This window comes from Alnus glutinosa, chromosome 6 (assembly GCF_958979055.1).
Source record: "Alnus glutinosa chromosome 6, dhAlnGlut1.1, whole genome shotgun sequence".
NCBI lineage: Eukaryota > Viridiplantae > Streptophyta > Magnoliopsida > Fagales > Betulaceae > Alnus > Alnus glutinosa.
The window spans coordinates 8,266,344-8,338,432 of NC_084891.1; the positions used below are offsets into that span (position 1 = coordinate 8,266,344).

A 72,089-nucleotide genomic window follows, 5' to 3' on the forward strand; every position below is an offset into this window, starting at 1 on the left:
TACATATGTAAAGAAATAGTGGTATTTCATCATACAGTTTAAATACGGCATGTTCGATGTAATTTAATATAGGAATTACATTGTCGTAATTAACCAATGTGGTTTCTATTATTTGTAATACATACATAGGTCAATGGACTTGACGATAAACGTAGGGAGGAATTGGGTTACAAATTGATTATGCATTGTAGATGGCTGAAAGAAACAGCAGTCAAGTATAACAAGTACATGATCAATGGCAAACTGTTTCGCACGCTTGCCCATGATGCGGGAAGGAGAACTCAGAACAGTAGCGTATGTGTGCCAACCGTTGAAGGCGAAACGTACTACAGGAAGTTAACCGATATAGTTAAGGCCGAGTACTATGACAAGACTACGTACGTCCTATTCAAGTGCAATTGGGCAGACCCCACAAGAGACAAGGGATTCAGAATAGACGATTATGGCCTAGTGTTTGTCAACTTCAATCACCTTGTCCACAGTGAAGAGCTGATTACTTATGAGCCTTACGTGCTGACATCTCAGGTAGACCAAGTATTTTAGATGGAAGGAACCCAAATTGGGTTTGTGTCGTGAGAACTAAACTGACGAACGTGTACGACATTGGTCAGGGGGAAGGGAGTCATGATGCAGGTGAAACCTATCACGAGTGCGAGCCGCTCGTATTAACCACTAGTGACCTTGATGATATGAATGATGAGTTTGAGCACGACAGACCCGACATAGATCCGATTGAAGCCCCCTGTTGGATGAATAAATATTAATTGCTGGTACAATTCGCTTAAATTCAATTATTATATGTTTGCAACATATTAACTAATAAGTGCGATCAAGTCAAAGTTTAATAAATCTCATTTTTCTAATTTGCATGTTCCTTATTAGTATTGAAAATTAAATAATGACTTCTAACAACCAAGTGTGTGTATTTGTGTGCAACAAAATATCTTAAATGTGGAATATAAAGAAGACAAGATATTTGTTAACGAAGTGGAAACTCTGTGAAGAGAAAAACCACTCTGGGGCAGTCAAACCCATGATATCCACTATACCGAAAACAAAGCTAGTTACAAGACACTCGTACTCACATACCCTTATGCAGTAGTCATACATTTAACTCTAACACGAAGCCCATCATGAACACTTCCCAATCAAGTCTCCTACTTAAAGGGGTCTTCAATGGATTCCTTTACCTTAGGGCTGATCCCTAAGATAGACTTCACACGAACTGTTGAGCACACACCGGCAACAGCTTGAGAGCTAGAGGATCTTTGATTCTCCCTAAACACCCTCTCTAAGCACTATGGAATTCGATACAGAATTCATACAATTTACAGGCCTATGGCCCTCTATTTATAGGCTTACAGAAAACCTAAATCTGCTAAAATTTGGACTCTAACTGTCGAGCGTCCGGACAGAAGATAGCCACGTCCGGACGGTCTTCTGCGACCGCCTTTTAGAAACAGCGCAATTCTTTCCTTATCAGGTCCACGTCCAAATAGCTTGGCCGAGAGTCCAGACGGTCTTCGCTATAACTCCTTTCTGCGTTCGAACGGAACACTAGAATATTCTGAAATGCTAGACAGCGTCCGGACGTGTTGCCACATTGTTCGGACGACTTGTAGAGTCTTCCCTAACAGTGTCGACTTTTGAAATCCAACTCAGTGTAGAATAATGATTGACCTAGCGTCCGGACGGTGTTGCTCTGTCGTCCTGTCATCCGAACGACTTCAACGTAATATGTTAGACACTGAGGGGCATCCAAACGCCTTCAAAGGCTCGTCCGGACGGTTGCACAGGAACCGGTTGATTTGACTTGGAATTTGTAATGTATCTTCATAGACATCTTCTAGAAGCTTATGATCAGTCACATGCTTTGAAATGAACACTGTTCGAATACATGAAGACTCTGAATAAGAACCGATCATCCTATTAATTTGCAACCATTACATAAAGTGTTTTTGTCATCCAAAATGAAGCCAACATAAAATACTAACAAGTATATAACTGGGTAATTACATGCCGTTAGTAACGTGTTTGTTTCTTTTGTTAAAAAATTTTGCATGTTCCTTATTAATATATAACTGGGTAATTACATGCATCAACGTGTTTCTTTCGTTGTCTAAATTTGTTCGCAGGTTTGAATGGACCAGAGACCTCCTCCTTGTGCCCACCGAGCACCACGCATTCCCATGCCATCCACGTCCACACCCTAGGGGTCACTGTATACGACGTCGCAGCCATACCACCCAGATGGTGCTTATAGACCATTCATGCCAGGTACAGCGGGCTACCAGCCAAATCACGGGCAGACCGGCTCCGTTGGATATTCTTGTTCACCATATTCTATGCCGCCGACATTCTCGCAGCTAGGGATCACCTCACCAGGTCATGTGGCTCGATGCTGGGCGTGAGAGGGTCATGATGGGATCAGTCCACTTTAGGCTAATATGTCGTACAATCTGTTCCCCTGGTATGGACCTGTGCCATGTAATCCTGATAGTGAGATGCAGGATTATGGGCTCCCGCTGACCTAGCCAGGCGAGAGACAGATGCAGGCTCCGAGGGGGAGCTAGATGTCGGCTCTAGGGGAGAGACAGATATTGGATCCGGGGGAGAGCCAGGGCCCACAGCCGAGGGAGAGCCAGGGCCCATAGCCCGGGGAGCGCCAGGTACCGCTTTCTGGGGAGAATCAAGGGCCGGATCTAGGGGAGAGCTAGATGCCCCATGAGGGGAACTTCAAGATGTTAGGTCTCGATCAATCTCCCCTCGATAGCCCCCAAGATATGCCTTCAGACGACAACCAGCAGCCTCCCCAAGGGGAAGAGGTTGGCGAGGAGCATGCAGATGACCCAACGCATACAGACTGACAAGATTCGGTTGATGGGTAAGTACATATTTATACATCATTAAAACCCATGTTATATTACCAATTAATATTAAGTTTGAAATAACATAAATTATATCATTGTTTAATATAATTTATGAAAAATTATTGGACTTCTAATTAACTGTGTGTGCAAAAATGTGTGCAACAAAATATCAAAATGCGGAAATAAATGAGACAAAAATTTTGTTGAAGAATTGGAAACTCAGTTAAGAAAAAAATCAATCCAGGGCAGCCAAACCCAAGATATCCACTATTCAGAAGACAAGACTAGTTACAAAGTAGTAGCACTCACATAACCTTATGTAATGGTCGTACCTTGAACTCTAACGTGTAACCCAACACGAACACCTCCCAACCAAGTCTCCTACTTGAAGGGGTCTTCAATGGAATCATTTACCCTAGGGTCAACCCCTAAGATAGAATTCAATTCAACACAGCAACAGCACACAACGGCAACGGCTTGAGAGAGACTAACTCAGCACAACAACTCTAAAATATAACTCTCTAAGCACTAAGGAATTCAATACCGAATTCTTGCAGTTCTCAAGCCTAGGGACCTCTATTTATAAGCTGGAGGTTCAAATGAGCGTCTGGCTTGAAAAACCTAGGCGCCATCCGGACAGTAGACAAAAGGTGTCTAGACGGACAATTGTACGATCGACTTTCTAAAATTTCGTTGAAATTCTTTCCTAATTTGAGCCACGTCTGGACGGTATTGCCCTGTTGTCCGGATGGTCGCACCTTCGGTGCACGCAATTTTCATATTAAGGCTTCGCGTGTCCGGACCATAGGAATGATCATCCAGACGGTTGATCTGATGTACGCAATTTCCATATATGCAGCTCGCGCGTTCAGACCATGAAGATTGGCGTCCGGACGTCTGAATTTTGAATGCGTGACTTGCCTTATGGATGAGCGTGTCCGGACAGGAATCCACATCGTCCGAACGGTTGCTGCTATCTTCCCATATCTGTGTTTTGGAAAGAAATCCATAGCTAGTCGAACACTGAGTGGCGTCCGGACGTGCTGCTGAAACGTTCAGACAGATGCAAGCTGGAGCAGTTCGAAGCTTCTCGACATAGAGAAAGGTCCGGACGGAAAGTTCTCGTCGTCCGGACGAATGATACTTTGGATAATTGGAAGTCCAGACGGTATATATCACGTCGTTTGGACGGCTGCAAGGGATCCGATTTCACTAACTTGTAGACTGTACAGAATCTTCTAGAAGACCTCTGAATAGCCGAATCCCTATTTAAATGTATCATTACATAGAAGTAATTTTGTCCAACAGAATGTATCCAATTACAACCTAACAATGTGTTTTTTTGGTATATTAAATTAAATGTTTTATCTTCTTTGGTTAGGGTACAATCCAGACGGGAGCATCTACTATGAGTTGACTAAGGGCCCGAAGAGAAATTGGGTGCTCCCGAGAGGGAAAACGATTGTGTTGCAGTACAATGCTGCAACACAGCCCGTAGGATGAGCCTGTAATCGTTTTAGGCGTGCTACAGGAATGCTTATGAGGAGCGGGTCCCACATACATATGCGGGAAGAATGGGCAAGGGTAGATAAGCAGATTAAGAAGGCTATGTGGGACGCGTTGATAGTATGTTTAAGAAAGATGTTTCAATACACATTGGTATTGAAACTAATTTATTTATTTATTTTTAAAAACTTAGGGTTATGTTTTTGTTAAACTTATAAAATTAATGTTTAAATTGCATGTGCAGGAGGAGTTTTATCTCCCCGTATCTGTAGATGAGCGCAAGGAACAACAAAAAGCGTGGGCTAATATTGGACGTAAGCACTATTCGTGGAAGCATTCATTTAAAAAAGAGCTACATATTCGAGACGGTGACACGCCCGAAAGTATACGTGCAAGAGTGCCGGACAAAGTTTTTGAGAAGTGTGACAAAACAGATGTGGAGCACTTGCTGAGGGATTGATGTACTGAGCGAAAAAGGGTATGTAAGGCTTTAATTGTATTACTATTATGTGTATTTTCAATATATATATAATTAATTTTATATCTCATTTTAGTGTGTCAATGATTAGATATTACGAAATGTTCACTGCGTAGGCGACCTGTGAACGGATGAAGCGGATGCGGGAGCAGAACAACCTCCCCCATTGCTTGGGATCCAAAAGTTATGCCAGATTTAATCACGATGAGGTATAAACAAATGTGTAGATATTATAATATTTGTATCTAATTGTTTTTTTTTTTACACTAAATTAATATTACTGTTTGTTATTTATTTCATTTGGATGGCGACAGGTAACTACTTCTGGCACGGCCCCCACTCGTGAGAAGTCGTTCGTAAAGACACACTAGGAAGGACGGGACTCACCCAAACGAACGTACACGGGTCCTATGGCATGCTACAAATTGTGCTATTTTACTAATATTTCTAAGTTATGCATGTGATAAAGTATATATTGACTACATGTGTATTTTATATTGCCGGTATACAGGAGAGGATGACACAGAGTTTATCGAGTGATCCCGCCGTTACTCAGAGCGTGTCAGAAGACACGGTGCATTGGGCACCGAGCGACGCATACGAACAAGCGTTGGGGAGGCCTGAATACGCAGGGAGGGTTTGGCAGGTTGGGCCGAACGTTACTCCCGTAAGGGGGACGTGTTTCTCATACCAGGCTCGCTCACAGGGAGGACCATCCCAGTGTACATCTCGGGGCTGCTCCATACATGAGAGCAGGATTACGACAATGGAGACATTGCTACAGGCTCAGACCGAGAGGAATGACGCCTTGGAGCAGCACATGCGACACCTCGAGGCTGTGCTATATATTTATATTGTGGTTACTATTTTTTTTAAAAAAAAAATAAAATAAAATAAAATACCTTGCATTTTGCCACATGGCTGCAAACCACACAGCTGACTATGGCCACGTGCATTATGGTCCACGTGGCCACAGTCGGCCACGTGGATTTGAGCCACGCTGTCGATTGTAGCCACGTGGACATTAATCCACATGGCTAATGTGCCACATATAGTCATACCACGTGGCTGACGTGTAGCAACGTGGTCAAACTGCCACGTGGCACAGTAGCAATGTGGGCAGCTCGACCACGTTGCGAATTGCACATTTCGTAACAACCGAATCTACCACGATGCCCACACGTCGGCAATTATACGTGGCTAATAGTTTACCACGTGTATGGGCCCCATACACGTGGCAACTTGCAAGTGGCCTGTTGCAATTTTTTTGTAGTATTTCCTAAAGAAAATCTTGACGTTTGTTTTAGCATGTTAGAAGAAATTTTGATTATTCATGGTCAAGAAAGAATTGAAAAATTTTGGAAAAAATTTACGGATAGTGAATTTATGACAATCAATCAAGAGCTTGTAAAGATTATTTCATCTCAAGTTCATGCGAGTAACTTCAGAATTTAATATTCAGAGTCATGTTGTAATTGGTTGCAAGTTGTCTTTCTTCTGGTGTCAAGTTGCTTTGGTGTTGAGAAGTATAGAATGGAATGAATTGATTGGACATCCAAAATATCGAGCCAAAGATGATTTGAATTCGATGACAAATTCTTTGCAACGCAGTGAGACTAACGCAGGAGAAAATCGAGCATAAGATTTGAAGATTATTTCTTGAATAAGATCAACCCATGGATGGAAAGAATCATACAAAATATTTGAAGATTATTTTTAGAATAAGATATTTTACTTTTTGTACAAGAATTTTACTTTATCTCCAAGTTTAAAGTAATGTTTTGTATATTTATTTCTCTCTTTTTCTTCAGTATTTTGCTTGGAAAATACTCAAACTTTGCCTATATAAAGGCATGTCCATATTATTTTAAAATCAAATTTTAAAGTATCAATTAAATTTTAAAGTCTTTCAAAGTTATTTCTTTGTTTGCTTATTTGAGGAAATTAAGGGTTTTCTCTTTCCTATTTGTTATTTTCTCTATTTCTGAATTTCATTTTCTATCTTCAATTCATAGTTTCTGTTGTTATCCTACGCTGTCAGAACAATCTTAATTTTGTCCCACATCACGATCCTTGCCAAATCCAACTTCACCGTGTCCCACACCAACTTCCTCAACATAATTGCAGCAAGCCCGACCCGTGCATCTCTTTTGGCGTGTTCGCAGCTTCATCTTACATTGTTCCTCCACTGAAAATGGCTATAAAGCCTTGTTTTCGGAAGTGGCCGGCCATGGGACCAAACTATGCATTCCATAATTTTTCTCATCAACCATAAAGACTACAAAGAAAACATTTTTCTTCACATTAACCTTGTTTCTACAATGAACAATTGGGATGTTTTTTCACACCCTGAAAAATGATGACACGGGAAGTGGCCATGAGACCCAACAAAGCAAAGGCTCTCAAAGATCTGGGTTTTTGAACAGGCCAGCAAAGATCCCGATGCCATATTCGAACAAATTTGAAATTACTATAAAAGACGAACATATAAATTACTATTGTTCATGGCTTAATTACAAGAATAGAAGAAACAAAAGCATTATAAAAATAGGAAGGAAAAAAAAAATTGAAGAACTTGTAGATTGCTTCAACAAAGTGAAAGAGATGCACGAATAGGGAGGAACCGGGGTGTGAAGAAAAATCTGTGGATTGTTTTTCCTTTTTCCATTCTTGTAAGCCATGGAGAAAAATCTAGTGTTTTTGACTTTATTATGTTTAGTATTTCTTGTTGATACTTGTTGATACGTCATTCTCTCATTAAAGGGCACAAAGAGCATAATATGCGCAAAATCCTTGTAGATATTATTCTCTCAATAAAAAATAAAAATAAAAAGATTGTCATGTCAAAATTAGATAGTGATATGATATTTTGCCACCTCAAGACACAATTTTTGACCACCTTACACATGTGTCAAGGTAATCCCCTAGTTAGCTTTATGGTTTTCTTCTTAAAAAAAAAAAAAGTTGACACATGGACAAAGATGGTCAGAAATTGTGTCTTGAGGTGGTAATGTATCATATCTCAATTAGATAATAGAAAAACTACTCCGCACCCCATCACTGCCCTTAGAGAAGAAAAGACCTAGAGGATGAAAAGGAAGCCTCATAAGGATAGAGGAAACGAGAATGGTTCAATCTTTCTCTCTCTAGCTAGAACGCTTGTGTCTCAACCAAAGGACCAAGAGGACTACAAATTAAGGTAGTTAATGATCAGAAGAATCCTGATGAAGGTACGTATTTGTACCAAACGGTCCAAACCAGCTTATTTTTGTTCTGCCGAATACCGTTTTGAGGAGAAGAGTTCCATCAGTTCACAAGAATCATTTCATCAAAAAGAGCTTTGGGATCTGTTTTTTTATTGATGGACATTGAGGTGTAAACAAGCCAAGCTACTCGTAAGCTCACTCAAGATCGATTCAAATAAACTCGACTCGTACTCGAATCGATTATTAAATGAGTTATCCGTGAACACGAAATTAAGCTCGATTATTAAACGATAGAAAATCTTATAAACTCGGCTCGACTCGATTATTGCTCATAAACCTGCTCGTATAAGGATCGACTCGTGTATATATAATAAAAATAAGTCATATATTAATTTGTTAATATATAACTTATTTTTATAATACAGTATATTAATAATCAATATACTAAGGATTTGATAATGTTTTTAATGATTTACGCACATTAATTTGTGTTATTATCAAACTTCCATTGACATTTTTGCCCAAGGAACTTGTGTATAACTTAATTTTTTTTTAGTGTTTACAAGTTTTTATTTCAAATTATTTGAAGTTGCAAATTAAGGCAAACATTTGATCACTATTCCTGAAGTTGTTGGTTTAACCTTGTTTTAAAATTAAACAAGGTTGTCTTGTTGAAGAAGGTGTTGAGCCGATGTAGTATTGAATGGAGTTGTTGGTTGAACCAAAAAAATATTCAGGCTCATGCAGAGCTCGAGCTTGATACCAAAACAAACAAGCTAATCCTAAACAACCAATACCACTCAGGATCGGCTCGTTTACGTCCCTGATAGACAAATACAACATGTTTATTTCGTAAATGTTTTATGTACATAACAGACACCACATTTTTTATTAAAAATCTTCAAGCATGAATTAGGAAAAAAAAAAAAAAAAAGGAAGAAGAAGAAGAAGAAAGAGTTATACCATAACTATATATGTTTTAAAAAATTAGAAAATAATGTTCTTAAAAATGTAAATGAGAATTGTATTATAATGGTGTTTTAAAAAAAGAAAAATGTTATTTCATATTCTGCGTACATCTCTTATCTATCTCAATTCGTCTTTTTAAAAAATCAAATAATCAAATTTGTAGGTTGTACGAATTCAATAGTTGCTTTGAACAAAAGATGGATGAGAGATGTACTATATAATATGATTCTATTTACCAACGTTAGGAGTGTAAATTCAGACAGATGTTTTACCACTATTAGCAAAAATCGTTATCTGCATATGCGGATAGCAGTTTTAGGGTATACGGATGCGGTTATCCACGTGCCCTTTATAGATAATATATATTATATTTAATAAAGTCACCAAAACGACATCATTTTGGTGTTTAATACTAAAATGACGTCGTTTTGGATTAAGTATAGATTATGTTTACATTAGTTTGGTTGGCTGTGTTGCTTTTACATGTAACGTACACTTGAGCGAAAAAACAAAAGTAATGTGAAATCAATATACTTTCAAAAGATTATAACTTTAAAAAAAAAATTAAACAAGCCAAAAACACTAAAAATCAACCTAAACTATTTTTAAAATGGTTTAAAATATGTCCTAACAGATGCTCAAATAAGACCCAAAAGACTAAAATAAACCTATTACTTAATATACGGATAGCAATTAGTAAAACCATGTTGCCGATGCGGATATCTCAAAGCAATATCCGCATTTTGCGATTGTAAATATTGTACAGAATCGCATCCGCATGTATACTTTTAACCGGCGTATTGCATTGTACCGAACAAAGCAATACATATTCAAATATTATAACCAAACTAAAAAAATATGGATACATATTCTATTAAAATAATCATTATACATACCAAGCACGCCTTTAAGCTTTTAATTTTCATTTTTACCTAGGACCGTACTCTATATGGTATTATTAATACAGTAAAATTTAACCACCACGTTGAAGATGAATAGACATGGTCTCTCCATGCTTATAATAACAAAATATTAATTCGACAAGACATGTGAGAAAAACATATGTTGGACTATCAATTCTTTGCAATTTTTTAGGCCTTACAAAAAAAAAAAAAACTGAGCAGCTGCACAAAAGAGGACCACCTAATTAATTGTACAATTCACATCCGGACAAGAGTGGACTACCTAATTCTAATTACACATGTACGTTGCACCGACATCCTTAAAATCAATAGAGAAAGACAGAAAACAGTACTGTGCAATCATGTGCGATAGTCTGGATTCATCGAACCCGCATGACCTAGCTCCATGGATGGTCTAACCCAGCACAAAAGGAAAAAACAAAACAAAACAGTTCATTTGACATGCGGAATATAATAGGCCAGGACAGTACGTACAAATAACTCATCCTGCTTATTTGAATAGAAGGAGCAAGGGGGAGAGGACTAGGGTCCACCCCAAGCCATATTCTTCTTCTTCTTAAAGTTAATCACATTGTAATGTACGTGTTATTTTAAGCAGGTTATATATAGAGACTAGAGTTAATTACTTTTACTGCTAACATGTGACTATTAAACCCTCACAAAACTTATTAATGCTTTATTGCTTGGACGTAGGTAATGTGATAATTAAGTGAAAACAAGTGTCCAAAGAATTGATTTTTTTCAAGCACATTATGTTGATTGTCACTACAATGGTTTTGTTATTTTTCCTTTTCTTTTTCCTTTTACTTGGCCAGTTTGTTTGTTTTTTTTTTTTTTTTTTTTTTGGTAGATGAAAACAAAGAATTGATTTTTTGTTCAATTATTTGTTAAAAAAAAAAAAGGGGGGGACCGGGATATACTTTAGCCCCTTGAACTACCACCACATTTTCATTTACGCTACCAAATTTAAAAAGTGACATCAAGGCCCCTTATACTGCCATCGCATATCAAATTAGACACTTTTGCATTTTTCTTTCTAAAATTAAGGATTAAATATTATTTAGCCCCTTAAACTCTCGTTTGTGATGTAGCACCATGAACTGACAACTCACATGATATGGTCCCCTAAACTACCAAATTGATATGATGTAGACACTTCGTTAGGAGAGTCTATCTTCTTGGATGGAAAACTGACCAATCTGACCTAATCTTACCCATTTTACCCTTGTTTCTATCGTGTGATATACCAGAATTGCCCTTCTAGAAGTCAAACGTGTGTTGTAATACAAAATGGAATTAAAAATACAAAACTAACCTTAATTGTGCAATTAAAGGACGCAAAGGCCCATGATACTCCATTTCCAATTACAAATACACCATATGAAACACGACTTGGTTTTACAAATTAATGCCTTAGTCATCTTTTCCGCCTAATCCGAAGCAAGCTCGAAGGTCACTCTCGAAGGTTTCATAGTACACGTTGAAAGTCAATCAAGCAAAACTAAACCACGTGATTCAGTTTTTTCGTACTCCTAAAGTAAGAATACTACCATTAATTTTGGTTTCTCGTCAATATTTAACAAAATTCAGTCAAAAAAGATGACTGATATTAAAATCAGGATTTTATGGTAAAAGAGATTTGTAATGATTTCAACTCATTTATTCAATTGTTATTGGTTGGTTGTATGATTTTAATGAAAAGCCCTTTTGAAAATAAAAAATTTTTCGTTTGCCTAAAGTAGTCGTTAGTTGGTCCCATGTGCGCAATGATCTCCCATTTTCAAAGACATGATCGGTGCACAACGTGTAAGTATTGTACATCTTTGTAGAGGCATAGGGTAGGATCTATGTAGATAGTAGAACCACTACATGGATCCTACCCGATGCCTCTATAAACCTACGCATAAGTTGCATAGGAGTCTTTTTCTTTTTCAAATTGGTTGTCTCTCAGAAGGCTTTACATTTTGTGGACAATTCATTTTTGACACGTACAATATGATAGTACAGTACAAATAATTCATCCTACTTATTTGAATAGACGGAGCCAAGGGGAGAGGACCACTGTCCAGCCCTGTTCAACATGATGTTGATTGATTTTTATTTTTATTTTTATTTTTCAAGCACATTATGTTAATTGTCACTGCAATGGTTTTGTTATTTTTCCTTTTACTTGGTCAGTTTTTTTTCTTTTTCTTTTTCTTTTTTTTTTCTTTTTTTTTTAACAGAATGAAACAAAGAATTGATTTTTTGTTTAATTATTTGTTAAAAAAAAAAAAACTCCTCAAATCGTTAAATTAGGCGGAAAACCTTACACGTGACACGCACATGAACGTTTTTAAAGTGAAATCATGAAAATATCATTAGTTTACAAACTAAATTTATTTAAATATAATAAGAATTAAAAAAAATCCAAATAAAGAAATAATAAATTAAATTTAAATTTAAATTTAAAAAAAAAATAGAAAACAAAAAAAAGGGGGGTGGGGGATATACTTTAGCCCCCTTATCTACGGCCATATTTTTATTTACGGTACCAAACTTTAAAAAGTAATATTAAGGCCCGTTATACTACCATTGCATATCAAATTAGACACTTTTGTATGAATTTTTCCTTTCAAAATATTCTTGAAGTTATTAAAAAATAAATAATCATTTGGGGAAGAAAAAAAAATTAAGGGGGCTAACAATGTGAAATGATCCACCTCTTTTTGATATTTTTAGTTTTCTTTTTTAATTATTTTCAAATGGTTATTTTTAATAACTTTAAGGGCGTTTTTGGGAGAAAAATGCAAAAGCGTCTAAATTATCACTCAATAATAGTACGAGGGGCCCCAATGTCACTTTTTAAAGTTTTGAGATGAAAATGAAAATGTTGTGATAATTTAAGGGTTAAAAGAATATTTTTCCAAAAACAAAAAGGGATTTAGCCACTCCAACAACATCCAATAATTAAGGGTTGTGGCCCGACCACCCCCAAACACTTTCAGCCACCCCCATATGATTTTATCTTGATAGAAGATAGATGATAGCGAATCCAAAGAATCCAAAAATAAAAAAGAAGATTAATACAGTTAAGTCATCTAAACTACCAGTCATTTTTAAAAGAAGCACACAAACTGACAAGTGTGAGATTTTGATACATCAAACTACCATTTTGTGCCAAATAGACTACTCTGTTAGCCTTGCCATTATGTTGGATGGAAAAGTAGTCATGTGACGATTTTGACAAAAAAAAATTCCTAAAATACACATTTTTTCTAAGAAAAGAAAAATGAAAATTAATAAAATTAAAACAAAAATCTATTAATAACAAAAACCAAAAACAAAAAAACAAAAATAAAAATAAAAACAAAAACAGAAACAAAGTGTAAGGTGGTCAAACCACCCCTTCATGGAAGGGTCGCGAGCCACACCTAGTGGATTGGGGCCCTTGGGGGTGGATGTAACGGGCCACCCCATGGGGACTGGGGTGGTTAAGTTACCTCTTCCCTTTGGGTCATAGGGTGGTTCCGACACCTTACACTTTCTTTTTTAAAAAAAAAAATAAAGTATTATTAATTATTTTTTATATTAATTTTTTAAGGGTTTTTTTTTTAATGATTAATAATTATAAAGAATAAATTTGGTTTTTTATTGGTTAAAGTGAGGGTATTTTCAAAAGATTTTGGTCAATTTTTATTATTATTATTTTAATATTTATCCTAACGGAGATGAGCAAGTTAATATAAAAATAAAAGTAAAATTATTTTTTAAAAAAAAAAAATTTGAATAATTTTGTCTTTTCACTTATGCTTCGCTTGGTTCAGCGTAAAATGGTTTCTAGAAAATGATTTCGGCATTTTTCTATATTTGGTGGGGGCGAAAATAATAGTCAACCAGAAAATTATTTCTGTTTGACCAAAAAATGTTTAATAAATTTTGAAAAATGATTTACACTTCTTAAAAGAGTAAATCATTTTTCCCAGACGGCAGACGCATTTGATGCTCTTTTAAACGATGCAGTCGACCTTCACATTCAAGCAGTCGACCACTATCGAAATTTGGCTGGTACCGGAATTCGACAACTTCCAGTCACTATTGCCGAATTTTGGCCACCTTATCCGGATTCTGGAGACCGGATTTCGGCAATAATAGCTGGAATCCTACCAATCAGTTACGGAATCTCGTCACCGATGATTTTTTTATTATTTTACATTAATATTTATATGTTGTGAATAAAAATTGATTTTTATAAGTTTATATGATTGAATGAAAATATAAAAAATATTTGTGATTTTCCGTACGCGCCAAACACCGGAAAATGTTTTCGACGAAAAATATTTTCTTGAAAAATGACTATCCTGAAACAATTTTACGATACAAACCATTTTACATCGAAACAAACCAAGCATTAAACTAATCGACTATTCTCCAATTCAAAAGAACTGGAGAAAATTTAAATGCCTTTGTCTGACGGCAAGAGTCTCCGACCTCAATTTCAGATACTCGTTCAGTATTTAAGAGCACAGTATTTATATTTTATAAATAAATAAAAAATTAATTAAGAAAAACAAATTAAAAAACTCTAATGGACTGCTTTGAAATAGGCAAAACTGTTTACTAATTGTCCAGAAAAGAAAAATTAGATGCGAGTAAGAGACAAGAATGGGATGAACATTGGGAAAAACACCCAATTGGGGTAAGCCCACTGTCAACTTCACCAAAAAAAAAAACATACAAACATACAAACGAAATTAACGGATACCACATGTGACCACTGACATGTGCATCTGATAAAGTTTATTTATATATAGTCGCATTTGACAAATGCAACGTGACGTTATTTAAATTTTTTTAATTATATATGTATATCTAATAAAATTTAAACTTTTAAAATAGATTTTCTCAATTTCAAGATCCTCTTCTGTGTTACCTTATTTATGTGCTTCCTAAAACCTTACCATTAAAATAATCAATCAGTCTAACCTCATTATGTTTTTCATCTAACAATAAATAAAGTTTTGACTACAAAACATGAGAGTCGAGGGATTTAATTTAGGCCCTTGAGAGTGGTTCGACCACTCCCAAATTGAGTCAACTCACTTAAGTCATAGCTTACTCGCATAACCCGTATAAAATATAAATTTAATTAATTTTTTTCATACAACTAAAAAACAAAACCCTAAAAGAGTAAAAGGTTAAAAGTACTCCACAGTCAGACCAATAGTGCCGCTTTTCTCTATTCTCATGCATTTTTAAAAATGCATGTAATGCTTAACAACACTATTGTAATTACTAGAACTATTTGGAGTAGGGGTGTACACCGCCTAGACAGGCGATTTTTGCAACCTGACCGCCTCCACGACTGCTCTAAGTGGTTGGTTGTTTTGATGCACCGCTCGTCCTCACCCATAGGCGGGCCGTTATTTATCTCATAACTGCCCACTTATCAAGTATGCGTCTATTAGGTCTATTTTGGTGTCTTGTGTCTCTTTTCGGGGCTATTTTAGATCATTTTAGGTTTGTTTTAGTTTTTGTTTTCTTAATAGATTTTTGTTTTATATATCTCATTGTCTCCACTTACCCTACTACAACTAACCACTTGTTATGAGCAATTAATTGGGAAAGGTAGATGCATACCCGTGCAGTTGGCCGATTAGCGATGTCGGTTAAAAAGTGGTAGGATAGTTAATGGTGCAGGCCAATTATTAATCGGTTCGCCTGAGCAATCCAAGTTTGTAGTATGTAATCATTAAACTTTATCAATTGCTAATGATCTAGCAGTCAAGTAGTGTTTAAGCATTGTATATTGAGAGAGAATAGTGCATGTTGGAACGCAGATTGTTAGTTTAATTTGTCTCTGCAGCATTTAAATTCATATACAAGTCGAAAAGAAACGTATTTTGATCGGACAATGATCTTCTACGGTTCAAATTAAATGGATAGTATCAGTTGGTTATAATTTAAAGTTGGTATATCTAATTATGTATATGATGTCAATGTTGAGACATCTTTTTTTTTTTTTTTTTTTAAAAAAAAAAAAAGTGATATCATGTACATTATATACTTTTAAATACGCCAACTTTAAATCATAACCATGAAATAGATCTTGTTTCGTTTGAATTAACCCAACACGACCTGTTTGGATTAGATCATGTTGAATCAACCCAACATAATGAGTTATGTGAATCATGTTGTATTACCCATTTATTTAAATAGATCGTGTCAAAATTAAAAAAATTTGACCCATTTAATTAAAAAGAAATGCTAAACCCCAAAACTTTTTTCCAAATGATCTGGAACCACATTAGTTTAAGAAAAGAAAAAAAGTAATAAACCTAGATATTTCATGAACTGACCAGACCATTAATTTGAAAAAAAGAATTTTGAGAAAAAAATTTAGGGTCGATAGCATTTCTCGTTGGTTAACAGTTTTGCCTGTTTTAGAGCAGTCCACTAGACTATTTTTCATTTGTTTCTTAATTAATTGTTTTTTTTAAAGTTAATAAATTTAAATACGTTTACGAAACACTGAACGAGTACCTGAAATTGAGGTTGAACTAGGCTAACAATTCGTGTTAAATGGACTCACGGTTCAACCCGTTAAGAGTTAATATTGACACAAGACCCATTTAATTACGAAAAATGCTGCCAACCCCAAAAAAAATTAAATAAGACTACCAGTAAGAGAAGTTTGAATTTGCAATGGGTGTCAGAACCGAGAATGGGATGATCATTGGAAAGAACACCCAATAAAAGCATCTAATTAATTAGATATGTACACACTCCAGACCAGACAAGACTAGAAAAATAAAACAGCAACGGCGTTCACACCCAACCCTAGCGCAAGTTCAAACCTCAAGAATATCAACCACATGCAGTTGACTTGTAGTGAAACTCATCAATAGTGGAGTATATCAAACCCTCCTCCTCAAGAGCCCTAATTGATTCCCTGGAATAGAAAACAACAGAAATATAGATATATATATATATATATATATATATATATATATATATATATATATATATATATATATATATATATATATATATATATATTTGTGTTACATATATATTCATCCAATAAGTGACACATACTGAATGTAAGAGGGGGAGAGAGATTACATAATCTTATCCACAGGAAGTTTTAGCTGCCGTGAAAGTTCATCCCTGTGTATCCCCTTTTCCTGTCCACTGCATTCAACAGCAAAAAACTTCAAGCATAATTGGCAATAAGGTATAACCAAGAAAAAGTAACATATTTATTACATTCCTTTCACACCGGTTCCCGTAACGTGTTTTAAGTGACTTTTTATGTTAACCACTTAAAATACATCATATATGATAAATGAATGTGAAGCATAATTACTCAAAGGAGAATAATGAGAATCAAACATTATAGGTAAACATAAAAGTTACACGAGTACAAAAGTGATTCTAGTAGAACAAGAGGTTAAAATCATGCCACATAGACTTTAGGAAGATGGGAGAGAGATGTGGGGTTGGTGTATAGCATTACTCATTAAAAATATATATATATATATATATATATATATATATAGTGCTAGCTGCAGGGAGAAAATCTTTTTACCAAAAAAAAAAGAAAAGAAAAGAAAAAAGGAGCTAATATACTAACGTTATAATGCAAAGCGAGATAAATCATAAAAACCCATAGCAAACAAGTATATATTTCGAATAGGCGAAACCACTTTGCCTGGAAGAGATATGGTACTGCACTAAGCCATCTTATGTAAAATCAGGCAACAGAAGCAGAGAAAAATAGGATAGAAGAAAAGCTGCATATTTTGATCACTCACATGCTTGAAGGCTGCTGCAGATAGTCAAGGACCAATTGATCACAGCTCTTGAGCCCATCACTGCTAAATTGCCCAGATAACTACAGAATAGAAAATTAAAATCTTATTACAAACAATACACATGGAAAAAAAAAAAAAAAAAAACATTAAAAAAGATCTGCAAGTCATATCATACTTGACTAGATGGGGCTGTCTGATATCCACTTGATTCACTTGATTCATTCTTCACAGGAATGCTCAAGGATATATCCCCTGATCGAGGCTGGGTCGGGGAAACTCCTTGCAACTTCAGCCAAAACACAATATAGACAATAAATAAAGAAACACAACATATATACATCATACATATATCTTTAAGAGAATGAATGAATATCTATAGTATTACACTAATCACTCCCTCAATTTTGGTGTGCCCCAAGTTGAAGCCACTTCAAATAATTACCGTACAAATACCCAAATTCCAAGTAAAATGTTATGATTGTAAGGGCTAAGGGTTTAACCAAATCAATATCCAATAATGTCTAGGGCTTCTGGATGAATGGTTTGACCCTTAACAATTGGTATCAAAGCAGGCATTACGTCACGGGTTCAAGCGATGTATAGGCTAGATTAAAATATCTTGATATTATGTATGGGCATAGTATTAAGTCATTGAATACTGATAGGTGAATAAAGCCTCCAACAAAGAGAGCTATCATCAAGTCAGGCCAATAGAGAGGGCCGTGGTGAACATCGAATTCAGAAATGTAGTAAAATGTTATGATCATAGGGGTTAAGAGCATTCACATGAACTAACCAAATCCGTATCCAACAATCCTAGAGCTTTTGAACTAACGGTTAGACTCTAAACAACAGAGCTCTATTTAAATTTTGCGTGTATATTCAAGGAGAAGGTCCACAAAAAAAAAAAAAAAAATAGTTGGATGGAACGCCAAAGTCCAACCCCAAACCAAGCGAACTCTAATCAAATCAATTGCAACCGTTCTTCCCATTTATCAAATGTCCACTTAACTACTTCAAATCTCTTCATAGCTCCTCAAATGCTATGATGAGAACTTTTGGAGAGAATTCAGCAAAGATAAGAGCAAATTATACCCTAAAAGCCTAGCATTCTATCCATACTCTAAAGGAAACAAGCAGCCTTCCAATCAAAAGAACGCACAATACCTTTAACGACTCAGGAAAAATGTTAGCCACATTTATGTTATCACTCCAAAAAGATTAGTCAAGTTGCAATTGGAGCTCTCTATAATCACTTTTAACGCCCATCCTCAAAGGAACAAATGTGAGACTTAACACTCATTAACACCTTTATAATCCATCCACTCAATGTGAGTAATTCATATTCTCACTGTAGGACTAACTTTCTAGGATGATACAATCTCCCACATTCAAATCTCTAACATCCTCGTCAAAGGCAATTTCATGCAATGCTTTAGCGCCACATGCTGTTACTAGGCTATTTTAATACCATTTATAACTAAAAAAACTAGTCAAGTAACTAAAAAAAACTAGTCAAGTAATTGGAGCTCCCTAGAATTACTTATAAAACTCAATTTCATATAATATGGACTTAGCACCTATGAATACATTTATAATCTACCCACTTAATGTGAGCAATTCATCTTCCTAATATAGGACTAACTTTCTCGAGTGATACAATATCAACAAGGCACAAATTGAAAAATTGGCATGGAAAAGCCAACAAACCAAAAATCACATATGCATCTAAGCGGTAGAAGGAAAAGACTACAAGAACGCCCATTTTATAAAAACCCAACTGACTAGAAGTGCATCATGGATTTGAATGGGCAATCAAAAGACCAAGAATCTTTTGGCAAAAAGTTGTTAATACATGATTAGTAATGGTATATCTGTTAATTTTTGAGATGACTCTTGGATCCCAAAGATCTCAAACCTAGACCCAAGAAAGAAGACAACCTAAAAGACCATCCACTGGGTAGTGTTAGTGTAGACTCTACTCCTAGACAACTCAGCATTACTGAGTCACAAGCCAAGCCAGGAGATGCTGCCACAATACCTCAACGTGGCAGTGAAGGAGAGTCCAAGCCAGGAGACACAGCCACGTGTGTGCAAGCCAACATGGTAACCCAGCCGCATCCCAACAATCATGGAATCACAGATTATGATGTATCAATCTGTGATTGCCTAGCTGTTTCACAAGCCAAAAAGGAAACACAAGCTCATGATGTGCATGCAGATCACAGCCCACGATCACAGCTCAAGATTGCGCAGCTGCTGCTCCCATGCAGAAAAGGAAAATCAAAGGCTGTCATAACTCCTCCATATGCAGCTAAAGAAAAGTCCAGCAGCAGAAAGCCGTGACCATCACGAATTTGATTCTTAAGGAAATATGTACTCAACTTGTATAGAAGACACTACTGCCAATCAAATTTTCTCTGTAATCAAGTTATTTACTTTCCTTGTTTATCAGGCAAGACCTTTGTATATAAGGACCTATGTACAATGTTAATGTCATCAAGCAATAAACTGTTTTCTATACTTGTTTTTCAATCTTTTCAGGTAGTAGACTTAATAAAATCTAATCCAAGACAGTGGGACGAAGAAAAAATCAGGCAACATTTCAATAGAGAATCAACCAAAAGCATCCTCAACATTCACTTTTCTAAAGACACTCTAATTTTTCCGAAGAAGAAAAAAATACCTTTACAGTTAAATTTGCCTACAAGTTAGATTAACAAAATTTATTTGCTTCCTATAGCCCCTTGGAGAACAATTATTGGAAAGCCTTCTAGATAGCCAAAATCCAAGACAAACTGAAGCTATTTATGTGAAAAATCTCATGGAAAATTCATCCTGTCATATCCAAGTTAGCCAGCTTCATTCCCTTCTCGGATAAGGATGTGATCACTTGTCCCCTTTGCAATTTTAAAATTGAAACTCATGAGCACCCCTTCCCAAACTATCACTTCTCCCAGGTCCTGTAATGTGAATACTATTGGCCTCAAATATTCAGCATTTCACTGCTAACCCAATCTTAAATTAGAGCAGGATAATTCTTAACCCTACTCCATCTTTAAAAATTAGTCCCGATGAAACTCACTCTTTTCTCTTGTTTAGAGCTATTGTTATGAACATGATTTGACTTAATCGGACAAAATACTCATGAACAAGCCTTCTTAAAGATCCTCCAGCTGGTAGCCTAATAGAGAGCATTGTGAAGTTAGGACAGCAACCTCTCATGTTCCTCTTCTTTGCCAAAAAAAAAATACTAATTTTATTGAGTCTATTTCAGGTTAAGACTCAAAATCACACATTCTATAAAATTAAGGAGATAGAGTGAAGTAACTATTCCTATCACCTTTTTATGGATAGTGAAACAACTGAATCACCAATAAAGAATAATGTATGAGCAAGTGCATGATGCATACAACCACAAGTGGCATCAATTAGAGCACAACTACCAGTACCTGTGATTTAGATTGCAAGTGGTTATGTATGCAATCGATAAAATGGAAGGCAACCTCATCAAAGTTTGTCACAGGCCTGAAAGACAACAAAATTCGTGAGATGGTTAATCTATCTACTTCCAAAAAAAAAAAAATTGCACATACTAGAGAGAAGTATATTACGTTGGAGCTGATCAATTTTTCAAACTTAGATTCATCTCAACTAATCTCATCAAGTTGTGAATCATATGTTAGTCAAATTACAAAAACCATGTTCTCGTCTATATGAGAAAAAAGAAAGTTCATAGTAGAAAGCACCAAACGTGTCCTTCAAAAGCTTAACCAAAAATTAAAAAAGAAATCAAGCTAAACAACTGTCATTAAAATTCAAAGAATAAAGTGAAATTCCTCAAATCCATTAAAGAATTGACAGTTTAACTTCTCCGGGAAGATCAAAATTTTGGATTTCTATGAAATCTATGAGGAAATCAATATTTCAAAATTTCATTTGAGGAAAAAATATATCTGATCCCAAAGACTATTGAACTTCTTTTAAAAGAAACTTAAACTTTTAATAACACAAGGCTATCATCATTAGCCACAAGAAGTTTTTGAAATAATCCCCTCTAAATTTATGTCAGCAATTGGATTTATAAACATGAATAGAAAACATAAGCCTATGAAGGCCTTCTAGCCATGTGTAGTCATGACAAAATATCACATGTAATTCAAGCAATGGTCTTGTCTAAACCTACATGGTCGGTAGATAGCTCTAATTTCTGTGATTCATCGATGAGTGGGGAAGGCCTATATCTCTAGCTTTTTAGTCCCAGTTCGGTAAATAGATTTTTACCTAAGTTATCTTGAATTACATGTGATATCACCTGTCATGTTTTTCTAAAAAATATGCCTATGAAGACCCCCAAGCCATGAAGACCCTCAAAAGCAATAAGCTAACTCTAAAGGTAACTTAGGTACTTACTAAAAAAAACATCCTTACTCCTTCCTTGGCAATGTGAGACAAATGCTTGAGATTGATCTCAACACTAAAAACACTCCTAGTAGCTTCCTTAAACCCCCTTCTCTTCCCTAAATGTAGCGAAAACTCCCAAAAAAATAACCTCCAACAGCTTCCCTAAAGGTTCCCTAAACTAACTTTGAGCTACAATTGCTACATCTCAAATTCCCAAACTTCTAGTCTTTATGCTTGCTTCTCTACTGACGCCACTTCCCACACTGACCAAAAGAAAAAGAATGAATATTTCATTTTTCAAGTCTATAACAACAGTTTCTGCAAAGGTTTGTAATATAGATAGAATACAAACAGTTTTTTTCCTTGTTCCCCTTTAAACACGCATTTTTTTTTTGGTAAGTACATATAAAGATACAAGCGGTAGATAATGCATGTATAGCTTTTGATTAAATGGATCAACCAACTCAAACTGGTATAACTTGTCACTAGATCCAAGGGACGAAGATTATGCAGCACATTACCAGACAGAACAAGAACAAGATATACAGCAAACATTTGAGAATAATCATCCTTTCACACATGGCCTAATTGATCAGATACGAAAAAAAATTTATAACAATACCTGACAGAGAAGGCAACTAACTGCTTGACACCTTTAAAGCTCTTCAAGTGTCCATTAACACGAACATACATTCCATCTCTGTTGCATGATAAATCATAGAAAATCATCAAAACTCCTTGCCATTATGGTGCCTCATTACAACAACCACAATAAGACCGAAAACTTACAGTATTTTCTCCATTTCTATTGTGTCAAAATTCTCATTCATCCTATTAAAAATTGAACATAGATTAAGACTGGTTTTTCACAATTTAGAGTGGACTTGGAATGAAGAATAGTGTCAACTAAAGAAAGAAAATATAAGGTAATAAAAGTATCTTTTGGTTTATATTCCAAAGTGCTCCTCTAGTTTCTGCAGTCAAAACTGCATTGATGTAAAATCTAAGAAGCCAAAAAGCAAACTTTACAAATTATGACTATAGAACATAATAATATTTCATGTATTCACACCAAAATGCATAGATTACCATCTTCTACATCCAATTCGTCCTGTTCCATCGTCTAGGTTGAAACCAACATCAGTATTCCTTCCAGCTTTATCAAACACCATCCCAACCAGTGTCACCTAAACCAACAGGACATTAAGAATTTCCATAGAAATGACGACATATAATAAAAGCTCTATTTTGTCAGAAAATAATACCGAGAAAAGAAAATAGAAGAATTTGTTCACTTATCTGGATTTGTATTTCGTTTATAAAACCTAAGGAAGTTAACTTTAAGAAAGATACAAACAGACTAAAATTAATTAGTCTTGCAAAACAACATTTTGCAAAATCAAATCAACGGTTTGTCTAGTTTTGATTGACAAAAAAATAAAAGGTTGACTCAAAACTTGGCCCAGTGTCCCATAAAAGATGAATAAATCTGTAATCAAACATTTTACGTTTCTTTTTCTTTTCTTTTTTCACTTCATACATTTTTCTGGTAAATAGAGCACCGAAATATCTTCGATCGAAAGAAAGGCATCGAAAGCAATAAGTGAACAGTACATTGGCCACATCCACGCCGTTGATCACAAAAGTTGATTTTTCATCACCAGACTGAGAAGCCTCGCTTATTTGCTTCACTGTCACTGGAACCAAACCCTGAGTTTCACGACTCTGCAACCACAAACAAACCCCAACCAGCCCCCCCCAAAAAAAAACAAAGGGCAAAGAAACACACCATGAGATAGAGCAAAACATAAACCCTGTTTGACTGCCAAGAAAAGGAAATTTTGTAGACTAATGCGTCATGACGCTTGAGTTTCCTGAAAATCAAACATTTCTATGGATAAAACATGAAATGTAAAAAATGAGAGATCATTTATTTTTATCACGTATTCTCAGCAATCAAAACACTAAACCAGCGGTACAAACCGAAAGAAAACAAAAAGCCCTAACACGTCGCAAATTAGCAGTGAGAGAATACAGAAGAACGAAAATGAGAACACTTTTCTTATTTTGTTATTTTCATTTCCCGAAAATGAAAGTTGTATTCAGCTCAATTGAGTATAATTTTTTTCTGTTTAAATTTATTTCGTTTTGTAATAAAGATTTAATGACAACGAGAGACCCTCTCATTTCCTTTTCCATACTTTATTCTATAATTTTCCTGAATTTTCTGGGCAGCCAAACGTAAAATGAAGAGAGAGAGAGAGAGAGAGAGAGAGAGAGAGAGAGATTACTTTCGCCGTAGAGGGATCTGAATCGGAGGGCTGTGATTGCTGAGAGAACGTAAATCCGCCACCGGCGAAGGCGGAGTTGGCGTCGAACTGAGTGCTTGAGAACATCTTTCAAACCCTAGAGAGAGAGAGAGAGAGAGAGGTCGAAATTAGAGAGAAGCCGATCTATGAGAGTTAATAGTATGAATTTGGGGGAGTTTTATTGCGGTTTCCCGCCAATAATGCTTTAACTTTCCCGCCTGTTGGGAGGTTATATGTGATAACGATGGTGGAGTGTGGCTTGTTTTGTTTTGTTCTTTTCTCTTTTTCTTTTCTTTTTTTTTTCTTTTTTTTTTTTGCAACCAATTTTTTGTTGTCCACTTAACCATTCTTTAGCAAAATTCCATATTAAAGATTACAAAAATTCTAAATTTTTTATTTTATTAATTCAATATGTAATTTTGCAAAATATAATAAATTACGAAAAATAAAAAAATAAAAATAAACAAGAGAGAAGCAAAAGCCACTTGAAAAGAGTTGGTATGGGTAAAAGTATGACCGTTTATAGTGTTAGAAATGTTAAAGTTATGACCTTTTTTAATTTATAGGTTTTGCCCAGGCGATTAATCAGCCGATTACTGATCGATTGGTCAAGTAACAAACGATCATTACCGACAATTGTTTGCCCCCCAGCAGAAAGTCTAAAGGGTGTAGGTATTAGGCCTATTAGCTTAGAGTTTGTTTGGGTTTGCGATTTCAAAAATTGCTATTTAAAAATAAATATTTAAAAATATGCGATTTAAAAAAATGATTTTTAAAAACGCAATTAAGTGTTTGGCAAAATCACAGGTTAGCCTTTTAAAATACTGCGTTTTCAAAAAAGCATCACATTGCCTGCGATTTGAATAAGCACTTTTCTGCGTTTTCAAATTGCAATTTTTTAAAAACGCAGTTTTCAAACAATTCATTTTCTGCGATCTGGTTTAAAATCACACTTTTTCTCTACGAAATCGCAATCTCAAACGTACCATTAGGTGTGAGACTAATGATGGAATCTTTCGCAGGATTTGGAGTCGGTGATTACAAGGAAGATTACGATCAAGGTGAGTTAAGCTCACACAAATACTTATTGTCACTCTTTTATGGCACACTTATTTTATATATTAAACGTGCATGCTTCATACTCACGTCAAATACTAGTCACTTGGAAATTCCTTTTCATTTGATCGAACTAACATGGTTTTGAATTATTTAAAAATTATCATCCAAATTAAATACCTTATCGATCAAGCACCTAGGAGCCCATAACATTCTATCTATTTACCCGATGATTTCTCTATATTTTCATTATATTATGTATTTTTTTGTCTCTCTTTTCTTTTCTTTTTTATTCTTTTTTTGTATTTTTCTCACGCGGGATGCTACACGGGTAGTGCCAAGGGGTGGGTTGGGCTAGTTGTGGCCAACAAAGTTGAGCCAGGTGGTGTTTGGTGAGGCTAGGCCCAATGACAGAGCAAATAACTCATTTTTTGTAGGGACCAAACTAAAAAATATAATGACAAGATAATTTCTTTTGTTCTCTTTATATATTATGTTTATATTATATACGAAAATATGATCAACACAATCTACGATAGAAATGAAGTATTTTTTTTTTATAAAAAAAAAAATAGAAATGAAGTATTTTATAACACAATATATATATTACAAAAAGTATATCTATCGATCTTCATAAATGTGTCAAGATTGATATTTAAGGAAGGTAACATGTAGGCACTAGTACAAATAGAAATAACGAATAACTTCACAAAATGTTATCAAATTATACGCCGTTTTAAGATAAGGATACTGAGCTAGACAACTAAATTATTCGTAATAAACTCATTCTCTATTTTATTGTGAATTGTTGTTTTAATGACTTTCATAATTGAAAAAAAAAAAAAAAAAAACTCATTCAGTAGTCGATGTAGACACTAAAAGAGCCAAAACAAAACGAATCAATCTATCAATAAGATGATATGCATTTGATTTTTCGTTTTTATCAATTATTGACATAATTTCGCAATTGAAGACAAAGTTTGTAATCTTGAATTATTAAGCACGTCAAGGTCAAAATGCTTTAACTAAAATTTCAAATTATTTTTCTCATACTCAAAAAAATCAAGAGGATAATACTTATCCACGAGACAAGACTACATATATTTTGAACTTAAATATTATTTACTAATCATTCTCTAAGGCCTATTCATATAAATGTGTCCTTATATAAACAATGATTGGTTGGCCTCTTCCATTTAGATATATAATAAATCTCATTCTATGCTATATATAATGGTATATATACCAGATTAACATGGCCAACCTTCAATGCACTATGGAGGAGATTATTTCTTGAACCTCAACATAATCTTCACAATGGAAAAGAAAAGAAAAGAAAACTAAAAAAAAAAAAAAAAAAAAATTAAAGATAACATTTTGGGTATAAAGATAACACCATGACAACATATTATTTGTTAAATGTACAACATTACCCTCACTAATACATAACTCTCTCACAAATCCAATTAAAGAAATTCTCTTCATAGAATTAGCTTAAGGTCCACAAATTGATAACCGGCAATATTTAGAAGAAAAAAGAGGTTTGAAGCTATTTGTTACGTAGAAGTATATTTGATAAAGGTTTTTGAGGTGGATTTTTATTATTATTATTATTATTAGTAATAATAAATGATTGATGTGATATAAAGTAAAAATAACTTTGAATTCTTGTAAAGAAAAGTGATATAATGCTTTTAAAAGGTTATTGATGTCATATAAAAAGTGAAAAAAAAAAAAAATAAATAAATAAAATAAATAAATAAAATTGTTAAAAGTGATTGATGTGATATAAAAAGTTGAATGTTTTGAAGTTTACATTTTTAGGGAAAAAAAAATGAAAATGTTTGCCAAACAAGATCTTAGGAAATGCTATTTTGCATTTTTTTTTTTTTTTCAGTATACTCAGTTGATGTGAAATGCTCATTTCACAATGATTTTTTCTTTTCTTTTCTTTTTAAAGTAAGATTGATTTACGAGTGAATTGAGCATAATACGTCAGTGGAGTATGCTAGAAAATGCAAAATAACATTTCTCCTAAGCTTAAGGTCCACATATGGGTAATTGGCGTTACTCAATTTAATTTAATTTTTTAAAAAAATAAAAAAATAAATAATTGAAAGCTATATATATATATATAGACACACACACACATTACACATTACACATAAACCAAATTTCTCAAAAGAAGCTACAGTAAAGATCCGTACATGTATTTGATACGAGTAATGTTATATATTACACTATTGTTTCACTACAGTGAAGATCTGCACGTGTTTGATACAAGTAATATTATATACTACACTATTATTTTACCATTAAATCACTATGCTGACGTGGCATTGTCAATCCAACTTTAAATAACCTTATATCGGCGTAGCTCTGTTAAACTTTTGCTATTCATATATTTTATATTTTCTTAGCTCCCTTGTTCTACTGTTCGTGCCCAATATAGAGTTCTTATTAAAAAGAAAAATCATTAATAAATTAACGATGGTACATCATTATAGTAAAATAGTGGTGTGTATATAGCATTATTCTTAATCATTTGATATCACTTATTAGAGTCTCAATTGTTTTTCAAAATTTTTATATGTGGCTTGGCCAATAGCTGGTTCAGTCAGTAAAGATCGGGAAGTATGGAATGTTGAAGGATATTATATACGTATCTATTAAGTAGAATACACCCCAAAGATGGCTGAATTGAGTGAAGAATTTGTGGCAACAAGTGAAATCTTTTTTAGCTCATAAAAAAGAAAAAGAAAAGGAGTAATGCCACTTAGGATCAAATAGATCATTTGCATTTCAAATGAAATGGGGAGCATTTATTTCATAGTTGTGACTTAAAGTTGATGTATCTAATGGTGTATTTAAAGTCAATGTTAATACATTTTTTAAAAAATTAAATAATATAAAATCATGAACAACGTTAGATATATCAACTTTAAATATTGACCGTGAAATTAATACTATCAATTTTATTTTAAATCGAGAAGATCCTTGTCCACGTACTACACCTCCATCACATTGGGCTGATGTGTCAACGCCCATAAACCATTGGATAAACTTTTGTTAGAAAAAGAAGAAGGTCTAAGTAAGGACTGATAGCATGTGAGATGCACATAATGTTTTAATTAGCATATGAAAAGTACATACATTCTATTAAAAGAATACGAACTTCCCATACACTCAACAGTAGGGTAAACCTACAAACTTCTAGGTTTGGGAGATAGGCCCATTAATTTTCAATATGTTATCCAGTTTTAAAATAAAAAATACCCCAATATTTTTGTTAAAAACAAATTTTCACCCTTCTTATTTTTTATTTTTTTAATATTGTCCCATTGAAAATCCTAGTTTCACCCCTGCTCAAATGACACGTAAGAGTTACATAAACTTGATCTAAGAAATAAGATGAAATTTCGGTCCTTCTCATACAAGGTTAAAATAATGGATAATTATACTATTGGTCTATATGGTTGGCCTAAACTACAAATCACTCCCTCTGGTATCAAAATGAATTTAGAGATCTATGTAGTTGGCTTAATTAACAAATCACTCCCTGGAGTCAAATTACATGAAAAATTTTAACAGATTCTATTAAACACCACATAAGCGCAATAAGATAACGACACATGTCAATCTTAATAATATATATATATATATATATATTTTTAAAAAAAGAAGAAAAAAGCAAAGGGGTGGCTGTCAAGTAGGAGACATGTAGCAGTCCGAAAGCATGGCGACAAACTGAGCGCACAACGATGCATCACCGAAACCACAGAGATTGACGATCAGATCGGTGAGCCAGTGTGCGATGGGCTCATCGTCGAATGCGAAGAGAGCCTTGACGAGAGGGGAGACGAGGAGGTGGGAGTGGAGGAATTGGGGCTAAGAGACGGCAGGGGAGAGCTGGGAGAGGGTGTAGGAGATGTGGAGAGTGGGAGAGAGAGGATCGGCGACTAGGTTTGAGAAGTAGAGGAGGCAAATGGAGCTGCTCTATTGGGTGTGGATGATGAGTGTGGATCGGTGCCCTTGGGAGCATGCTGGGGCTGGATCATAGTAGGATATGGCTTCTGCTTCTTCTTAGAGCTCGAGGTCCATTGGTTGGGGGTGGTCAAGCCACTCCCAAAGGGGTGGCTGGCGGTTGGTAGTCACCATTTGCTATTTTATTTTATTTTTAAAAAATAAGTTTTATTTATTTATAACTTTAATTGATTTATATTTTTTTTAATTAAGATTGAGATGTGTAGCCATCTTATTAGTGTTGATGTGACGTGGACGTGACGTTTAACGGAATTTGTCAAAAATTTTAACGAAATATGACTTCAGGGAGCGATTTGTAAATTAAGTCAATCACATGGATCTCTGAATTCATTTTGATACAAAAATGAGTGATTTGTAATTTAGGCCAACCATAGAGACTAATGGTGCAATAATCCCTTAAAAAAAAAAAAGAATGCTAGCAGTCTTATTTGCGGATTAATATTCTCTTAAATTATATATAAGAATTTAAAAAAATTTAGACAGATAATTACAAAAAAATTACTCATAAAAATCACCCCTAACGGGATAATTAGTTAAACAATCCAACTTTTGTTTGGCGAGAAATATCGTGAACCATCCTCCTTTGCGTCTTCGTCTGAAATTTATCTTGAAATCACCGAAAGTTTATGTGGTTGCCAATCTTCTTATTTATCATTACACAAAACGGTCTATTCCTTCCGTTTATAAAACGGCTTTTCGAAGCTGTTGCTGATCTCTCTTAACCGCTTCCTCCCTCCACCGCCACCACCTTCTTCCTCTCTATGTCCCTCTAGGGCTTTCACTTTCTGCTCAAGACCAATGGACTTGATCTGTACAAATTGTGCAAACGCAGTTCCTTTCTCTGCTAACCACAAATATGTGCCATCACATACTCCTTTCCATGCCACGGCGCTGAAAAGGAGCAAGAAGAGAGCAGTCCTCAATTTTACGGCGGCGGCGGCGTCGGAAGCCGGTAGTTTGGCTAATGGCGCCGCAGAGAGGAGGAGCTTAGCAGCTACGAGAGAGAGCGAGGGCCGGGCGTTGCAATTGGGGAAGTCCAGCAGTGCCTTGGAGCAGCTCGACATCGAGCGTGGCGTTTGCGTGCCATTTCGCAAGTACTCTCCCGGGACAGTATGATTTTTCTTTTATTGTGAAAACAAGTTTTTAGCAGCATGAAGTTATGCCATATTTCTTATGTATTGGGGTGAAATAGTGATGTTATTAGTGTTATAGGCGGTGATTCGGTAGAGGAACAATATGACGTTGCTTGAATGGAATTTTGTGGAACTTTGTTGCGTAATTGCGTCGAATTCGGAGTAGTGGTGTTTACTGGAATTCGGATGTGAAAAAACCTAATGAAATAACTTTTTTTTTTTTTTTTTTTTTTTGGCGTTAATTTGGTTTTTGAAGTTGGGGTTTGTTCGTTGATAATTGCGTGAGGAATAAGGGCTTGCAATATGAATATGACAATTTGTTAGGTTTTATTATTATTGTTGTTGATGATTTGGTGAATAATAACTGGATAGAGTAGTCAAGTATGAATATGAAAATACTTAAACAAAGTCATCTTCAATTTGTTATGCATTTGCCTTTAAGTGGCAGTAGGGTTTATTCTATTGTTGTTGGTAATAGGTGAGAAATAAGGTATTGGAATCCAGAGGGGCTGTTTTGTCGCTAATTTCGCGAGGTGTGGAGATAGTGTGGAATTTGGGGTTTTACTGGTCTTCCTTGGTATATGATTACTTGGTTGGAAGAGATGAAGAAGTTGTTCCTTTTCGTGCTCGCCAGCTTAGGACTCTCCTGTGTGATTTGGGACCTTCTTTTATCAAAGCAGGCCAGGTTTGTTGCGATTTTATTGATTTGCTCCAGTACATATTTACTTGTGTTGTTTGTGTTCCATTTATTTAACAGTAAGTATTTGTCACTGTACTTACATCTTCAATTGGTCCATTTTTCTCTTTTTTCCGTATGAATCTGAACTTAAATTGTCATTAGTGTACCGTTTGTTCTTGACAATCAGTTTTCCAAAACAGTATTCTTCTTCTTCTTTTTTTTCCCAGTATAAGTATTTCGATTTGAACCGACTTGTACATTTGGATTTCTGGTGAGTCAATGAAATGATGAAAAAAAATGACATTTATGGAAATTTGAGTTAAAAAATATAAAGTTTCACCCAATTGGCCGAAATTTATTCCAGCTTCTTCATATTATTCACCCTGATTAGCAACTTCTCAATTATGGCATTGAACTTTGCTCAATTATCACACGTGTTTTGGTTTCATGTGTTCCCTGTTGATTGAATGTTGTCCATATGTGCCAGGTTCTTGCAAATAGACCTGATATCATTAGAGAAGATTATATGAATGAACTTTGCATTCTTCAAGACGATGTTCCTCCTTTCCCCAATCAGGTAAAAGCCCATTTTGTCAATACTTGGCTAAAGCTAAGCACTTCTATTTGTAATTAGCCTTTTTTTTTTCCCCTGTTACATTGTGGGATTAAACATTTTTTTTTGTATGGCTTGACAATGGTCTAGGTTGCTTTTAACATCATAGAAGAGGAATTGGGCCAGCCACTTGAAGCTCTTTTCAGTAAAATTTCATCGCAGACTATAGCAGCTGCGAGTTTGGGTCAAGTTTACCGAGCTACTTTACGTGCCTCCGGAGAGGATGTGGCTATTAAGGTTGTATGATGTTTATCCTCTCTCTCTCTCTCTCTCTCTCTCTCTCTGGGACATTCATGGTTTGGGAACTATTAGTTTTATAAAGGTATCGATAACTTCACCTTCATTGGATATTATTGTTTGCTGGAGCTAGAGTGATTCATACCTGTTGAAGTCATCAGCTTCCTAGTTGCCATGTTTCCTGTAGCTGGTGCAAATTCTTTACCTTGTTACTAGATTACAGTGCCACTTGCATAGTATAAGATGGAGGCATAAAAGGAATGGAATTGTTTTCTTTGAAGTTGTTAAATCACAGTTGTCTCAAAAATTGATGCTAATTAGAAATTGTAAATTTAATCATTTAATTGCTATCTAATACTCCTCTTCACATGTGGGCACAAACAAATCTTCACTTAATAGGACTCGACATGTGGAATATTTATTGAAATGAGAAATATAATGTGAGTCAAGATTTGAACTTAGGTCTATTGCTCTTAGATTATATTAAATCATTAGTTGTCCCAAAAGATTAAACTCATCAGAAATTATAAATATAACCATTTAGTTAATATTCTAACAAAAGTAATTGATTTTTGATTTAGGATATGTTGTTTACATGTAAGCTTATGTGGTTCTATAGAGATTTAGAATTATGTAATCTAACTAATTATAATTCTAAATAAATGTTTCATTACAGGTTCAAAGACCCCAGATAGAGCCTATAATTTATCGGGATCTTTTTCTATTTCGTACTCTTGCTTCATTTTTGAACGGCATCAGTCTACAGAAGCTAGGGTGCAATGCAGAGCTGATAGTTGATGAATTTGGCGAAAAGCTTTTGGAGGAGCTTGATTACACATTGGTACCTTTTCAGAACTTTCCTCTAGTTGGCATTAAAGTTGTTATGTACTATGCTTTCAGCATTTTTTTTTTTTTTTTTTTTTTTAACTTTTATATTTGATTGCATGTAATATGCTGTTTCTTTTCTCTGATTCAGGAAGCCCGTAACATCGATGATTTTCTTGAGAACTTCAAGGACGATCCAACTGTCAAAATTCCTCGGGTTTACAAGCAACTTTGTGGGCCACGTGTTCTTGTAATGGAGTGGATTGATGGCATCCGGTGCACTAATCCACAGGTTTGACTATCAAGATAGATGATGATGTTTTGATCTCTGTTTACTTTGTAAAGCAACAGAAGTCACTTTGTGTATTAATAATCTTTCCTCCATGTAAGTCAGGCTATTAAGGAAGCTGGCATTGATGTGAATGGGTTTTTAACAGTTGGTGTTAGTGCTGCTTTGCGGCAATTGCTAGAATTTGGGTTATTTCATGGAGATCCACACCCTGGAAATATTTTTGCTATGCGTGATGGACGTATTGCATATGTGGACTTTGGGAATGTTGCGGTGCTTAGTCAGGTAATGTTTGTTTTGCCGGAGACAATAAGTTGACCTGTATGCATTTGACTTCATTTATGTGTAGTATTTATGGCTGCTTTTAATAATAATACAAGCTCATTGCACCTACAAATGACTCAATTACAATAAATATTGAAAGTATTAGAAGATTTCTGATGTCTATTTTGATAATTTTTAAACATATGGAAACATGACATAGATTTTTTTACAGATTCTTTTCATATACTCTTTTGTCAAACAAAAAACTTTGATACACTCTTCTCATTGGTCCAAGTGTTGATGTACAACATGGTAACCGGGCTCCCTTGTAGAAGCACAGCACAGCCAACCCGACAAAATTGGTAGACTTTAAGGATCTGTTAGAACAACCATTAAAGATTAAGATTCTGCTATGTTTTTTTACTATCTTTAAGACAATCTGATTTTGCTTGGAGAAGCTTTCTGTTGAACCCACATAACGATTGCCTTTCAATCTTTCAGCAAAATAAACAGATCTTGATTGATGCTGTTGTCCATGCTGTAAATGAGGACTATGTTGAGATGGCAAATGATTTCACCAGGCTTGGCTTCCTGGCTCCTGGTACTGACGTCTCTCCCATAATCCCAGCTTTAGAAGCAATTTGGCAGAACTCTGCTGGAAAAGGACTCTCTGATTTTAATTTTCGAAGTGTTACTGGTAATTTCTCTCTCTCTCTCTCTCTCTCTCTCTCTCTCTCTCTCTCTATATATATATATATATATATATATATATATGTTTGCCATAGTGATCCCTTCAGATAAATCACCCTGCTTCTGATTTGATATAGTAGCATGAACGGTGTTTGAATGTCATATTTGTCACAGTATGTAAATGTTTCACATACCTATTCATATAAATGTTTCACATACTTATTCAGAATTTGTTGAAAAATTCAAACATCATGCTGATATAATTTACTATTCAATCCCCTACTAGCTACCTCTGATATAATTTTACTGCATAATTTTTTATTTATTTTCCTAGTTACTTTTTGTGATAACATGCTTCATGCACACGTGCATATCTGCTGCAGGTAAATTTAATCAATTGGTTTACAATTATCCCATCCGTATCCCAGAGAGGTTTTCACTTGTCATCCGTTCCTTATTGACTCAAGAGGGAATCTGTTTCACTCTACAGCGAGACTTCAAATTTCTGGAGGTAAGGATAAAGCTTCTTGTTTTCCTTGTTTATATTTGGGTATCATGTCTTCTTTTGAGTTTGTGACTGACGTATTTTAGAAGTTATGATCTATTGGAAATGGACATAAGATGATCATTACTATTATAATCTTTTTCTTGTTATTTTTGCTCCTACTAGCTAGGTGCTTCTCTTGTATACTTCCTGTGTACTTAGGGGTTTCTTATGCTTTTAATAATATTTCGATTATTTATCAAAAAAATCATCACTACTATAATCTTAATACTCAAGGACAACTTTCAGCTTGTTGCTGAAAAAGAAAAAAGGGAAAAGAAGGTAGCTCATCAACTATTGTTGGAATGTTTTTCCTTTATATTTATTGAGTTATGGCCGTAGCTTGTTATAGTAGGTATGCTTCAAAAGATTGCAACAGAGTATTAGTCAACAGTTTCTTATTCGCACCTCTTCTTTTTTTGGTCTTCATCTTTGACCATACTGTTTTTAAACAGAACTGTGGCGTCAAACTCAAGTTGTTTATTTCTATTATCTTGCTTGTCCTATATTTTAGATATGTAAACGATAATTACATTTATCAAGCTAATTTAATCTGTAATTCATTTTGTGTTTCTGAATATATTGTACCTGAAAAAGTCTGATAAGATGAGCTCTGTTTTGCCTTGTTAATATTGTCACCAACTGATGCTTTGGCTCAAGTCAGGTTGCAAGTATATTTTTCTGTAACACCTTAATATTTATGTATGCCCATGAGGATTGTACTAGTTTATTTTCTTGTAGATATCACCAATTCTGGTTTTGTAGAGATTTTTATTCATAAACTACACTACAAATATTTGTGGCTAAGTGCTACGATAGAAGCAGTGACTTCGTTAGATGCAATGTTCCAAGTTTTATCCTGATTTCTCTTTTCATATAATTGCTAATGTTAATTATCAAATAGGTTGCCTATCCATATGTGGCAAAGCGCCTCCTAACAGACCCAAATCCTGCTCTTCGTGAACGCCTCGTACAGGTCAGTTCAAAGCCATTCTTCTTTTGAAAATTCATTTTGTTTAGAATTTTCACCCTTGCTGTCATATACGTTCTCAGAACTAATTTGTTTGAAGTTGGAGAAGCTTCTAACTTGTGCACAACTGAAGAAATTGATTTCTGAGTTTTCCTTCTTTTTTCCCCTCTTCATATCAAGCTATAGAATAGTAGTTATATATTGGTTCTTCGGTAGTGCTCTATGTTTTCCATATTTCAGTTGGCCATGTCCTAGTTGCATCAACATATGTTTCTCCAGTTACAGCCTTTGATAATAGTCTGTTACTTGTTTTAGGTTCTGTTCAAAGATGGTCTTTTCCAGTGGAAACGGCTTGAAAACCTTATCGTTCTTGCTAAGGAAAATGTCGCCAAGATGAGCAGCAACCCAGCATTGCAAGTAAAGCACAAGTCTGTATCTTGTCATGGTCACTAGCTTCTTTTGTTTCTTATTTTGTGTGGGAGTTTTAAGAACCTTTATTTACTTGGGCCTTTTTTTATACAGGCAAAGTTCTAGAGACTGGCAATTTGGAAGAAAACTAGACCTTACAGATACAATCAAAGATGGAGCTCGCCTTTTCCTTGTTGATGAAGGAATTCGTAGACAGCTTCTTCTTGCTTTGACTGAAGACTCAAAGCTTCACATCCAGGAGGTCTGTCGATCTGAAACTTACTTTTATTTTTGGGAGAATTACACTTATCCGCTCTGAACTTTTACCTCAATTGCAATATCGTCCAAACTAAAAAAGCTTGCAATTGACCCTCCAAACTATTAGTCCCTTTTATTTAACCCCCTGCTGTTAGGGCTTTTGGTTAACTTGGACAGCAAACACATGAAATGTCTATTACACCTCCGGGGATATGTGTGAAAATACCAAAATGCTCTTTAATTAAACAAAATTAAAAAAAAATATATTTGTAGGAGACCCATGGCGAGGTTTCCTCCCATGGAAGCCCACTATGAGTCTGGAGACCCACAGCTAGGTCTCCTTGCCTTATTTATTTATTAAAATCTAATACAATGGTACTATTGTCATTTTCATTTTCCGTGAAAATTTTTAACGGAAAGGGCTAAGTGAAAGGGGCAAGTAGTTGGAGGGTCAATTGTAACTTTTTTTAAAAAAATAAAAATAAAAATAAAATAAAATTGGAAGACATTGCATTTGAGGTAAAAGTTCAAGAGTGCTAAGTGTATTTTCCCTTTATTTTTTATGGTCATAATATTTGGTTTACAAGAATTCTAAATTATGAATGTGTCTTTTACAGCTTGTGGATGTTTATAGACTGGTGGAAAGCGATATAGACATACCATCAGTTGCTGTGGAAGTGGTACGAGGTAAGCTTTATTAAACACTTTGAACTTAAACGACAAATTAATCAAGTGGTTCTGTGACATGATGCAAAACAAACCTCATCTTTAAATTTTCGATGTTTAATTGCTACTCAAAATTTTATGCTGGGATTTGCAGACTTACCAGCTGTTGTTCGGGATGTCATGCTCTCCTGGAGTCAGTCAGTTTTAGGTGATCGATGATTATAGCTTCTCGCTGGCTGCATAACAAAAAGAACCTTGCTTCTTTCAGATGAGTATCATACCTTACAATGTCGACTTTCCATCATTCTTTGTGTAGGAAGAGCTTCTTGTTTCAAGTTGTAAAGGCCAAGGAAATGTTATTATAAGAAAAAAGAAAAGAAAAATTCATACTGCTTCTGTATAGAAACCGTTATTTGTTTATATAGATAACTAAATAATTTTTAGTTTTGAAAGGCAAATTAAAAGAACTCAATAATTTATAGTTTTAAGATCATATTTTGATGACCAAGAAAGATAGCGACCCCGTGACCAAGAAATAAGTAGAACTCTTTCTGGGTCATACATGTCATTTTCTTTTTTGGTGCTGATATAGTATAAGTTGTGAATTTGTAAATTAGTTTGATGTTGGTTGTTAAATTATTAATTGATTCAACGTTTTTTATTGGTTTAAACTTTTGAGATAATTGGTAATTTAATATGGTATGAGAGCAGAGATCCTGAGTTTGAACTTTTCATTCACAGTTTATCTTATTTCAATTAAATACTTAAGATGTTTAAGGGCATTGTTTTTCAAAAACAAATTCTATTGGTATTTGCAATTTTTTAAAAACAAAAAGTAAGATTTTATTTAACTTCTTCTAATTTTGTTTCAGGAAGTCAAACCATTCAAATATTTTTTTCAACTTTATTTTGCCTTGAAATTCACACAGGAAATGATAGTTGAATTTAGATTTCAAAAAATCGAACACTCAAACATGCCATAAAACTTTTGAGATAATTAATGTTACCGTAAATTTAACAAATCAATGATAGTTGAATTATCACAACATTTAAAGTGTTTTTCTAAGAGTTTTGTACTTGTTTTACTATCCACTACTTTCAAATGATTTTTGTTTTTTAAAAAGATGTACATGCGGTAATGTTTGATTAATAGGTGTTACCTGGCCTTTTTCTTTTCTTTTTCTTTTTCTTGTGTTTTTTGTACAAGTGGCAAATTGATGGTAAACGGGCGGAATGACTAATTTCATTAAATCAAAAAGTTTAAGCCCAATTTACTTATCAAAAAAAATAAAAAAGTTTAAGCCCAATTTTATCACTTCCTCTAACTCGATGAGTGTTTTGATAAAAATGAAAACTACCAGAATTATTTTTTGATTTAACTCAATAATGTATTGGGTAGCCGTGTAGTTGATTGTTTTCTTAAAGCAAGGGTTAAAATACTTTTTCACTACTTCTTGTAAGATTCATTATCAAATGGTTATTTCGGTTTAAAAAATTATTGTAAATGGTACATGTATATATCCAATAAACAGATATGGTATTTCTGTCCATGTTTCGTCTATAAAATTAACATCGATTAATGCTAACACCTTTTAGAACATAACACTTTTCCTATATGGATTATAAATACTTTTTAAAATTAAAGAAAATTATAAAATTATTTAAATAAAATATTATAAAAAACTTAGAAAGAAAAAAAAATTATTATTATTATTATTATTTTTTTTTAAAAAAAAACTAGTGTGGCTTGAGCCACTCCTATTTGGCCCCCGAGCCACCCTCATTTAGAAAGGGGGTGGTTTCGGCCACCTTTTATGATCAGTTTGAAGGTGGCCGAACTAACCCAATGGTCATTAATTGGGGGTGGATCGGTCACCCCCAAAAGGCTTATACATATATATATATATATATTTGAGGGTTGGCCAGAATCAGTCGAGTTTATTTTTTAATAATGCTTTATAATTTTTTTTATTTTTAAATAATATTAATAATGCATATGAAACATGTGTCAATTATTTATTGGTTTGATGTGCCATGCCATTAAAATATTGGATGGAATAACCATCTCCGTTTTTAGGTACCACATGCAATACGTTTTGAAACCGAGATAGCCGTTTGATATTAGGCCTTACCACAAGGGGTCAAAAGTATTTAACCCTAAAAATAAAAAGACAACATTTGCCCAAACTTATCCTAAGTGCAACTTTTTTCTTTTTCTTTTTTTGACATGTCCACAATGGATAGAGGGATTTTGATTATCTTATAGGTTCCTCGTGGTTATAACATATCCTAGTTTTTATAGACATTTTTGGACCTGCTCAAGCCAAGTAATAGGGTCGGCTTGATAGATTTTAGGGTTAAATACACTTCTGGTCCTTAAGTTTTGGAAACTTTATTTTTTAGTCCCTAAGTTTCAATTCGCATCACAAATAATACCTCAATTTTGGGAAAATACCAAATTAGCACCTTAGTTAAGTTTTTCGTCCAAAAACTAACGGTCCGCCACATGTTAACCCCTGAGGATTGACACGTGTTGTAGTATAAAAAAATAAAAAATAAAAAATATTTAAAAAAATAATTAACTTTTTTCATTTTTTTAAGTTTTTAATAATTTGTTTTAGTTTTATAATTAATTTTTAAAGATTTTTTATTTTTTATTTGTAATTTGTTATATTGTGACATGTGTCCAGGGTTGACAGGTGGCGGACCGTTAATTTTTTTACGGAAAACTTGACTGAGGTACTAAGTTAGCATTTTCTCAAAATTGAGGTATATGTCATGCGAATTGAAACTCAATAATTAAAAAATAAAGTTTCCAAAAACTCAGGAACCAGAAGTGTATTTAACCCTAAATTTTAAGACGTAAGGTGACAAGTTTAAATGAGGCAATTTTTATATTTAAATATTAATTGAATAATATTTATTTTAATTTTTTCATATTCAAATTCATATTTTCTAATAGACATCTATAATTAAAAATATTTACCAATAAAATAAATATTATTTACTACAATAAAATAAATTTTACAACGTAAAACAATAGAACCTGATTTATCAAATGAATTATTTTATCTTCATTTTATGATATGAGTGTCTAACACTTCCAATCTACATAAAGAATGACAAATTTCCGTAATAATTAGTTATCACTCATCATATATGGAAATTCAATAATTCATGATAATGAGTGATTTGTAATCAAATATGATGCAAAAAAAAAAAAAAAAAAAAAAAAAAGAGAAGAAGAAGAAGAAGAAGAAATAAAAGAAAAGGAAAGAAATAAGAAATAAGAAAAAGAAGCAAAAGCGTAAAGACTTTTCATCTTCTTGTAAGCATTTAATTCAAATTGACGTTGTAGAAAAAATTATGCACGTTTGAGACTCATAAATGTGAAAATAGGACTTAAAAAAAAAAAAAAAAAAAAAAAAAGTAAACAAGTGAGATTTTTTAAAGATTTATGGACGTTAAGACTTTCAATGAATGTGAATGATGAGACTTTCAATTAGTAATTTTTTTTACCATAATTAGTGGCTTTAATTAGAGATTTTTGTTTTTTTTTGAACAAATAAGGATGCCATCTTTATAAAATAGAGATTGACCCCAAAAAAAAAGGTCTAGGAACAACTTGCTCCCTAAGTACAAGAGAAGAAATCTAACTAGGCATATCCTCTAACCAAACATGATTTTGCCTAAGGGAAATCGCCTGTTTTGAAAGTGCATGAGCCACCCCATTTGTTTCCCTAGGTGCGTATTCAACACGAGAGGATCTAAAACCCACCAATTCCTGCTTAATACTCTATACAAAGTGACCAAAACTGCAAGCATGAGTGGAAGCAGACTGTATCTCACGAACAACTTGTAATGCATCCCCTTTAAATATGACATCGAAGAAACCCACCTCTTTACTAAAAATCACAGCATGGGTGGCAGCCATTGTTGGGTCAACTGCTAATGGACAAAACATGCATCTTGCTCCCAATAACAAACCTTCACAGTCCCGTGCTATAATAACAAACCCAACACAACCCTCCTTTTTGTTAACTGCCGCATTCCAATTCACTTTAATTACTCCGGATGATAGGGGCTGCCAAATCTTCAAGAGACTAGGGTTTGTCACCTCCATCGAATTATGGGTGGGTTGATTACACAATTTATACTCCTGAAGACATTTAGTTGCAAAAGAACATACCTTGTGAGGGGGAATGAAAACTCCTTAAAAAAATAGCGTGTTTCTCCGTAACCAGATTCGCCGAGCTAGCATTGCCCATGGGGCCATATCATCAACATTAAACCTGCTTTGACAATCAGCCATAATTGTTAGGAAATTATTCTCCCATGCAGTGGTCTTTTGGAACACCTTAGGGCCACTTCCCTAAACGTCCATTGCTGCTGGATAGGCCCATAAAGCATGGACGATCGATTCTTCCTCCTGTTTGCAGCATGGACATATAGGATCTTTCACCACCCTTCTTTTAAATAAATTTGCCTTAGTGGGCAAGATGTTGTGTTCAGCCTTCCACATGAAAACCTTCACTAGATTAGGGACGTTGATACTCCAGAGCCCCTTCCGAATCTCAAGGCCCGTATCTGAAAAGGAACAAGCACCTAAGGACCTTTGTTGTATCTCCTTCCCCAAATAATATGCACTATAAACCGAGAATGATCCATTAGATGTTGCATTCTATACCAGCCGATCCATAGGAAGAGAAAGACTTATAGGAATATTTGATATAGCCTGGACTTCCACTTCAGAGAAAAGATCTGAAAGTAGCTCCATCTTCCACGCCCTTGTGTCCGTGTCAATGAGGCAAGAGACACTGGAGTTCCCATCTAGCAACCTCGGGGTAGATTGCAACCTATGGGTAGTCGGCGTGGGCAGCCATATATCTCCTCATTTCTGAATACTTTTCCCATCCCCCACTCGCCATACCAAACCCTACTTGAGCAAATCATAAGCGGATAACATGCTCCTCCAAGCATAGGACGGCCGTGTCCCCAACGAAGCTTCTAGCACAGTTCCTTGAGAGTAATATTTAGCTTTGAGAATTGAAGATACGTGCCACAAGTGAGTCCGGTTGCTAATGAATTCTCCATAATTGTTTGGCAAGGAGGGCCTTGTTGAACATAGGCAAATCTCGAAAATCTAGACCACCTTCGGATTTTGCTAGACTCATCCTCTCCTTGCTCATCCAATGGATTCTCGAGTTATTGGACATGTGCCCCCATCAGAAATCCTGCATCATTCGATTCATGTCTTTGCAAAGGGTAGTGGGGAGGAGGAAAACACTCATTGTACGTCAGAATGGCTTGGAGTATAGCTTTGAGTAGAATCTCCTTCCCGGCTTGAGACAAAAATTTTGCCTTCCAATTGCTAAGCTTCTTATCAATTCTATCTTTAATAGACTCAAGGGCTTGCATTTTAGATTTGCCGATCAGTGGGAGCAAGCCTAAATATGAGTCAAATTTGGTTGCCTCTGAAAGTCCATAAGATTGGAGGATTTCCCTCCTTTTATCTTGACATGTATTTCGACTAAAGAAGATCGTCGTTTTCTAGAAATTAAGCCTCTGACCCGATCCCTCCTCATAGATACCAAGAAGTTTCACCACTCGCCTCCATTCCACAAAGTTGGCTTTACAAAATATCAAGTTGTCGTCTGCAAAGAACAAGTGACTAATTCTGGGTCCCCTCAAAGATGAAGGAACCCCTGTGATAGCTCCAGACAACTAAGCATGGTTAAGGAGGGAGCTAAGAGCCTCGACACAAATAAGGAAAATGTAGGGGAAATAGGGTCCTCTTGGCGGATCCCCCTTGAGGGTCAGATGTTCCCCATTGGTGTACCATTGACTACCACAAAATATGTCACCGTGCGAACACATGTCATAATAAGGTTAATCCATCCGGCAGAAAAGCCCAACTTCAGCATAATTGCTTACAAAAAATCTCATTCCATGCAATCATACGCTTTGCTCATATCCAATTTAAGTCCCATAAACCCCACCTTGATAAACATTTTTGTCTGCATAGTGTGCATCGTCTCATAGGCAACTAGTATATTGTCAGTAATTAATCTACCAGGGAAAAAGCGCTAGCTACATCTGCGCTATTACCCTAAAATGACTAATCAATTTGGAATTTTCATAAAATCCCTTATAAAACTCAGTTTCACCTAATAACTAGGCAATGTGAGACTTAGCACTCATGACTATCTTTGTAAACCATCCACTCTATGTGGGCTACTCATATTCCCAATATGAGATCAGGGTGTTACAAACTTCACCTCTTAAACTCCTGGCGACTGGCGTCCTCATCAGGGCCACGTCATGCAATGCTCTAGTACCACATAGCCTAGCGTTACTAGGTGTCTCTAATACTATTTGTAACGGCTTAAGAAAAAAGCACTAGCTACATCTGTGCCATTACCCCAAAATGACTAGTCAATTTGAAGCTTCTATAGAATTCCTTATAAAATCCAGTTTCACCTAATCACTAATTAAGCAATGTGTAACTTAGCACCCATGAGTATCTTTATAAACCACTCACTTTATGTTATCTATTCATCTTTTCTTAATATAGGACCGGAGTGTTACATCAAAGATTTCTTACTGTTGTTATGAGCGTTGCTACAAGTATGCTCACTCATGGATTGCTTAAAAAACTATTGTTCCCAATTCTTTTATTGCCACCAGACCAAGAAGCCACTAAATGGGGACAAATTTTTAGCCAATTTCTAATTTATTTTATAATTTTCTTTGGCACTATATTACTGTTATGGGAATTTGATATTGGGCCCCACCCCACCCCACCCTACCCCTTCTCTTTGTATTTAGTTTTTTTGTATTGATGAAATTTTATCTTAACAAAACTAAAACACACAAAATTATTTTTGTTAACAGCAATGCTATAAATTACATTTTTAACTCATAATTATCTCACAATGTTGACATGACAATATCAACTAATCCTTAGAACTTTTTTTTTTTAATAAGAATTTATTTAAAGATTAGTTGGGATTGCCACATCAGCATTGTGGTATAATTGTAAGATAAAAATATGATTTCTATAGCATTACTCTTTCATTAATTGTAAAAAAAAAAAATAAAAAAATTACAGTTTAGCCCCTAAACTGCCAGCCGTTTTGTAAATAGTTCTACGATTTATTAATACTTAGACTCTGGCCCTCAAACTACTAAAAAGTTTCAAAAAGCTAATTTTGTCGAAATATGCCTATAATACCCCTACCACGTGTTATTTTCAATTAAAAAATAATTTTTTTTTTCTTAAAAAAAAACTAAAAAAAGAACAAAAATTTTATTTTCTATTTTTTTTAATTTTTCTTTAAAAAGAAAAAAAAAATTGATGTTAGGAGGTGACTAGGGGCCACCCCCTCCCCAAGGTGGGTGTAACACCTATTTTCTTTTTCTTTTTCTTCTTCTTTTTTTTTTTTTTGTCATTCTTTTTTTTTTAAATAAATAGTTTTTATTTTCTTCCAAATTTTTTTATAAGTTTATATTTTTTTTTTATTTTTTTTAAAATTTAAATTTAATTATTTTTTAATTGAAAAATGACATATAGCAGATGTATTATAAACATATTTCGATAAAATAAACATTTTTAAAACTTTTTGGTAATTTAGAATAACAGAGTTCAAGCGTTGGTTGTTCGTACTTAGTAAAGTTACTTACAAAATGACTCACAGTTTAAAATGTTAAATTGTAATTTTATATAAAATAAATAAATAAATAATTGTCCTCGTAGGGCAAAGATAAAAAAAAAAATTAGTTAATTATTATTTTTTTTTTAAAAAAAAGCATCCACACGATTCCGGACGAGAATTATAACCTAACAGGCGCATCTTTACCCAGCCTCTAGATTACAATAAACTCTCTGCCAAACAGGCCTCAGGTTTTTCCCTGAAGGCTGAAACCTCAAACCCCATTAAACCACCTTATAGTCTTATACCCGAGCGAAGCAGCACAAGAAAGAACACTGCCATTAGCTTTGCCTCATTTTGCTCATACACAACAATGATATCATCCATCGCTTGGTTACCCAAAGGCGCAGCGAAGCCTGTGCCTGCTGTGGCCGACCCTCCTTCCAAAGAAGAAATCGAAGAAATGATCAAGTCCGGCGCTTTGGAGCGAAGGTAAGTGAATTGGTTTTCACCGCAGTTTTGACAGCCTATGATTGAAAGAGCATTCACTCGCTCATTCATTTCATTTATTAATTGTAGAACTAGAACGAAAAGAAAGCATGAACTAGGTACTCGTTCACAAATATATTATGGAAATCTAACACATTGAGTTTATTCATGCTAAGGTAAAGCTCCCTGTGTACGTGAGTAGCGCTTTTCGCTTTTAATAATATTTCCATTACTTATATATAAAAAAAAAATTATGCTAAGGTAGAGGGTTTGCGAAATTCTTTGCCATTTGTTGCTCAATAAGCAAATTTCGCATGTTTTAGCTGCCTGCGGTTGATTGACTTCTCGTTAATCATTATAGCAACGGTCTGACCATTAGTGCCTTTACACTGAGGAGATTATATGCTTAGGGAACGGATAAGGGGCATGAGGCGGAAACTGTGGCCTTCCTTTCTGCACTTGATGAGGAGCATAGGTGGTTGGATAAGATTGAGGGTGGTGAGCTTTAGGGGCTTAGGGGTTGGGTTTTTTTGTGGGTTGTGCTTGGGTTGGGTCGGTGTTGAGGCTGTTGCTTCTTGTATACTCCGTGTGTACTAGGGGTGCCTTACGTTGTTTTTTAATAAAAATTGCACTTACTTATCAAAAAAAAAAAAAAAAAGCTTAGGGAATGCCATGCTCATTGAATTTGATTTTGTTTTTTTTTTTTTAAATATATATACATATTGTAGTTCTTTGATTTCAATTTCTAAGATAAGTTAGTTTGTGTTGTATATATACATGTATTTCACAAATGAAAATGAGCAAACAAAGGCCCACCCATTAATCCTTTAGCTTATGTGATGACTATATTAGATTTGTAGTTGTCTTCAAGTTTTCAACACCTAATAGTGCTGGTCTTACAATTTGGATATATGGAAAGAACGATGCTAGAGACAAAAGATTCAATGTTGTTTTATGAGTTTAGTCAAATTCCTGGCTTTGTATACTTATGGAGAGGCTCTTGGGTTATGCAGTGGAGATGGTGAGAGTGAAGAAGATGATGAAGAGATGGATGTTGATGCTGCCAAGCAGACTGACGAAATTGCCTGTGCATTAGAGGTAGCAGATGCACTTGGCAGAACTTCCAATAAAGCAAAGTTGGCGACAAGCTTTGATGATGTGACCAATAGTTTGAGGGAACTTGACATGGAAAATTATGATGAAGAGGATGATGGTATCCCGTTTGCTTGAGTTCTCAATTTTTCTTACTCTCTCTCGTACCAAAGTTTAAATTCATCTTCTCTTTAAGGTTGAAGTGTCAAAATTGAATATCAAAATGTTGATCTGTGTTGACCTTAAAGCGTCGTGAAATGAATGAAATTGAGTAACTTGCATAATTTCCTTGGTAAATGATTTTGTTAATAACATTATTTTTATGCTCGTTCCTTGCGACATATTTCATAATTGGATGTGATTAGTCCCCCACCTCCCCAACCACGCAGAAAAAGAAAAAGAAAAAAAAAAGGGCCATATTGGATGTATAACAAGTTTCGTATCTTCTCATGGCTTACCTCAGGTATTGAGTTATTTAGCACAGGGCTAGGGGACATCTACTACCCAAGTAATGAATTGGATCCATATCTGAAAGATAATGATGTAAGTTTGATTCCTTCAGGTATGGCTTTTTGTTGCTTGTTTGCCTTGTGGTTCCAGAACAATATTTTCTTTTTGTCTTTCTTTTCAGGGCGAGGACTCTGAAGAGGTTGAGGACATGACTATTAATCCAATGGATGCTGTCATAGTGTGTGCACGTAGTAATGAGGATGATGTCAGTCATCTCGAGGCATGTAATAGCTGAAAAATACTACCTCTCTCTCTCTCTCTCTCTCTCTAGCACATGCCAATGCATGCTGAGCCATCCTCGGAAACCCCCCAATTCTTCAGGCACTCTTGAGTGATCCCATTGTCTACTTGCAGGTTTGGATATATGAGGAATCTGAAGATGGTGTTCCAAACATGTATGTTCACCATGATATCATCATTTCAGCGGATCCACTATGTACTGCATGGCTTGATTGTCCACTTAAAGGTGGAGAAAAAGGTGTGACATACTGATTTTGGTTGACATTTGGAGTTCATGCTAGAGAACTGAAGCACTTTTTGTTTTTGTTTTTGTTTTTTTTTGTTTTTTCTACAGTTGTACTTCTTTCTACATGTTTTTCTTATTTCCTAATGAAATGAAGAAATGGATGTCAAAGTGTTGGTCAATTTTGATTTGCCATCATAATGGTTTGAATTCAAGTCTGATTGATATCGTGATCTGATTGTAATTGAATGGTACATGGACTTTGGTAGATTCAGTCAGGCTAAGATCTGAATCCCATTAAAAATATAAGCAAAAGCATATGGATTGTGTGATTACTTGAATCGAATCGAATTGAATCTCAAATTTTGTGTGCGTGTTTTTTTTTTTTTTCCCTTGTTAATTGAACTTGGTTGCTGTAACACCCCGGTCCCATATTGGGAAGAAGAAGTTGCCCGTATAGAGTGGGTGGTTTATAGAAAGAAACTCATGGGTTTTAAGTCTCACATTGGTTACTTAATAGATGAAACTGGGCTTTATAAGTGATTCTAGGGAAGCTCCAAATTGACTAGTCATTTATAAGTGATAGTGCAGATGTGACTAGCGTTTTTTCCTAGGTCATTGTAAATGGTATTGAAACCACCTATTAATACGCCATGTGGTACTATCAGCACCGCATGACGTGGTTCTTATGAGGATGTCAGGGGTTTAAGAGGAGATTTTGTAACACTTCGATCCCATATTGAGAATAAGAAGTTGACCACATAGAGTGGGTGGTTTATAGAAAGAAATTCATTAGTGCTAAGTCCTGCATTGATTACTTACTAGGTGAAACTGGGCTTTATAAGTGATTCTAGAAAAGCTCCAAATTGAGTAGTCCTTAGGAGTGATAATGCAGATATGGCTATTGCTTTTTTTTAGGTCGTTACAGTTGCTTCTATCAAAGATAGATTTGAATTTGAATTCTAGTTATTTAATCAATATTGTGCTGAAGTGAATTCAGATTGTCAAGATAGCTCGTGTAGAGTGCAGAAAAGAATTTTGGAAATCTTTCTTGGAAATGTTTCCCAACACTTGTTTTAATGAAATTATAGATTTGTAAGTGTTTCAAATCAATGAATTTGCTACTATGAGCTAGAAATGAGCTGCTTGTAGTTTTTGAATCATTAGTCTCACATAGAGATTTCTCCTAGAGTAGCTGTTAATATGAAAACACAAACTCTGTTATCAATAATCTTTGTTGGAAGAGAACACCATAACAAGCAATATTCATTGTCAATAAAAAAGAAAATAAATGTAGCATGTTCTATTTCTTAACCATTAACTTCCTTTTTGGTGAAGATAATCATTGCCATCATAGAGGATGGTTGCCACTGAATTCATGGAAAAAAAGAAAAAGAAAAAAAGGATAGTTGCCACTGCTAGCAACTTATATTATACTTGAAGTTACAGTTGTTGTTTTTTTTTTAATGAAATTTTTACAGTAGTTTTATCTTTAAAATTCTTCTTTATGTTGTCAGGAAATTTCATAGCTGTTGGCTCCATGGAACCTTCTATTGAAATATGGGACCTTGACATTGTATGTTGGTTATGGATATTAATCTATTTATACTATAGGTTGAGTTGAGATGTTATTGCAAAGTCTCTTACTTTTTTCTTTGTTCTTAGATTGATGAAGTACAACCATGCGTAGTATTAGGTGGCATTTCTGAGAAAAAGGAAAATGGAAAGAAGAAGAAGGGAAAAAAGGTTCGTTACTAAATTCTTTCCAAGATTGATGCCAATAAGCCTTTCACATGTGAATGATATGTCTGCTGATGCAGCTTAATACTTGTAGGCATATTGTATTGTGTATTCATAAACTCCATCCATCTTCTTTTAGCCCTGAATTTTGTATGTATCGCACGCATGGAAATGTTTCAAAGACGAAAATGGAAAAATTTCATGTTCCTAACTACCTTGTCAAGAGCTAATTGTTATTAAACCGTAACTTCATGTCATAATAATTCAAGAGATTTACTATCATTAGAAAAATCCAAATAGCATTTATCTTTGTACCAAGTGAGATATTGATAGTCTTGCCTTTTTCTTTCAATAAATTATTATTTATAAAAAAAGAAGAGATATTGATAGTCTGATGGCATGCCAATGCTTGGTGAATTTTGACATGTGATTTCCATACATAGCATAGTTTTAGGCATTTTTATTAATGGGCCATGTTATTAAACATGGGTGTGGGTAGGATGGCTAAATAATTGGCTGGCAATTTATGTTGGCGTGTCGGGTTTAGGTCGCTCGATATAGGTCAAATCGAAACCGATCCATTTAGCTAAATGGGTTAAATATCTTAATTCTGACACGGCCCATTTAAATATGTGGGTGACTTGACCGCACAACCCATTTAATAAACAGGCTGTTTTGGGCTGACCCAAACACAACCTGTTTCGACCTGTATATGAATTTAAATGAAAAAATAAATAAATATTTATATATATAAAATTTATATGAATTTTAGTCTATTAGTTTTTTTTTTTTTTTTTTTTTTTTTTTTTTTTTAATTTAAAAAATTGTAAAAAAAAAAAATCTAATTTTATTTATACGGTTTATGCGGGTCATCCATGGGTTAAGCGAGTTGATTCAGAATTTACCTGTTTATTAAACGGGTTAATTTGGGTCAACCCAAAATGATAAAAACTCGATTATAAAAAATCCTAACCTGCTAATTTGTGTTGGGTTCATGTCGAGTTTGTAGATCGTGTAAAAAATTGCCAGCCCTACTACATATGGCTCCAATGCATCTGTCTATGTTGGACACACCTTATAAGCATCTAAAATTTTAAACAAATTTCTTATATTGGATTGACAAATGCTCCAATAGATCTTAAAATAGTGTTAAACATGTTGAGACTAGTTCATATTTATCTAACATAGAATGGAGTAGGATAGTAAAGAAAAACTACATCAAGTTATCATAAAAATTTACAGTAATTTAATATGAAATTTTGTCTTCTTGGTATGCCCATCTTCTGACTGAATTATATTTTCATAGACATGATAAATAGAAAATATCTTGTGTGCTTTTGTTTACCAATTTTCTATCACTTGCCCTATGTTAGATATCAACTAAGTACAAAAAAGACAGTCACAAGGGTCCAGTGCTTGGTCTTGCTTGGAACAAGGAGTACAGGTTGCCATCTGCTCTCTGTTTGACCTTTCTCATTTTGGATGGATATACTGGATATAATTCTCTGTTTTCCGTTGGCTTTTTTTTTTTTTTTTTTTTTTTTTTTTTTTTTTTAAATTTTTAAATTTTTAATTTTAATTTTTTTGAAAAAAAAAAAACAGGAATATACTTGCTAGTGCAAGTGCTGACAAACGAGTTAAGATCTGGGATGTGGCTGCTGGTAAATGTAATATAACCATGGAGCATCATACGGACAAGGTCAGAATTAAGCCTTAATTATGTATATTTTCTATTCAGGACATAGTCCGATGATAAATTAGAAGAAATTTGCTGTTATCTACCTGCCCTAATAAAGTGTTAATAATCTAGGTATTATCTTAGAAGCTCCTTTTGGTGGTATGTTGAGTACTAACCAATTGTTAGATAAATTAAGGGTGGTAATCATTTGAAAATGATTACTGAGGTAGAGACTGCAAGGGTTTTTATCTTTTCAACCTAATTTTTAGGATTTTGGTATTAGTAGCTTAGTTGGGTTTGTTAAAAAAAAGAACAACTGATGGTTTGATTGATTAAATTGATGGGTCCACTGCCTTTTGTGCTTGATGTCTCTTTTAGACTAGAGTTGAAAAACTAATTGACTGATCAGAAAAAAGGAAGATAGACAAAAAGGACTGATGGGGGAAAGATACTCTCACTGAGATGCTACAAGCCCTCACACATGCAAGTCACCCACTATCATTCTCATTCCAACACCTGGACAGATCACCATGTATATGTATCTATACACAACAAGAGACACGCCGGTTCACTTATGCAGAAGTCAACTTCCAATGTCTACTTTGGTTGCTAGTGCTTATAGAATTTAGCCTCCACCATTTGGTTTGTAAAGTATAAATGCTTTATTTAGAAAAATTTTAGGCACTCAAATAGTTGGGGTAAAATATTTCTGTTATTCCCTCCAATGCACCACGACATATCCCACGTTCCTTCTGTATTTGTTGAGAAGGTGAGGGTTTGGGGAGAAATGTTGCTCTTGGATAGGGCATTGTATCTCTTCGGTGCGCTTCTCTGTATTGGTGAATGGCAACTTGTTTGGTTTCTTCAGTAGCTCCGGTGGGTTGAGACAGGGAGACCCTTTGTTTCTTTTTCTGTTTGTTATTGTCAAAGAGGCCTCAAGTAAAAATGCTTGCTGCAATTGTTTATGGGGTTTTTCTCCTAGGCTTTTCTGTGGGGTCTAGGCACTCTGGAGTGGTCAATATTTCACACATGCTATTTTTAGATGACACTTTTGGTTTTTTGTAGGGCCAATCCTGAACACCTTCGCTATATGTGTGCTTTATTCTTATGTTTTGAAGTTGTCTCCGGGTTGAAGGTTAACCTGGCTAAGTCAGAATTGGTTCTTGTGGGTAATGTGGATAATGTAGATGGGTTGGCGGGCATCTTGGGTTGTAGGGTCTCTTCTTTGCCTTTAAAGTATCTTGGTCTTCTGCTGGGGGCCTCCTACAAGGCCAAGTCTATTTGGAATGGTGTGGTTGAAAAGATTGAGCGTCGGTTGGCTAGTTGGAAAATGATGTATTTGTTTAAAGGTGGAAGGGTTTCCTTTATAAAGAGTATTCTTTCCAATTTACTTAAATACGTCATGTCTCTGTTCCCATTTCCTACTAGTGTTGCAAATTGCATAGAGAAGCTACATCGAAATTTCTTATGGGGTGTGATTGGTGAAGAGTTCAAATGTATGCTCTCCAATTTCTAAGGGAGGGTTGGGGGTTCAGGACTTGAAGACGTTCAATCGTGTTCTCTTAGGGAAATAGTTGTGTTGTTATGTTATATGTGCACGAGATTGAGGCACGGTGGAGAGTTGTTATGGATTCCAAATTTGGTAGTTCTTGGGAGGTTGGTGTTCTATTGATCCCCCTGGGCCGTATGTGGTAGGGCTATGGAAGAATATTAAGAGGGGTTGGAGGATGTTTTATAGTTATACCAGATTTGAGCTGGGAGATGAATCCAAGCTTAGATTCTGGCATGATGTAGTGTGGGGAAAAGGCCCTTAAGGAAACTTTCTTGGATTTATATAGCATTGCTTGTGTGAAGGACGCTTCCGTTGCAGTTCATTTGGAGTAGAATGTAAGCTTTATTAGAGTGGCTCACGATTGGGAAGTGGATGTCTTAGCTTCGTTTTTCAATTTGTTGTACTAATTTAGAGTGAGAAGGGAAGGTGAAAACAAGCTTTGGTGGGCCCTTTCAAACAAAGGGATGTTCGATGTTAGCTCCTTTTATAGTGTCATTGCCTATAATGATGACATTCTTTTTTCTTGGAAGAGTATTTTGCCAGACCAAGGTTCCTTTGAAGGTGGTTTTTTTTTTCGCTTGGTTGGCGGCTCTAGGGAAGATCCTTATCATAGACAACCTTAGGAAGCGGCATCTCATTGTGGATGATAAGTGTTATATGTGCAAGAGAAATGGGGAGTCTGTGGACCATCTTTTCTCCACTGTGAGGTTGTTGGCGTTTAGGAGCTTAAGTTATTTGGAGGGAAAGAAATGGTTGAAATTTCGAGGACTGCAAGAGGACTTTATAGGAGCTGAAGTAATTTTTTTTTATTTTATTCTCTTTATACTTGGACAACTGTTTTTTTAGCTCCTTTGGTGATTAGTTTCAATGATTTTCTTGTTCTTTTTTCTCCTTCTAGATAGGCGTTTTTCCTGTGTACTCGGATTGCGCTTTACGCTTTTAATGGTAGTTCGATTACTAAAAAAAAAAAAACTTCTGTTAAAACATAAACAAATTTGTATCCTTCGGAATCTGTTAGTATGAATGCAGGCAGGCCATTTGCCCATAATCATATGATATTATGCATAGTTGCAATGTTAAAGTATTAGTGTAAACATGAATGCAGGGGATTCTGGAACCACATGGAGTACGATTTTTTTTTTTTTTTTGATAAGACCACATGGAGTACGATTAATACTACCAAATGAAATCTTAATGAACTCTGCAGCTGTCAAGTCTAATGAGTTTCTACTTTTACCTTCTTCCTCCTAATAATTGCAGGTTCAAGCAGTTGCATGGAATCATTACGCGCCACAAGTTATTCTTAGTGGATCTTTTGATCGTTCAGTAGTCATGGTAATAAAGTTTTACTTGCATTATCTCCTTTTTTTTTTCTTTTTTTCTTTTCTTCCTTTTTTCTGTTGGACTATCCTCATGTCAATTGTGTGTGCATATGTGCGCCTCCACACAAGCCACTAATGGAGGACTTGTTTGCTTGAGATGAGTGACATGAGAGTTTGAGAGCTTGACTTATTCTGTTAATTTCCAATTTGTATTGCTTTGTTGCTAAATTGACTTGATGTATTTTGATATTTCTGCATTGCAGAAGGATGGCAGAATACCAGCACATTCTGGTTATAAATGGTCAGTCGCAGCTGATGTAGAAAGCTTGGCATGGGATCCGCATACTGAGCACTCATTTGTGGTAAGTGATTTACCCTTTTATCTGAAACTATCCTCCTTTGAAGAAGCAAAATATATCTTTGTCTGAGGACTCTGTTATTGCATCTATGAATTTTTATTTAGATTTTTGTTTTTGGTTGGAGAGGTAGTAAGATCATTTCATGATTATTCAAATGTCCTCCTAGGTGAGCCTTGAAGATGGTACTGTCAAAGGTTTTGATGTCCGGGTTGCTAAGTCTGATGCAGCTTCCGAGTCAAAACCAAGTTTTACTCTGCATGCACATGATAAAGCTGTTTGCACGGTCTCCTATAATCCTTTAGCGCCTAATGTATGTACCTGCTTTTCTTCTCCTCCTCCTCCTCTCTCCCCTCCCTCTCCCCCCTCCCCCAGTTTTGTTCAGATCTTTTAGATTATTAACTTCCTCAGTGTAATTCTCCCTCATGATGGGTTCTTTTACAGCTTCTTGCAACTGGATCTGAGGATAAAATGGTATCTTTAAAGTCGTTTTTTGTTTTAAATTTAGTATTATTTCTCATGGCCCTCCATAAAACCTGCAAATTGTTAATGTTGTGTATTTTTTTCATTGGCTCCTCCTCCTTTGATGCAGGTGAAGCTTTGGGATTTGTCAAACAATCAACCTTCGTGTGTTGCATCCATAAATCCTAAAGCAGTAAGTGATTATTATACTTTTTCTTATATCTGATGTCATGTCGTAAAGAAGCATTTGGTAAACATGTTGTTTTAGCTTTATTTCTCTAGATAGATTCTCATGCTTTGCCCTGGATGTTGTTAGGGAGCCGTCTTCTCGATTTCCTTCGCAGAGGACAACCCATTTTTGCTGGCTATAGGGGGCTCTAAGGGGAAAATGGAAGTGAGTGGATTGTTTTTGATATTTTCTTATGTAGTTGAATTTTGTTTTCCTGGAAGTTGTGTAATTGGTAATGATGATCGAAAATTTGCAGGTATGGGACACATCATCTGATGCTGCGGTCTCTCGAAGATTTGGGAATTACAGCAAGCAGAAGATGCCTCAATCCAGTTCTTGATGTTATTAGATTGGAAGATGGAAGAGGTTTTTGTTTCTCATCAAGCAAAAGGTTTGTCCTTCGTTGTTTTTTCTTATGTTTCTGAGAAGGGGCATTGCCTACGAGTAATGTTCTCAAAATTTTGAATTTGTATGGCTGGAGATGATTTCTTTTAGATACCCACCCCTCCCCCTCCCCCTCCCCCTCCCCCTTCTCTTAATGGCTGCAGATGTTTGGAGGTGTATTTTGTAAGTCCAAGCATAGGAATTTTTTAGTTTTGTTATTATATACATGGGTGAGAATCTTAAGAAATGTTATGTTATCAATGATATGTGAAATCGTCAAAAGGAAGGGAGGGTTAATAGTTATTGTTCCAAATGTCCATCCTGGCATTCCACAACTTAAAATGGGTTACATTACATTTGGCATTGTCCTGGATAAATCATTCTCTGACTCCCACTGGAAGTAAATTGTGTCCAAATCAGGATTTGCAAGATCTGAAGATTGAAAACCTCCTACACATATTTAATATAATATCTTTATATAGCCGTTTGGAATTGTTTCATTTTACTTATTACTTTTTTCTCCACGGTTTAGCATTTGTGCTAACAAAAATTGAATATGAGTTCGTTTTAATTGAATTACTAATTGCAGAGATGGACCAATTTTTCCCCAAAAGGTGGCCTTTGTGGTTGCTGGATGTATTGATGGACAGCCTCAAGGACCTAAACCCATCTAGGACTTGAGAATCCATATATTTCTGAAATTTATGAGATTTGCTAACTAGATACAATTGGGAACTTACTATTTGATATCATGAAGATGCATGGATAATGTTATTGTTTAATGTTACTCTTTACACTGGTTGATGTTGTTTTCTTTTTTAAGTAGCTGATATGAGAAGTCACTTAAAATATATAACGTTAGCCAATATAAAATGGAAGGGATAAATGGGTATGAAGAGTGGTATTACTCGTTTGTTAATGCCATTGGAAGACTTCGTGAATTATAGTGCATTTGACTCTTTGGAACATACGTGTGATTTTAAAAGATTCAAGTCATAGTAGTCAAAAGTGTGAATAATTGACATAGCATATTCAATCCAAACAGAAAAGTTTTAAGTCTATAGGCCTAAACTTAGTTATATTATATTAATATCCATGGTTTGGACTACTATTTAATGTGGGAAGTACATCTCACGCTTCACCTGTTTACTTCGAGTAATACTATTTCTTATACATATTTATCACACCAATTTTACTCCGGTTGACGTGACGTGTTTTAAGTGATTTATTATTATTATTATTATTATTATTATTATGTTGGTTACTTTAAAAAAAAAAAAAGAAAAAAAAAAAAAAAGGAAGAAGAAGAAGAAGATAGATTGAAAGTCATTTAAAACATGTCCGTCATTCAATGTACAATGTATATAAAGAGTAGCATTACTCATATTTTCTTCAACAATTTCCTTCTCACAAGAGAACAAAGGAGACTCAAAGAAGATAAAAAGAGAGTAGTTGGTAGGCATCAAAACTATCTTTCACCATATAAACACATGTGACTTTAAATCCTTAAACAACATATTATAATTATTATTGCCTTATTGGGTCAATTATCTAACAGGGCACGACCCTATATGGTTGTAACTCTTACTTTATGTAGTACTCCTTATACACATGACATTGGATTGATGTTTCTCTCCTCCATTGTCGGCTCTGGGGCTTTCATTCTTATGGGACGGTGTACCACGAGAATGTATTCCATTTGTTAAATATTTTTGAATTGTGCTAATAGTTGGTTAGCACCAAAAAATCAACTATCAATCAACTTGTTTTTCAAGTTGTTATACTTGTGTTTACTCTTTCTGACTCTACCGCAATTATAGAACGAACATTTTCAGCCATAAATATTATCAAAATTAGGCTTCGCAACAAAATTGAAGATGCGTTCCTTACTGATTCTTTGATGTTGTATATCGAAAGAGAAATTGATGTGAAATTTAGTACATATTTAATCATAGATGATTTTCGGGATCTAAAAGAACGTTAGTTTCCATTTTAATAAGTGTTTGAATTGAAAATTGAAATATATTAAAAAAGAATTATTTTGAGTATTTTGTTTTGTTTATTTTTTGTTAACTCTGGATTGAGGTAATATTCAATCTTAATATATTAATGTAATATTCAATCTTAATATATTTCTCATTCATGTTTTTGCCCCGTTATCTTAATAAATTTTCCATTCATGCTTTGGCCCCCATTTAATAAGAAGTTCTGGTTATGTCCCTGACGTAAACTCCACGCTAGAAAGGAATATTAAATCACTATTTATCCCAAAAATGTAAGTTCAAAGGAAATGACAAATTTAGGGCTAGTTTGGCAAACAATTATCATTCTCCCTCTATTTCTTTTTACTTCTTTCAAAAATATCAAATAAAAAACATTCTAACTTTTTTACACTTTTTATATCACATCAATAATTTTTTATTATTATTCAAATAAAAAAATCTACTACAAAACAAAACTTTTTCATTTTTCTATAAAACATTCTCAAATTTTATATCACATCAATAACTTTTTACTATACAATACACAAATATTCTCCTACCCAATTACTTACCAAACAGGCCCTTAATACTTTAATGGGAAAAATACACATATCTCCCTCAAACTACCATTCAATTGTCAATGTTCTCCCAAATTACTAATTGTATCAATGTCCATCCTAAGACCAACAAAAAGACAAAAATGACCTTAATTTTTTTTATAAGACAAAAATGTCCTTATGAATTTGAAAAAAAAACTAAAAACTAAAAACTAAAGAAAAAACGAAAAAAGAATGATTATTTTTTTAAAAAAAAAAACTGAAAAATTAAAAAAAAAAAAAAAGAAACGAAAAAGAAACCAGTTTTATTTTTTATTTTTGTATAACTTTTTGTTATTTTATTTTTTTGGATAATTTTATGAAGGGTATTTTTATCATTAGGGGAACATTGACATTTTTTGGAAGTTTGAGGGGGGACATTGACACAATTGGTAGTTTTTGAATAGAAATTTCTTACAAACTGGTTTGTAGGAAATTTCATATAACCCACATGTAAGATTGACATGTATCCCTTGGCATATAAGAAGCGCATATTGTTTTAATAGCATGTGCTTCTTACATGCTTTGTTAATCGTATTAATAAAAAAATATTTGCTTCTTACATATTTAAAGGATACATGTCACTCTTACATATGTGTTGTATGAAAATTTCCTACAAACCAGTTTGTAAGAAAATTTCCGTCCGTTTTGGGGGGACATAGATAATTGAATAATAGTTTAAGGGGGATATGTGTATTTTTCCCTAATTTAATTAACATTCTAATACTTCCCCTTATATGTGGGCTCATACTCTCTCTTAACAAGTAAGGCCAACTACATGAAATATTTAATTGAAATGGAAAAATGAATGAAATTCATTGAGCATAATGATAACTCCCACATCCACTTCAAAATGAGTAAGTACAAAGGACGCTCTTGGGTTCAATTTATTATTGGACATGATGGATTTTGGAATGGACGGGTTGATGCCTGATAGTGTGGAACAACATCTCAAATGTTGGTCAAGCCGGATTTAGCCTGTCTCAGCCTTACAATGCAAGTCTAGCTTGACTATGGTCAAGCAGAAGAAAGATGCCGTCGAATTGGTGGATAGAGAGCTCGAGCGTGTATGGGGGAAACAACGTTGGGTTTGGGGTAAAATTCTCATGCTATTATTCGGAGAACAATTTATCAATCATGAATAAATTGATTAGTATCCCAACTTCTGTAAAAATGAAATTAAGCAAGGGGCGAACCTACAAGCCCATCAAACACTAATTTTATCACTTTCATTGAACAGATGCTGCATATACTATATCTTTCTTTTTTTCTTCCCTTTTTTGTACTTCATATATGAACAAAACAACTATAATTTTAAGCATATGAAAATTAATTCAAGAGAGTGCAAGTTGTAATAATTAGCCCACACAAGTCTAATGCTTAAACTTCCTCATATGAATCTAATGCCTAAGTTCTTAAAGACCGTGGAACCTCAAACCTAAAACATGAAGAATGTAAGAAAAAGAGTGAGGATTGGATTATTCTAAAACAAAGAGTGTAGTATAATAAACTCACAATAAGCAAAATACACAACTAAAACTTTGTTTATTACTCTGTAATACCCCGAACTTTAATTAGGGTTAATAGTGCCTTAATTTTAACTTAAGGATGCTAGGGTTGATTCTTAGTTAATCTTGAACTTTTTAAAAATGTCTTGTCTGACTGAACGTTTGAAGTTGGATTTGAACGATCAATGGAGAACACTCGAAGTTTCCTTCGAACGATCGATTTTGGACTAGAACGTTTAAAGTGGTTAGGCGATTTATTTATTAAAATGGACACCTCAACCTTCTTGTCCCTTTAGCTCGCTTATAAGAAGGACTATGGGTGAAATAACCGCCCACTAATAACTACCCGCTAACCGTTAATCGCCTATAACCGCTAACCGCATAACCGTAAAATCATCTTAAAACCGCTAACCGCCTTTATATATATATATATATAAAACACGCCACCAACTGCGGTTAGATCTCCTAAGACTAACCTTCACCCTCCTTTCTCATTAAATGGTCCCCAAATTCCCAATTCCCAAGTGCTTCACATTTCTCAAGCATTAGATTTTTCTTACCCAATCTCAACCGTCCAACCCTTCCGCCACATTAACTATCGCCAACTACTCAGTAACGTGTCATGCATTAAGCCCCTCTAGAACTGCGCCCTTCATCCTTATCCGTCCGATCTATGCGTTTGAATCAAACCGTTCATTACCCTTAGTACTTTTCACCCCTTTTTCAGACTCTTCATTTCCCAAGTTTTCATTTAAATCCCTAACGTCTCTCTCTGATAGCAGATTGTGAAAGCGGAAAAGAAGAGCCAGTGACCACGAACCAAGTCACCATGAGCCCCATCAACACCGCCTTCAGTGAGATTTTAATATTTTTTTTGATAAGTTCTTAGATCTGAATATTTGTGCATTGATTTGTTATTCTAGATCTTAGATCTGAATGTTTGTGGTTGACGATGCGAAATTTACTATTTTTTTTTGTATGATCGGCGATCGACAAGCAGTAAAAAGGATGGAAAAAGCAAGAAAAAAATAAAATAAAATAAAACTTGTTGCCGGTTGACGGTTTATAACCGCCAATCGGGGGCTAGGCGGTTGGCGGAGGCGGTTTCTGTATTTTTGATAACCGCTAAGCGGTTACGGTTAGCGGTTTTGGCCAATAACAGCTAACCGTAACCGTTTTTTCACCCCTAAGAAGGACCTTACATCCTTTGGTCTCCATTTTTTGGCCCTCTTGCAATCCAGAAACCGTAGGAGGGAGAGAGAGAGAGAGAGAGAGAGAGAGAGAGAGAGAGAGAGAGAGAGAGAGAGAGAAGGGAAGGAGAAGGAAGAATCTTGAGGTTGTCTTGAAGGGAGGTAATACCCTACTTAAATCTCGTCTATATTATCCTTTCAAGCATGTGTCTCCTGAGTTTACCTTATATTATTAGTCTTATTGCATTATTTTACGCTTTTGTGTTGGATATTATAATATGAGTGATGAATATTGATAAGGTAGGCCATGTTTAGCATATGATAGTTAATGGTTTTGTTGTGATTACCCTACTGACTAATAAGTTTAATATAGATCTACATGGGTTATGTTGTTTTATGTTGAGATTAGTGACTGGTTAGCGATTTTAATAATCATGGACAAACTTTTTGATGCATGAGCATTTTATTTGTGGTTAGGACAATCTTAAACTTAATAATAGGGCCTTAAATCGTGTTGAGAGTGGTAAAGTTTGGACCTTTTGTAAAAATAGGAGGTTCTGTTAGACTTTCGAACGTTTGCGACGGCTGACGAATGATCAAGAATGAACGTTTGACATTATACTCGAATGATCGATGGTTGAACAAATGACTATTTTGCCCCCAAATTAGGTTTAAGGGTTTTTAAATGCTTGATTAAGGTTTCATTAGGGTTTTAGTATGGGTTATGTCTAATATTAGACTATGGTTTGCATAATCGTGAAGTTGAGCTTCGAGATGTCTGGGCTTGAGGATAAGTGTTCGAGGTAAGTAAACTCATTGTGGAATTAAAAATAAACTTTCTTATATGATATTGCAAATGAAAACTTAAGATATTCTTACTATATGAAATTATATAATTTTCTGACATGATGTGAGCCCTAACTGTATTCGTGTGCATGATGATATTTCAAATGCTGAATTATGTTTTACATATCACGCTTACTTTAATTATGAAAGATGATGAAACAATATGGATATGTTATGAAATATGGAATGAGTTACTATTACCCTAAGAAGGGAGTCGTATGCGGTATAGATTACTCGGTAATGAGTTTTGGTCTGAGTACGATTACCTTGTTTTGGGGTGTCAATATGCGTTACAGTTACTTGATAATGGGTCTTCGATATGAGTTACGATTACCATGTAATAGGGTGTCGGTACAATGACATAGCTGGTATGTTTACAGTCCCTTGTGGCGAGGGAACATGTACGATACAGATTACCTATATGGAATCCTGTCTATTTTGCCAACCTCTATAGTACGAGGGTTAATGTACTTGTTCGATATAGTGCCTCGTGTACCGGTATGAAAAGATACGGAAATATATGGAAATGCTTGATAAGGTGACCTCAACCATATGTGGGTAAGATACGGGTATGATGAAGTGAAAGAAAGAGGAAATGATGGGATGCGATAAAGTTATGGTTTTAAAGTAATTGGAATGTGCAAAGATGTTATGCTTTAAATTCAAATGTTTTTAAATAACTCAAAGTGAAATTGTCCTGAAAGCATGTATTGTTTTATGAATTTGTTACTTTACATTCTCAATCAAATATTTTCTCAAACACTTGTGAAAACTTTCTAAAACAATATAGTATTATGAAAAGTCATTTCGAATCTATTAAGAGCTTATTTCACGGTTAACTTTCATGCGATGTTTCCTTATTAAGCCGTGAACTTATGCAATTGCCATTATTTCCACCTATGAAACACCTCGATGTTTTGCAGTTTAACAGGTTCTAGATCAAGTTGGAGCTTAGAGTCTTCCATCAAGCTTGGATGTGGAGTGTGTTGTGGGCAGTTTGATTGTATTTCGGTATTTGTGGATCTTACTATTGTATTTTGTGATAGTTAGATGTTGTTATCTTTTATGGATTTTGGGTTCTAATTGCTAAGAGATGTTTTTTGAGGTATTAATTGTAGCTCAGATCATTGTTTTTTGCTTTCCACTATTTTATTCGCTATAATAGATGTTAGAGGGTAGTATTTTTCAATTAATTAGAAGTTAATATATTTTTGAATAACTGTCAGTAGTTCTCCAGTTTAATTATTCTTCTTGATTAAATTTGAGGGTGTTACATATCCTGACCCATAAAGGTCATTTATTTCGTATCGTGTTTTCACAAGTTAATTGTAAAGAGAAAGAGAGAGAGAGAGGGGGAAAAAAAGAAAAAGAAAAAAAAGGCTAAATTCACCAATCCAAATCTTATAAAGAATACAAGTATGCATATCCAACAAAACTTTTATACCCTCAAATAAAAAACATGATAATTCCAAATCAATGTGTCTAGCCATCCTTCTTATACTCAGGCAATTAACCTCGCAAGGTGGCTACCCATATGATTCAGAACCCCTAGCAACTTGTCAACTGAATTTTGCAACTGGTATGAAATATCTGATGGCTTCCCTCATTGGTCAATATTGATTCAATGTTTTTTTTCTAAGGGAATCATCATCGAAGAGCTCCAAAAGCTTATACACACCATACATTTCCTCCATGCAATGACATGTTTGATGCTTATGTATCGTACTAGTAGGCATGTTAGTTTTAGCAACTTGAGCATTGGTTCTCAATTTGCCTTCTCTATCCTAATTCTTCACATTGGGAAAAACATGCATAATATCCTTAGTTGCAAAGACCTCATAGTGGTTTGATGTGGTCTTAAAATCAAACCCCACTGAAGTTGCCATTAAACAGATGTGTGATGAAGCTGTAGCTCAATAGGAATATGGTAAGTTGAGGTGGGCACAAGAACCATAAGTATCTCTTGCAACTTCATTGTAAACAAATACAATACTTTCTCCATCCTTATTCCTCACGTTGGGGGAAATCACAATTGTTTCCTCGACTCCAAATACCTCAAAGCAGTTTGATGTAGTTGTGGAATCAAACGCTGCAAGAGTTTTCACCGGATAAATACCCAATGAAGTGGTAGTTGAATAAGATCTAAAAGGTTGAGGCGAGTATAACATCCAGACATAGCCTTTGCAACTTCATTGTGAGCAAAGGAAGCTTCAACTGCATTTGCAAAAGTACCAAGTCAGACCCTTTTTCTCCCATTTAGCTGCTGAATTTCTACAACCCATTCACGTCTTATGTCTAAATCTCTGTATTTACATTGTAAGTTATCGGACCCTCATTTTCCTTTCATGCATCCTTTCTTCAACCCAATAGCTTGAACTTTATAAATTGGCTTAGTTTCAACATTACAAGATTCAAGTTGAGTCTAATAGAGGGGTGACATTCCAAAAAGTTGATTTAGTTTCAACATTAACCCCAAACCTTAACAGAGGGGTGACATTGCAAATAGTTGAAAGTTTGGTACACTAAGTTTAGTGTTTTAAAACTTTTGGGGAGAGAGAAGGGGGGGAGGAGGGCAGTGAATAATTGCAAATGTCATGAAAGTTCAAGGTGGGTTAAGTAAAGTTTTTCCTAAAATATAAGTACTTATAGCTTTCCTCCATATGGTATACTTGGGCACTTAACCCTTTCCCACTTGGATTGGAGTTCCGAAGGACCTGTAGTATAATATCGATGCCCCCGATATTATCGCATACCGTCATGCACTAGCAACCTAATCAAGTCCGACATCGGGTGGCCTACGCTAGTAGCAAAGCCGTAATGATGACCCATCTGTACATGATGCACCTGTCACAAATAACCATTGAATCTAAGGCTAAACATGAAAGTAAAATCTCTTTAACCATCAGATCAAGCCTATATAATGGTAAGCCCATGACCATTATATGACAAGTATCGATGTATTATTTCATACAATTCAATTATTGGTCATTTATTATAAATTGTATATTTTAGATTATATTATGCTATATTATGTGTACGTATGTATTGTCCCACATGGGTTATTGACGTGTATCTCTATGATTACTAGCATATATATATAGGCCCATCGTGTACAACATTACGTGTGATTCAATATACAACTTTTCTCTCAACATGGTATCAGAGCACAGGTTCTGAATCACATTTATTTTTTATTTTTTTCGGCCTCTTCCCAGCAATTTTTCAGCACCACCTTTTCTTCCGCCATACCTCATTGCTCTGTCTTCCTCGGTACTTATTCTTCTAGTCCTTGTTTCGAGCTGGTGAATATACCCATCGAAACCTTTGGAGACGATCATGCTAGAGCCACTGAGAACAGCCCCATCGGAGTCTTCACGCTCCACCACGCACCATCTGAAGATTCTGTCGCCTGACGCTTCTGCCATCCCACTGCCAACCGCTACAGTTCGTCGATCGCTTCGGTTGTTGCCCAAATCGATAGATCAGCCGCATACCTACTCAGAGCCACCAAGAATGTCCCAATCGGACGGTGGACGCTCCGCCACGCGCCAGTAGGAGCTTTTTACCTCCTGGTTCATGAGCCGCCTCTAGCCGCGCGTGTATCACACCCGCCAGTCTCCTTTTGCGGTGCCACGCCAGCCTTAGTGCCACGTCAGCACCCGTTGACCGTTGACCACTGCATCAGTTGACCAGGTGTTTCCTACTTATTTTCTTGTTCTGATTTCATTTTTCTGGTCTATTTTTGCATTTGACATCTCTAGATGGCACAAAATGAGATTCATACTCATGTTCATGCTACGCTAGATGGCTCCAACTACACTGTTTGGTCCCAATCTATGCAGAGTTTTCTCAAAGGCCACAAACTCCGGCTTTATGTGACTGGGGATATCCCTAAGCTAACAAAAGTCATTGCCGAAACTGATGATACTTTTCTCACTCGTCTTATTGATTGGGACAACAAACATCATCAGATTCTTACGTGGTTTCGTAATACCACCATTCCTTCTATTGCGAAACTATTTGGTAGTTTTGATGATGCTTAGGGTGCTTGGGATATGCTTGCTTCTCGCTAATCTTTTGTTGATGGTTCTCGGGAGTACCAGTTTATTCTTGATCTCTATCGTCTGAAGCAAGAACCATATCAAACTATTACTGACTTTTTTGCTCACATGTAATTCTTGTGGGACCAGTTGGCTCTTTCTGATCCTGCTTGGAAGGATCCTACCGATGCTCAGATGTATGCTGAACGCAGGGATCAACATCGTCTCTATCAGTTTTTGATGCCTCTGCGTGATGATTTTGAGCCTGTTCGTGGGCAACTTTTGCATCGTGCTCCTCTTCCCACTTTGGACCAGGTTGTCTGTGAGCTTGTTTGAGAGGAGACTAGATTGTCTACTTTGCACTCTCAGCACACTCAGCATACTCATCCAGTATTAGCTGCTCGCTTCCCTGGTGCTTCATCTTCTCAGACTGAGCACTCTGACAAGTCAGGTCGTGGATCTCCTTCCAAGAATAATGACAACACTTATTGTCGCTATTGTCACCGTCGTAGGCATACTATTGACAAATGTTGGTGCAATGCCAAATCTTCTGCATTTGCTACTGTTGTTACCACTACTGAGAGTGTTACTTCTCCGGTTGCTCCAGCTGCTCCCTCTGGCGAGTCTCCAGGATCTGCTCTCACCTTATCTCCAGCTGACTTTGAGGCAATTATCAACCAAGTCCTCACTCATTCTAGTAATGCATCTTCCTCTGTTCTCTTCGTTTTGCCAGGTAAATCTTCCTCTTGACTTTTTGATTCCTCCTACTACAATCACATGACGCCATATGCCTCCTCATTTACCGTCTCTGCCCCTCCACCACATACCTCCTTAATTCACACAGCTGATGGCTCTTCTATGACTATTCAAACCATAGGCAATGTCCATACACCCTCCCTTTCTGTTCCTGATGTTTTTCATGTGCCTAAATTGTCCTTTAACCTTCTATCTGTTGGGCAACTATGTGAATTGGGTTATAGACTTGTTTTTGACTTTTCTGGTGTGTATGTGCAGGATCCTCGGACGGGCCAGACACTTAGGACCGGGCGTAGAGTTAGGCGACTATTTGAGCTTTCATCCTTACACCTTTCCATCCTTGCTACCGCTTCATCGCCACCATCTCTTGCTCTTTGAAATTCCCGTCTTGGTCATGTATCTGTGTCTCGGGTACAAGTCTTAGCATTTAAGGGTTTATTAGGTTTAGTGTCCAATGGTTCCTTTGATTATATTTCTTGTCAACTTGGGAAACAACCTGCTTTGCCTTTTAATAATAGTGAGTCTATTGTCTATTGCATCTGTTTCTTTTGATTTAATTTATTCTAATGTTTGGGGGCCTTCCCCTGTTCCTAGTATGAGTGGCTCGTTATTTTGTGATTTTGGTTGATGATTTTTAAAAATTAAAATTGACTTCTAAAAATAAAGTGTGTGCACAAATGTCAACAAAAATTAAGCACAGTGAAAAATAAAAGACACAGATTTTTGTTGACGAAGTGGAAACTCAATCAAGAGAAAAACCACTCCGGGGCAGCCAAACCCAGGAATTCCACTATTCAGAAGACAAAGCTAGATACAAGATAGTAACACTCACATTAACCCGATGCAGTGGTCGTACCTTGCTCTTTGACGTGTAACCCAACACGAACGCTTCCCAACCAGGTCTCCTACCTGAAGGGGTCTTCAATAGAATCATTTACCTTAGGGCCAACCCCTAAGATAGACTTCAGATGTAGCGCAACACACTTGTAACGGCTTCAGAGGGATTTTGAACTTCTCTAAGCTCTTGCGGAATTCAATACCGAATTCTTGCAGTTCTCAATGCCCAGGGGCCTCTATTTATAGGCTGAGGTGCAGAATAGGCGACTGCAGTAATATGTACGGACGCCGTCCGGACGGTGAACCTGGGTCGTCCGGACGGACAACAGTGCGACAGGATTTTCTGAAAATTTTGCTGAAAATCTTTCTTGTTTAAGAGTCGCGTCCAGACGATAAGACACTGACGTCCGGACGGTCGCATGTCAGCTGCAAGTAACTTCCATATAAGGCTTTCGCGCGTTCGGACCAAGGGGGATGTTCGGACGACTGAACTTCAACACGCAATTTTTATATCTGCTATGCGCGTGTCCGGACCATGAGAGGCAGACGTCCGGACGGTTAAAGTCGAATCGGCAATTTCCTTAACTGATGAGCGCGCGTCCGGACCAATGCTGACTGACGTCCGTACGGTGGTATTTGAATTGCGATTCTTGCCTTATTTATGAACGCGTCCAGACGGGAAACCACATCATCCGGACGGTGTATCAATCTTCCCTTATTCTGAACTTGGAAAGAATTTGAAGCTGATCGATCACTGATGGACGTCCGGACGGGTTGCTGAGATGTCCGGACGGATGCAAGCTGGAACAGAAGCTTTTCGATACAGTGAAGGGTCTGGACGGAAAAAAATGTCGTCCAGACAGATGATGCTTGTCTGTCTGGCGTCCGGACGGGATGACACGTCGTCCGGACGGATTAAGCAGTGGACAGATTGACGTCCTAATCCGTCCGGACGGGATGACACGTCGTCCGGACGGCTGACAGGGAATCTGAAATCTTCTATCTTTTTCGCAGGGTAGAGTCTTCTGAAAATGCTCTGAAAAGTGGAATCCTTGTTTACAACATCTTACACATAAGTGATTTTATCCAAACAGAATGAGGCCAAAATACTACCCCCTTTGGCCATTCTGGGACAAAAATCACTTGACTGGTTTAAAAATACATTCCCGATCCAAAAATAAAAATTACTCTCCCTTTTTGTTACAAAGGGACAAAGGGTAAACCAGAGTAATAAAAAAAACCAACTGTAATAAAAATTACTCCCCTTAACGGTCTCAGAAGGACCCGGGTAAACAAAGTAATATTAGTTTAAGTGTTTAACAAAAGAACAGAAAATAACAAAAAGTCTCAAAATGACAAAACAAAAAAAATAAAACAGAGGGAAATAAAATCAAACATCCTCTGGCATGGGTACAGTCCGAGCTGCATCATCCTCATCATCACTGCTGTCAGAGTGATGGACTCGAAGGCACTCCTGAAGGTCCAAATGGGTTTGCTCCACCCACTTGTTGATAGACCGCACCTCTAACTGCAAGGAGGAGATAGACTGCTGCATGGTGGTCATCCCTCCCCGAATGGCGGCTAAGGCCTCTATGATTTGAGAATAATTTGCCTCTGGCTTAGATGGCGGGACGGTATGAGAGGATGAAGCCACGTCTGGAAAAGCAACAGGCATAGCAGCAGGCATGTCATCATCAGAATCATCTCGTCTCAGCTGCGCATTCGACTTCATCAATGTCTGTTTGCTGAGGGGCTGCTGGACCTTCATCTTAGGCTCGCCATTAACATTGATTCTTGACTGAAGGATGATCTGAGTGATTAGGTAGCCAAAGGGGAGACCTGTATTGTTCTCATCACGAGCCTCTAGCATGACACCCAGAATATGCTTGCAAAGACAAAAGGGCAAGCGAAGGTGAATAGCGTAAACAAACTGGGCCTTCTTCAGTATCAGATCATTGCGCCTGACAACTGGCCATAGATTGTGCTGAACAATTTTGGCCAACATACGATGAGACAGAGCTAGTGCACCGATCCTGATGGTAGTAGAGCGCTCCTCACCCTATGGAACTGCATGGAAGAACTCTCGGAGATCGTCCATAGAGGGAGGAATCACTACCTCATTGTAAGGACTGGCAGGCAGATCAAGGACTGGTACTCCGATGAATTGACTGATGATCTGGGGATCAACAGTGATGATGTAGCTGTCAATAGTGGACTTCAGTATCATCCCACGCTCATCATCCTGAGCCACCTCAAGGTTAGCATAGAAAAGTCTGACTAGCCTGGTGAGGACGATGTAGGCACAAGTATAGAGATACCCCTAATGATAGGTCTGGATAGTCTCATAGATGCTATCCAACGGAGGCACCATGATATCGGCACGAACCACGTTCCGCTCAGCGATGACATTGCGGTCCATAATTTTGGCTTGGAATGCACTCTGCTCTTCCACTGTTCTCTGGCGGACCCGGCGCTGGGAGCTGATGGTAAACATGATTCTGCAAAAGAACCAACAACAATTTTTGCCAAAAATAATCCACAAAAAAAATATTCTTGTTAGGGTAACAAAAATTTGGCAGAATAACAGCAGTAAAAATGACTTTTGTAAAAAAATAAACACAGAGAATATCACAATTAAATCCAAAGAATTTCAGCATGGCAGATATAAGCAACCCAAAAACATTCCAAAAAAAAAAGAAAAATTCTAACAGTTGCAAAATAAACTGAAAGGAAGAAGACAAGAAAATACCTAGAATGTGAGAGGAATATGCAAAAAGACAACCAAAAACTCACAAAAAGCTTACTCACAATCAGCCAAAAATAAGATTTGTGGGGTATGGTGGAGAGAGCGGTGAGCAGGGGGGTTTTTATAGCCTCTGTGGGCTCCCCGTCTGGACGGTGTTTTGATGACGTCCGGACGTGCGCTGCCTTGGAAATGAGCAGACTGGTCACGCGCGTCCGGACGATTTAAAGTAACCGTCCGCTCGATGAAGCCCGCTCGTGTCCGGACGTAAGGCAAATCTCGTCCGGACGACAAATCTCCAACCCAGTTCGGACTCCAAAAAGGTAACGTCCGAACCACTGAATTCTACCCGTCCGGACGCCAAGAGAGACTGTCCGGATGCTCCACACTGAAACACCAGAAAAAAAACTGAGGAAAATTTTACAGAGATCAAATTTTCTCAAGTCAATGTCAGAACATGCATGTATAATCAATTGATAACACAATCAGAGAGCATCTCAAAACTAAACAGAGATATAAAAGAGAGTTGAGAGTTCAATTAGTACGAATATTTTTCCTGGTCATAGAAAATTCAAATAGACAACTCAACTCACGCAATGCATGTGTGTGTGTGAAGACTCTTTTCCCACAAGGTATGGCTTTCGATGACATGACATAGAGCAACTAGATTTTCTAGACATGAGAGAAAATCAGTGACAGATTATCCAAAAGTCAAACCTTATAACTTGCTAGGGCCTAGCCACCCTCATCTGATACACTCCCCCTAAGATTTAGCACCTTAATGTTTTACTTGTACCATGTAGGACAAGTTAAATTTTTTACTTGAACATAGGGGACAAGATAATTTTTTTTTTTTAGCACATAAGCAGTGATTATCAATTTAAAGCACAGAACTTTTTATGCCTTACTGCTTGATTCTTATGGTGCTGTAAACTGTAGGGAGTACCAGAGTTTTTAGGTTCTAGGTTCAACTAGCATGAGGTCAATTTGGTCATCTTATCAAAAACTTATTATCTTATCCAAAATTTCTAAAAACAAAAGGTCAGAGAAGGAAAGATGTACCTTTAGGGGAGTCGTGGATAGTGCACATTTTTCATCGCATGAGAAAAGAAGCTATCCAATTTTTGCATAAACAGGAAAAACACTTGGCTAATATAGTCATAAACTTTCAATTATATCTAAGCAGAGTAGATTAATGCTTACAAAATTGAGATATCAGGTGAAATCAGCCAAGAGAAAAAGAAATCCTGCAATTTCTCCCAATTTTTTTTTTTATTTAAAAACAATACAATATGGAAATGACATCATATGCAAAGGCAAGATCAAACGTGTGTACTCAATGATGCCAATACAGAAAAACAGTCGCTCAACCTGCTTTTTTTGTCTTCCCCAAAAAGTACCTGCACAGTTCTCTCAAGAGACATAGGGGGCAAACACAACTGGTTTCTAGATTGCATATAACAATATGTCAAGTAAAATAAGCAATCAAACCTGATGCCATAGGATTAGGAACCAAATCCTAGGCATGAACACCCAATCCTGCTAGGTGTGTCTGTTCCCCCTCGTGGGGTGATGATCCTTCTTGATCCAAGCCTGCCTTCTTGTGGGTGGTTGCTGGTATGACGTCATCATCCACTCCATCATATTCTGCATCCAGATAGGTGGCTCATTGTGGTGTTGATTAGCTTCCACCTTCTGTGGCCTTTTAAGGTGCTTGGCCGGTGCGAACCGCTGCTGAGGCCGCTGATGCTGAGATGCCTGGACCCAAGAAGTATGAGACCAAGGTGCTTGATATTGATGCCTTGGTGCTTGTCTCCATGGTGCTTGATAAGGTGCCTGATACCATGGAGTCTGATGCTGGGCCGCAGGTCTAGTGCTATAATGAGCCTGTCTGGACACTTCTTTCTTGGCTTTGGCCTTTTGTGCTTTCAGGAGGGTGCACTAAGGACGAACATGCCCACTTAAACCGCAGTGGTGGCATATAGGAGGTCTTCTGATGGAATGAGGATCCAGAGTGCCTGGAACATCATCGTTGACCTTGTCCTTCCCTTTATCTTCAACAGTGGGAAGAGGCTCTGAGACTGTAGGCTTCACTAACACAGTCTTTGAGGAAGAAGGAACATCAGAAGAGGAAGCTACATACCCAAGACCAGTCTTGTCAGTTGGGCTTTTTTGGATGGACAACATACGAGTCAGCTTCTCATCGGTGACTCTCTCTACCTGGAGCTGTGTCTCTAGTAGCTTTTCCTCGAGCTCTTGTATTCTAAGCAGCAATGAACTCTTCTCAGTTTGCAAATTGTTCAGATCATAGAGGTGCTGCTTACGACCTTCCCTCAGCTTCTCATACTCTAAGTAGAGTGTCTTGTAGGCTTCCTTGAGCTCTTCTCCATTATCATTGTGCTCCGAGTAATAGGAGTCCTCTTCTTCAACGAGCGGAGCCACAAAGGCTAGAAATTTCTCGGACTCTGGAGCTTCTTCTTCTGACTCATCACTGAGAGTCACATTATAAGCCTTCCCCTTGCCCT

The 72,089-nt window shown here is 35.8% G+C and overlaps 3 protein-coding genes across 5 annotated transcripts; 2 read left to right on the forward strand and 1 right to left on the reverse strand.

The window, feature by feature from the left end:
* Positions 1–16,646: 16,646 nt before the first annotated feature.
* On the reverse strand, positions 16,647–24,644 carry LOC133871267 (replication protein A 32 kDa subunit A-like). The gene is made up of 10 exons (XM_062308675.1): positions 24,444–24,644; positions 23,767–23,877; positions 23,242–23,339; positions 22,942–22,983; positions 22,775–22,852; positions 21,201–21,276; positions 17,924–18,034; positions 17,749–17,828; positions 17,057–17,125; positions 16,647–16,883 (listed from the first exon to the last, which is right to left on the reverse strand). Exons 1-10 carry the CDS (start codon positions 24,546–24,548, stop codon positions 16,799–16,801), a joined length of 855 nt encoding a protein of 284 aa, XP_062164659.1. The 5' UTR covers positions 24,549–24,644; the 3' UTR covers positions 16,647–16,798.
* Positions 24,645–30,163: 5,519 nt separating this feature from the next.
* Positions 30,164–37,808, forward strand: LOC133871919 (protein ACTIVITY OF BC1 COMPLEX KINASE 1, chloroplastic). 2 transcript variants are annotated; one of them, XM_062309383.1, is made up of 14 exons: positions 30,164–30,671; positions 31,173–31,379; positions 31,861–31,950; positions 32,077–32,223; positions 32,900–33,064; positions 33,200–33,340; positions 33,443–33,622; positions 34,103–34,298; positions 34,675–34,802; positions 35,740–35,811; positions 36,121–36,233; positions 36,328–36,475; positions 37,089–37,158; positions 37,292–37,808. In XM_062309383.1, exons 1-14 carry the CDS (start codon positions 30,360–30,362, stop codon positions 37,354–37,356), a joined length of 2,034 nt encoding a protein of 677 aa, XP_062165367.1. In that variant the 5' UTR covers positions 30,164–30,359; the 3' UTR covers positions 37,357–37,808. The 2 variants fall into 2 exon arrangements, with proteins under 2 accessions (XP_062165367.1, XP_062165368.1); XM_062309384.1 differs by having other exon boundaries at positions 30,518–30,655.
* Positions 37,809–45,017: 7,209 nt separating this feature from the next.
* Positions 45,018–55,824, forward strand: LOC133871935 (uncharacterized). Of its 2 annotated transcripts, XR_009900904.1 has the most exons (17): positions 45,018–45,281; positions 46,292–46,491; positions 46,834–46,913; positions 47,002–47,100; positions 47,235–47,358; positions 48,861–48,919; positions 49,009–49,089; positions 50,457–50,527; positions 50,686–50,782; positions 53,574–53,648; positions 53,899–53,997; positions 54,161–54,304; positions 54,436–54,465; positions 54,584–54,646; positions 54,770–54,847; positions 54,939–55,073; positions 55,656–55,824. XR_009900904.1 is itself a non-coding variant. In XM_062309409.1 (16 exons), exons 1-16 carry the CDS (start codon positions 45,163–45,165, stop codon positions 55,020–55,022), a joined length of 1,503 nt encoding a protein of 500 aa, XP_062165393.1. In that variant the 5' UTR covers positions 45,018–45,162; the 3' UTR covers positions 55,023–55,369. The 2 variants fall into 2 exon arrangements, 1 of the variants encoding a protein (XP_062165393.1); XM_062309409.1 differs by lacking the exon at positions 55,656–55,824 and having other exon boundaries at positions 54,939–55,369.
* The last annotated feature ends 16,265 nt before the right edge of the window (positions 55,825–72,089 follow it).

Coding starts and splice junctions, on each gene's coding strand:
- LOC133871267 (XM_062308675.1), bottom strand. CDS start 24,548: ATGTTCTCAAGCACTCAGTTCGACGCCAACTCCGCCTTCGCCGGTGGC. Junction 23,340..23,766: donor ACGGCGTGGATGTGGCCAAT/GTACTGTTCACT, acceptor CTGTTGGTTTAG/GTGACACTGGTTGGGATGGT. Junction 22,853..22,941: donor ATAGAAATGGAGAAAATACT/GTAAGTTTTCGG, acceptor ATCATGCAACAG/AGATGGAATGTATGTTCGTG.
- LOC133871919 (XM_062309383.1), top strand. CDS start 30,360: ATGGACTTGATCTGTACAAATTGTGCAAACGCAGTTCCTTTCTCTGCT. Junction 33,341..33,442: donor TCCGGTGCACTAATCCACAG/GTTTGACTATCA, acceptor CATGTAAGTCAG/GCTATTAAGGAAGCTGGCAT. Junction 35,812..36,120: donor TTCGTGAACGCCTCGTACAG/GTCAGTTCAAAG, acceptor TACTTGTTTTAG/GTTCTGTTCAAAGATGGTCT.
- LOC133871935 (XM_062309409.1), top strand. CDS start 45,163: ATGATATCATCCATCGCTTGGTTACCCAAAGGCGCAGCGAAGCCTGTG. Junction 49,090..50,456: donor AGAAGAAGAAGGGAAAAAAG/GTTCGTTACTAA, acceptor GCCCTATGTTAG/ATATCAACTAAGTACAAAAA. Junction 54,647..54,769: donor CATCCATAAATCCTAAAGCA/GTAAGTGATTAT, acceptor GGATGTTGTTAG/GGAGCCGTCTTCTCGATTTC.